Source organism: Helianthus annuus, chromosome 17, assembly GCF_002127325.2.
Source record: "Helianthus annuus cultivar XRQ/B chromosome 17, HanXRQr2.0-SUNRISE, whole genome shotgun sequence".
NCBI classification, from domain to species: Eukaryota; Viridiplantae; Streptophyta; class Magnoliopsida; order Asterales; family Asteraceae; genus Helianthus; species Helianthus annuus.
This window is the reverse complement of record NC_035449.2, coordinates 104,423,962-104,496,050: the sequence shown is the minus strand read 5'-3', so window position 1 is coordinate 104,496,050 and position 72,089 is coordinate 104,423,962. Positions and strand designations below refer to the sequence as shown.

Genomic DNA, 72,089 nt, shown 5'->3' with positions numbered 1-72,089 from the left:
CTATGATCACTAGGGCTCTCATGAAAACATTTTTACTGCATACCACTTAAGTCCAGATCCAAAACCTTTTTATAAACAAATGTTGAGCACATTTTATTTATTTATTATTTAGACTCAGTCTTGGAGGCTGAGGCTCGGTCTTGGAGGCCGAGGCTCGATCTTAGAGATCGAGGTAGATGGCTAGCTAGGCTAGGAAGAATAGGCTCAGTCTTGGAGGCTGAGGCTCGGTCTTGGAGGCCGAGGCTCGGTCTGGGAGATCGAGGTAGTTGGCTAGTGGGACTAGGAGAATCGGCTAGTGGGACTAGGAGAATTGGCTAGTGGGACTAGGAAGAGCAGTCTGAGAGGCTGGGAGGCTAGTGGGACTAGGAGAATTCGCTAGTGGGACTAGGAAGAGCAGTCTGAGAGGCTGGGAGGCTAGTGGGACTAGGAGAATTATTTGATTACTTATTGCTGACGAACATGTTTATATGTTCATGTGATTGATTGTTATACGTATATGTGTTTTTGTTACAAACGTCATGCTTTCATCATGTACAAGAAAGATGGACACTACGAATCCCATGGCCATAGCATCAGACGACATAGTTTATCGGAGCACGAGGTGCACATTTCCGATACTACCGGCACAGACAATGACGACATTCAGCCCTTTGCGCTGCCTGAAGTCGTAGCAGAGCCTACTGATGGCCATCTTGTTGGGATTTTGCCACTCGCGGTGATCCCTGCTCCTGTGCCCCTTGCCGCTTATCCTGTTGTTGATATGCCCCCCCCCCCCCGACGTGGCCTCTGACGGCGATAACGATCTACTAGAGGAGGACCCATTCGAGGGCGAGGCCCTATTGCTGCTGGTATTAGCCTACTGCTTGCGGACGCTCCTGCAGGGGAAACTCATGCCCATTCCCCTGTCCCAGACTCATTTGAGTTTCCGACATCCGCATTTTCGCATATACAAGGAGTGCAGCACCATTCACACGATGCCGACTCTGATACGGCATCATTAGCTGCACCGTTTCCCGCACACAGCTTTGAGTTGATCACAGTATTGAGGGTGATCCTGTTCTTCCATCTGGTTTTGATCCAGACCATGACCTTGAGTTTATACGCTTGGGCCAGCCCTTGGAGGATCCTGTAACCCCTTGTGATGGTTGATCCAACTGATTTTGAGATGAAGTTTATTGATCCGGAGCCAGCCGCGGCCCTCGAGCCAGGCGTTGCTCCTAACACCGCATTGGAGCATGACCTTGTTCGTACCGATGCACCTGCTGTTGCTCCTTGATTGATCATCTGCTTGGACGAGAGAAAATTTGGGGTAACTGTGCAAGACAATTTATTATTACGGGGGCCACGTAATAACGACTTGTAGTGCACAGAAATCCTGGTGGACTCTGCGGGTCAAGCTAATGAAAACCAATGTGGCAGGAAATATCTAAAACACGAATGACCAAGGCAAGGCGATGTAGCCTCGAGTTCATTCTATTACAAGCAACGAGCCAAATTGGCAAACCTATGTGAAGGCTCAGAATTTATTTCCTCACTCATACATTGAATATATTTTCGTGTGAAATTGGGTGGTTACATGATGGCTTATGGTGCTATGTATCTCCTAGACAATTGAGATGATGTCTAACCCGCTTCATGCCACTTCGGCAAAAGAGAATGCCACCCAGGCATGACACAAACACCAGTACGTTGCCAAGGATAGAAGCCGAGCTGCAAAAACGCAACTCACAGGCAATTGCACGACATGAAGCTCTCCGCTTTTAGCACAGCAATGGCACTACTGGAAATAACTCCCCAACTGACCACACTTATAAGCAGTTCCTGAACTGCAAGCCTTTGAACTTCGACGAAACAGTAAGTGTGACAACTCGAATTTCCAAGATTCTATTTCGCATTTATTGCACGTTTATTGATTGTTTAGATTGTTTGCTTGCACAATTGGTTTGCTATGAAACTATATATGTTTTGATATAATATAGAGTTTTGTGGTTGTGCATGGTTATGTGTAACTTGTGAAAGATTTGTCAAATAATGGAATGTGGTGTTGAAACTGTAATAAATATTACTTAAGGGTGCTTAGGGTTGATAGTGAAACTTTAACAACTAATAACCCTAATTCTCTTCCCTAATCATTCTCTAATCATTCCCAAGAAACCAAAGCACGTACTTGCAATCCTCTAATTCTCTGGCAACCATCATCACCAAGACAATCATCACTTTCGATTTCTCTATTTCTCTAGAATCATCCAAGGTAATTGTGCTATCATTTGTTATTAATCGTTTGAATGTTAACAATGCTTAATTCTTGAATGCTTGTAAACCCTAGTCTCCACATGATGCTTCTGTGTTTTTGATTGATGATTGATTGTTGTGTTATGAAGATTATAAGTCAGATAATCAATTGCTTGATGATTGTGATGTGTGAGATGTAGACATAGTGGTCATTGCTTTGATCTGTGTATTGCAAACGTATGAATTTAGGGTTTCACGTTCGTATGTTAGCAAAAACGTAACTGTTATGATTGTTTGGAGTCTGTGCAATGTATGGAATTCCACATGATAGTCTGAGTTTATTTGATGAATGCATGGTCCGAATATAAAGCTTTACATATGGACCGAGTTTAAATGAATTGATTTGGTCCGAGTATCATGTGAATATACTTGGTCCGAGTTTAAGGCTATAACAAAAGTCTGAGTTTAATGGACCATACATTGTCCGAGTTTAATGAAGGAAACCCCCCCCCCCCCGAGTTTAACTTGGTCCGAGTTTAAGACCATAAGGTCCTTGTCCGAGTTTATTGATGATGATGAATGATGGTCCGAGTTTAATCTTTATATATATACTCGCCCGAGTTTAATTACACTAGCTTGTCCGAGTTTAATACATATAACATGGACCGAGTTTGTTGTTTAGTGAATGGTCCGAGTTTGTTTTGTGGTCCGAGTATATATATAGATAGTAATGGTCCGAGTATAATGTTAATGTGGACCGAGTTTAGTTAATGGGCTAGAGTCCGAGTTTATCAAATTGTTTTGGTCCGAGTTTAATTGACTATCCATTGGACCGAGTATAAACATGATCACCCATGTCTGAGTTTGTATGTTGATTCAATGTCCGAGGTTGTATGATGATACATGTGCTATCCGAGTTTTGAACAGGGGAGACCCCCCCCCATACTTGTCTGAGTTTTTGAGAGGTGCATGATCCTGTAAATGTTCATATGAATTACGTGAATTGTATGAATGAGTTAACTGTTACGTGATACATGATTGATACATGATATTGGCTATCAAGCACTATGTGACATTTGATTACATGCGTATCATTGCGAACATGAACTGATTTGTTATACGTGCATACAATAGGACTTGATTTATTACTTGTGAGTGCATAACCTAGCATACCGAGCAAACCAAGGTGAGTTCACACTCCTACTAAGGCATGGGATTCCCGGGTCGTGGGAATGGGATAAAGGTTACCATTGACTAAGAACGTATATATGCTTTTCCTAGACTATCACCTACCATGGTCCTCGGATGTCAGGACGGTTCCGTAGGTTAGGATAACACCTACGTGGTCATATGCCAATTACTGCCTCGGATGTCAGGCACGCACGTAAAACCTACGTGTACGCATTACTTACTTCTATCCTCGGTTGTGAAGGATACGTGCGTAAAACCTACGCACACCCCATACGCGCTACTGTTCTCGGATGAAGAACAGGGATGATACGAGTAGTTGATACGAATAGTCTAGTGGTCACATAACATGGGAAGCCCCCACCTGTATAACTTACTATTGGCCCAGTAGAGCCACCCGTTACTTACTGTTACGCACTTACTTATTGTGAACTCGCTCAACTAGTTTGTTGATCATTCTGTTACATGCCTTGCAGATCGTTAGGTACTTGGAGCTTGCACTGGAGAAGCGGGTCGTTGTGGACAAGGATCGTGGTTTCTACGTTGAACTATTATGACATTTAAAACTATTAACTATTGTTGGATTATTTACTATGCTTCCGCTATACTTTGAAACTATGGTTATGTTTTGAACACCTATCGTATTGGATGGATGGTTTACATTTATTTTACTTAATATTAATTACATGTTCAATATGATTGGTGGCTTGATCCTGGTCAGTCACGCTCCCAAGCGGTGATACTCCGCAGGTGGATTTTGGGGGTGTGACAGATTGGTATCAGAGCCATTGGTTATAGAGAACTTGGTTTTAATATGGAAAAACGTTTTTATTAAAACCAGACTATAACCAGAACAGTGCTCTCAACGATCCACAACGACGCTTCGCTCCACGTGCAAGACTCGACATCCTAGGTAATAAGGTTTATGTTTGTTACCTGCTTGCTAGAACTGCATAGAACTTTGCTCGTAGTATGCTTACATTACTTTGCTCACTACTTGTTATTGCTTGAGAACACTTACGTGCTTACACTCTTCTGTCATCGCACTATTCGCGAACTTTTCTCACTTATGTTGCCTTTGATGTGAAGATCAATGGCCGCACGAATTAACATGACTCAAGCCCAGCTAGAGGCTCTCATTGCTACGGCAGTTGCAGCCGCTCAAGCAGGTAGTATACCCTGCAGTATAGACACACACTAGGATCTTTAGATCCTACAATAATTCTCGTATTTAACTTTGTCCTATTCGTACACAATAGGTCAACACGCGCAGCAGCCTGTGTGTACCTTCAAGAACTTCATGGACTGTCGTCCAAATTCCTTCAGTGGCACCGAGGGGGCAGTGGGACTCCTCCATTGGTTCGAAAAGCTAGAGTCGGTATTCGAGATGTGCGAGTGCCCTGAGGCTCGCAAGGTTAAGTATGCAACGGGCACCTTGGAGGGAATAGCGCTAACCTGGTGGAACGCGCAGGTGCAAATTCTGGGGTTGGCAGCTGCTAACGCCACACCCTGGAACGATTTTAAGGAACTTATCAAGAGAGAGTATTGTACGCGTGAAGATATTCACAAACTGGAAGACGAGCTGTATAATCTGAAAATGGTTGGATCAGAGATTGAAGCGTATACTAAACGGTCAAATGAGCTGGCCGTGCTGTGTCCAACTATGGTGGACCCTCCATACAAGCGTATTGAGTTGTATCTCAAAGGTTTGGCACCAGAAATACAGAGCCACGTTACCTCGGCTAACCTCGACAACATCCAGGAAATCCAGCGTCTCGCTCATCGCATCACCGATCTGGCAGTGGATCAGAATAAACTGCCTAAGCGCGTCAGCGCTACTGCTACAGTCACTCCTTCAGCTACTCCCGTTACCCTCAGTGACAACAAGAGGAAATGGGAGGGGGATTCAAGCAAAGCATCAGTTTCGGTTCAGTCCCAGAATCAGCAGCGAAAGACTGGCAACTATTAACCAGCAGTCGTCAGGTAGCCACAGGCAGGGTGGATATCGCGGAAACCTTCCAAAGTGTAACAACTGCAACAGGCACCACAGCGGCCAGTGTAACAGGGGCCGTTGTCAAAGATGCCTCAAGATGGGTCACGAGGCCAAAGACTGTAGAAGCCCTCGTCCTGCGAATCAGAATCAGCAGCAGCCACCGGCACAGCAGAATCAGCAACAGGGCAACAAGGGGTGCTATAATTGTGGTGCTGAAGGTCACATCAAGAGACATTGCCCTCAGCTGAACAGAAATCAGAACAACAACCATAACAACAATCAGGGTAATGGTAACAACAACAACGGGGGAAACAACAACAACGGCAAAGAAGCTCGTGGTCGTGCTTTTGTGTTGGGTCGAGGAGATGCAGTGAATGATCCCAATGTGGTTATGGGTAAGTTTCTTCTCGACGATATTTATGTTACTGTCTTATTTGATTCGGGTGCTGATACAAGCTATATGTCATTGAAAATGAGTAAATTATTAAAACGTACACCAACACCCCTAGACACCAAACACGTCGTAGAACTAGCCAATGGTAAAAGTGTAGAAGCCGCACAGGTAGTCAAGGGTTGTAGTATTATTCTAGCGGGTCAGACTTTCTCGATTGATCTCATACCCATAGTTTTGGGTAGTTTCGACGTCGTCATCGGTATGGATTGGTTATCCCAACATCACGCGGAGATCTTATGCAAAGAAAAAGTTATTCGTATTCCTCGCTCCAGTCAAGAACCCCTCGAAGTTCAAGGTGACAAGAGTGGTGCTGTGGTTGGCATCATCTCTTTCTTAAAGGCGCAGAAATGTTTACGAAAGGGACATACTGCCATTCTGGCACTTGTCACTGACGCATCAGCAAAGGTAAAGAAGCTGGAGGATATACCAGTTGTGCGTGATTTTCCTCAAGTGTTTCCTGAAGATTTACCTGGTTTACCTCCTCATCGTCAAGTCGAGTTTCAGATTGAGTTAGCTCATGGAGCAGCACCAATAGCCCGCGCACCGTATCGTTTAGCTCCAACCGAACTGGAAGAACTGTCGAAGCAGCTACAAGAGCTCTTGGAAAAGGGCTTTATTCGTCCAAGCTCTTCGCCTTGGGGAGCTCCAGTGTTATTTGTGAAGAAGAAAGACGGTACGTTCAGAATGTGCATCGACTACCGCGAACTTAATAAGGTGACGGTGAAGAACCGTTATCCCCTTCCGCGCATAGATGACTTATTCGACCAGTTGCAAGGGTCGTGTTATTACTCCAAGATAGACTTGAGGTCAGGTTATCATCAGCTGAGAGTCCGGGATGAGGACGTCTCCAAAACCGCTTTCAGAACTCGCTACGGTCATTACGAGTTTCTGGTCATGCCATTCGGGCTTACGAACGCGCCTGCAGTCTTCATGGATCTTATGAACAGGGTGTGCAAACCTTATCTTGACAAGTTCGTTATTGTCTTCATAGACGACATTCTAATCTACTCAAAGAGTCAGGAGGAACACGAGCAGCACTTACGTCTTATCTTGGAACTTCTTCGAAAGGAGCAACTGTACGCAAAGTTTTCAAAATGCGACTTCTGGCTTCATGAAGTCCACTTCTTAGGCCATGTGGTGAATAAGGATGGGATTCATGTCGATCCATCCAAGGTAGATTCGATCAGGAATTGGCCAGCACCGCGAACACCAACAGAAATACGCCAATTCTTGGGTTTGGCGGGTTACTACAGGCGATTTATCAAAGACTTCTCCAAGATCGCGCAGCCGCTTACTATGCTAACACAGAATGGTGTCGTTTACAGATGGGGTAATACGCAGGAGACCGCTTTTCAGTACTTAAAGGATAGGCTTTGCAGCGCACCTATTCTCTCACTGCCCGAGGGCACGGATGACTTCGTGGTTTATTGTGACGCATCGATACAGGGGCTTGGTTGTGTATTGATGCAGCGGGATAAAGTTATTGCCTACGCCTCTCGTCAACTCAAGGTTCATGAACGGAACTACACGACGCACGACTTAGAGCTGGGAGCTGTTGTTTTCGCGCTTAAGATATGGCGACACTACCTGTACGGTACCAAGTGCACAATTTACACCGATCACAGGAGTCTCGAGCATATCTTCAAGCAGAAGGAATTGAATATGCGTCAACGACGATGGGTCGAACTGCTTAATGATTACGAATGCGCCATCAAGTACCATCCAGGCAAGGCCAATGTTGTGGCTGACGCCCTCAGTCGGAAAGACACTCTACCGAAGCGCGTGCGAGCGCTACAGCTTACTATTCAGTCTAGTCTTCCTTCTCAGATACGAGCTGCTCAGATGGAAGCTCTGAAACCCGAAAACGTCACAGCTGAAGCCTTACGCGGTTCAAGGCAACAAATGGAACCAAAGGAAGACGGCGCCTACTATGTAACGGGGCGTATTTGGGTCCCACTTTATGGCGGTCTACGAGAGCTTGTGATGGACGAAGCGCACAAGTCTCGCTACTCGGTACATCCAGGTGCGGATAAAATGTACCACGATATCAAAACAACATACTGGTGGCCAAGTATGAAAGCCCACATCGCCACTTATGTTGGCAAGTGCTTGACCTGTGCGAGAGTCAAGGTTGAATATCAGAAACCAGCAGGTCTACTACAACAACCCAAGATACCACAGTGGAAATGGGAAGAAATTTCCATGGATTTCGTTACGGGCTTACCTAGATCCCAGCGTGGGAATGACACTATCTGGGTGATCATTGATCGACTCACAAAGTCTGCTCACTTCTTGGCTATCAAAGAAACGGATAAGTTTTCTACCTTAGCAGACGTATACTTGAAAGAAGTTGTTTCGAGGCACGGAGTGCCAACCTCTATCATTTCGGATCGGGATGCACGATTCACGTCAGAGCTATGGCAAGCAATGCATAAATCTTTCGGCTCACGTTTAGACATGAGCACAGCATATCATCCTCAGACGGATGGGCAGTCTGAGCGAACGATTCAAACACTTGAAGACATGCTTAGGGCATGCGTTATCGATTTCGGCAACGGCTGGGAAAAACACCTCCCATTGGTGGAGTTTTCGTACAATAACAGTTACCATACCAGCATTCAAGCCGCTCCATTCGAGGCATTATACGGACGTAAATGCCGGTCACCTCTCTGTTGGGCAGAGGTGGGGGATAGTCAAATTACGGGTCCAGAGATTGTAGTGGACGCCACAGAAAAGATAGCACAGATACGACAACGCATGGCGGCAGCACGCGACCGTCAGAAAGCCTACGCGGACAAGCGTAGAAAGCCTTTGGAATTTCAGGTCGGGGACCGGGTATTATTGAAAGTCTCACCCTGGAAGGGTGTGGTACGTTTTGGCAAAAGGGGCAAACTGAATCCGCGGTACGTCGGACCATTCGAAATCTTAGAAAAGATTGGCAAAGTAGCCTACAAGTTGAACCTACCAGCTGAACTCGGTGCAGTTCACAATGTATTTCACGTGTCGAATCTGAAGAAATGCCTATCAGATGAGACCCTCATAGTTCCTTTTAAGGAACTCACTATCGACGAGCGGTTGCAGTTCGTCGAGGAACCAGTTGAAATCACGGACCGGGATGTTAAGGTCCTCAAACACAAGAGAATTCCTCTTGTTCGAGTTCGTTGGAACTCCCAACGTGGCCCGGAGTACACCTGGGAACGCGAAGACCAAATGAAAGAAAAGTACCCCCAGTTATTCGAAACCAATGCAACCACTACTGAGGCTGAAGCTACTACTACTGAATTTCGGGACGAAATTCCAAATCAACGGGGGGATGATGTGACACCCCAGGAAAACCAGTAAACAATACAGCTTACCTAGCTTCCTCAGTGAGTGCGTACCAAATTTCGGGACGAAATTTCTTTCAAGTTGGGGATAATGTGACAACTCGAATTTCCAAGATTCTATTTCGCATTTATTGCACGTTTATTGATTGTTTAGATTGTTTGCTTGCACAATTGGTTTGCTATGAAACTATATATGTTTTGATATAATATAGAGTTTTGTGGTTGTGCATGGTTATGTGTAACTTGTGAAAGATTTGTCAAATAATGGAATGTGGTGTTGAAACTGTAATAAATATTACTTAAGGGTGCTTAGGGTTGATAGTGAAACTTTAACAACTAATAACCCTAATTCTCTTCCCTAATCATTCTCTAATCATTCCCAAGAAACCAAAGCACGTACTTGCAATCCTCTAATTCTCTGGCAACCATCATCACCAAGACAATCATCACTTTCGATTTCTCTATTTCTCTAGAATCATCCAAGGTAATTGTGCTATCATTTGTTATTAATCGTTTGAATGTTAACAATGCTTAATTCTTGAATGCTTGTAAACCCTAGTCTCCACATGATGCTTCTGTGTTTTTGATTGATGATTGATTGTTGTGTTATGAAGATTATAAGTCAGATAATCAATTGCTTGATGATTGTGATGTGTGAGATGTAGACATAGTGGTCATTGCTTTGATCTGTGTATTGCAAACGTATGAATTTAGGGTTTCACGTTCGTATGTTAGCAAAAACGTAACTGTTATGATTGTTTGGAGTCTGTGCAATGTATGGAATTCCACATGATAGTCTGAGTTTATTTGATGAATGCATGGTCCGAATATAAAGCTTTACATATGGACCGAGTTTAAATGAATTGATTTGGTCCGAGTATCATGTGAATATACTTGGTCCGAGTTTAAGGCTATAACAAAAGTCTGAGTTTAATGGACCATACATTGTCTGAGTTTAATGAAGGAAACCCCCCCCCCCCGAGTTTAACTTGGTCCGAGTTTAAGACCATAAGGTCCTTGTCCGAGTTTATTGATGATGATGAATGATGGTCCGAGTTTAATCTTTATATATATACTCGCCCGAGTTTAATTACACTAGCTTGTCCGAGTTTAATACATATAACATGGACCGAGTTTGTTGTTTAGTGAATGGTCCGAGTTTGTTTTGTGGTCCGAGTATATATATAGATAGTAATGGTCCGAGTATAATGTTAATGTGGACCGAGTTTAGTTAATGGGCTAGAGTCCGAGTTTATCAAATTGTTTTGGTCCGAGTTTAATTGACTATCCATTGGACCGAGTATAAACATGATCACCCATGTCTGAGTTTGTATGTTGATTCAATGTCCGAGGTTGTATGATGATACATGTGCTATCCGAGTTTTGAATAGGGGAGACCCCCCCATACTTGTCTGAGTTTTTGAGAGGTGCATGATCCTGTAAATGTTCATATGGATTACGTGAATTGTATGAATGAGTTAACTGTTACGTGATACATGATTGATACATGATATTGGCTATCAAGCACTATGTGACATTTGATTACATGCGTATCATTGCGAACATGAACTGATTTGTTATACGTGCATACAATAGGACTTGATTTATTACTTGTGAGTGCATAACCTAGCATACCGAGCAAACCAAGGTGAGTTCACACTCCTACTAAGGCATGGGATTCCCGGGTCGTGGGAATGGGATAAAGGTTACCATTGACTAAGAACGTATATATGCTTTTCCTAGACTATCACCTACCATGGTCCTCGGATGTCAGGACGGTTCCGTAGGTTAGGATAACACCTACGTGGTCATATGCCAATTACTGCCTCGGATGTCAGGCACGCACGTAAAACCTACGTGTACGCATTACTTACTTCTATCCTCGGTTGTGAAGGATACGTGCGTAAAACCTACGCACACCCCATACGCGCTACTGTTCTCGGATGAAGAACAGGGATGATACGAGTAGTTGATACGAATAGTCTAGTGGTCACATAACATGGGAAGCCCCCACCTGTATAACTTACTATTGGCCCAGTAGAGCCACCCGTTACTTACTGTTACGCACTTACTTATTGTGAACTCGCTCAACTAGTTTGTTGATCATTCTGTTACATGCCTTGCAGATCGTTAGGTACTTGGAGCTTGCACTGGAGAAGCGGGTCGTTGTGGACAAGGATCGTGGTTTCTACGTTGAACTATTATGACATTTAAAACTATTAACTATTGTTGGATTATTTACTATGCTTCCGCTATACTTTGAAACTATGGTTATGTTTTGAACACCTATCGTATTGGATGGATGGTTTACATTTATTTTACTTAATATTAATTACATGTTCAATATGATTGGTGGCTTGATCCTGGTCAGTCACGCTCCCAAGCGGTGATACTCCGCAGGTGGATTTTGGGGGTGTGACAGTAAGCACCATTGCAATTGTTCGTTGGTCCGAAAAGATTGACTCCATTCTAAGAATGACTAACTGTTCACCCCAACGGAGTGTTACCTTTACCTCGGGGTCATTTCTAGATGGCACACTCTCATGATAGGATCTTCAGATTCAGACCCTTGGTACAGATGCTGCCTATGCACTGAGCTGGGACGAGCTCAAGGAAATGATTAAGGAGAAATATGGTTCTAAGACTGGAATAACAGAAGCTTGAGATGGAGTCCTGGAATTTGAAAATGGACGAATCAGAGATTCCTGAACATGTCCAGCGATCGCACGACTTGCCTAGGGTCGTCACCTACTAAGTCATTGATGTTGTATGATACAGTTGGGTACCTGTAAACCTTACATTCTGGTCTCGATTTGTGGCAATGAAATTGAAGTGATCTATTGTTTATGTTGTATAACATGAGATGTTATGTGATTGATTTATTGATAACATGAGATGTTATGTGTTGATATTGTTGTATACTTACGCACATTTTACTTACTATGACCTGACCCGTACGATCATCATAGGAAGATGCCTCCAAGACGGGATGTACGCATACCCACCAATGAGGCGGAACTTCAGGGAATCATTGCTGCAGTCATCGCACAATACGAGGCCCATCACTCCGAGCGCAACGGAGGTACCTCAGGAAATAACCCACCCAACGGCTGCACCTACAAGCAGTTCTTAGGCTGCCAGCCCCTACATTTCGACGGCAATGGGGGTGCCGTAGCCTTCGTACGCTGGATTGAGAAGACGGACACTGTTTTGCGTGCGAGCAAATGCGCCCCAAGAGATCAGGTCACGTACATTTCCGGGCTGTTCCGAGATGGGGCTCTGTCATGGTGGAAACTTCAGGTTCAGACAATGGGCGAGGCTGCTGCGTATGCTCTATCATGGGACGAGCTGAAAGAGCTAATGCATAAAAAGTACTGTTCGAGAATAGAAAGCCAGAAGGTATAAACTGAGTTCTGGAACTTGAAGATGGAAGGTCCAAAAATAGCTGAGTATGTGGAGAAGTTCCAAGCTCTATCGCGTATCGTTCCTTACATGGTAGATCCGGAGTTTAAAAGGATTGAGCGTTTCATTTGGGGATTGGCGCCCCAAATCATGAGCATGGTAACGGCATCAAAGCCTGCAACAATCTCTGAGGCCATCAATCTAAGTGTAGCCCTGACAGAAGAGGCAATCAGGATGAACAAATTTTCAGCCTCTGAGGAGAAAAAAGAGACTCATGTAGAGTCATCTGGGGACAACAAGAGGAAGTTGGCGAATTTCAAACAGGGTACCCAGTCGAGTAGCGACGACAAGGCCAAAAAGAGAAAAGAGTACACGGGTATCCTACCAAAGTGCGACAATTGTCGACGTCACCATAACGGGCGGTGTAGATATGGAAAATGTGGTAACTGTGGCAAGGTGGGACATGTCAAGGAAACATGTCGGCAAGGTACTGAACATGGAAATAGTGGTCAAGATGGTAACGGAAATCGCGGAGGAAATAACAACGACGACAACTATCAAGGCAGGGATGGTGACGATCAAGGCTGTGGCCAAGCATGTTTTAATTGTGGTGATGTGGGGCATTTCAGGAAGTATTGCCCTAAGAACACTCAGGCACGTGGATGAAAGCTCAACAGCGAGGATAGAATCCAAGCGTGGGTATCGGTACGTCTCATAATAGTCAATGTTACGCTCTATTTGACAGTATTGTCAAATTTTAGCTTCCGAAAATATAGTTGTTTTAGTAGTAAGTAACCTAGATACCCAGTTCTCAATAGAACAAGCCTAACGGAAGCTTCGATGTGATAATTGGGATGGACTGGTTGTCGAACAACCCAGCGGAGATTGTCATCCGCACCCTGACAACGAACGGAGAAATGATTGTGATTCATGGAGCAGGATACGCTCCTACGGATTATCAGGCAAAGAAGACACAAAAATTTTCGCACAAAGGATGTGTTGCATTCTTGGCTCATGTCGTGGAAAAAGAAGCCGAAGAACCAAAACCCGAAGACATCCCTGTGATTGGAGAATACCCCGAAGTCTTCCTCGAAGACTTGCCGGAATCGTCTCCTCAATGATTAGTCGAATCCCGCGTCAATTTAATTCCAGGCACTGCACCCGTAGTCAATGCATCGTAGCGACTTACATTTTCGGAGATGCAAGGATTGACAGAGAAGTTTTAGCAATGGATAGAGAAGGAAGATAACAGACCAAAATTCCCTTTTGGGGTAACCCCATTACTACTCGTCAAAGAGAAGGATGATGATTTTCAAATAAACATCATCTACCGGGAGCTGAACAAACTGACGATCAAGAATAGATACCCTCTGCCAAGAATTGATGATCTGTTCGATCAACTGCAAGGTTCAAGCTTTTACTCAAAGATCGACTTGCGATCTGAATACCATCAGTTAAGGATACAAGAGGAGAGTATCCCAAAGACAGCTTTCAGAACTCGTTATGGGCACTACGAGTTTCTGGTTAGGCCGTATGGGTTGAAAAACGCACCTGCAGTATTCATGGATCTAATGAATCGAGTTTGTAAGCCGTACTTGGATAAGTTCGTGATTGTATTCATCTATGATATTTTGATTTATTCAAAGACAAAGGCTGAGCACGAGCAGCATTTAAGAGCCATTCTGGAGCTACTAAAGAAGGAACAGTTGTATGCCAAGTTCTCTAAGTGCGAGTTTTGGCTACGAGAAGTGAAAATCCTTGGGCACGTGGTAAATGGAGATGGAATCCACGTGGATCCAACCAAGATCAAGGCGATCAAGGATTGGGAAACGCCAAAGACGCCAACCGAGATTCGGCAATTCTTGGGTTTGGCTGGCTATTACCGAAGATTCATTGAGAATTTTTCAAAGATCGCTCAACCTTTGACGCTCCTCCCGCAGAAGGACAAGAAGTTTGATTGGGGAATCAAACAGTAAGGAGCATTCCAGATAATGAAAGGGAAGCTCTGCAACGCGCCAATCTTAGCACCACCAGAGGGTATGGATGATTTTGTGGAATACTGCGATGCTTCGCGTCAAGGATTGGGTTGTGTGTTGATGCAACGCCAAAAGGTTATTGCTTACGTAGCACGTCAGTTAAGAGTGCACGAAAAGAACTATACCACTCACGATTTGGAACTTGGCGCAGTGATTTTTGCTTTAAAGATCTGGAGACACTACCTTTATGGTACGAAGTGTACAATCTTCATAGATCATAAGAGCCTGCAACATATATTCAACCAGAAGGAGTTGAATATGAGGCAAAGACGATGGGTTGAGTTGTTGAATGACTACGACTGCGAGATAAAGAATCATCCAGGGAAGGCGAATGTGGTCGCCGATGCCCTAAGTCGAAAGGAAAGGATCAAGCCCATAAGGGTTAGGGCTTTAGAAATGATTATTCAAACCGACCTTTCCTCACGCATTCGTACAGCGCATGAAGAAGCTCTCAAGGAGAGAAACCTTGAAGAGGAATATCTCCGAGGGATGGAGAAGTTATTGGTACCAAACAGGGAAGGAACGTTGTGTTTTGAGAAAAGGATTTGGGTTCCTTTGTTTGGAGGTCTAAGGAAGGTTATTTTCGATGAAGCTCACAAGTCACGGTACTCTATCCACCCTGGAGCGGATAAGATGTACCAGGATCTTAAAGATTGTTATTGGTGGCCTAGGATGAAAGGCGATGTGGCTGTTTATGTGAGCAAATGTTTAACTTGCGCTAAGGTTAAAGCGGAATACCAGAAGCCTTCAGGACTTCTACAACAACCAGAGATTCCCAAGTGGAAGTGGGAACAAATCTCCATGGATTTCGTTACAAAATTGCCAAGAACGCCTAGAGGCCATGACACCATCTGGGTGATAGTGGACCGATTAACGAAGTCAGCACACTTCTTACCTATCCGAGAAAAGGATAATACGAGCAAATCGGCCGAAATATACATAAGAGAGATTGTTGCACGCCATGGAGTACCTCTCTCGATTATCTCCGATAGAGACGGAAGGTTCGTATCAAGGATATGGCAATCCTTCCAAGAAGCTTTTGGCTCGAAGTTGAATATGAGCACCGCGTTTCACCCGCAGACCGACGGTCAAAGCGAGCGGACGATACAGACGTTGGAGGACATGCTGAGAGCATGTGTTATGGATTTGGGCGGTAGCTGGGATAAGCATTTGCCTCTGGTTGAGTTTTCATACAACAACAGCTACCATACCAGTATTGGTGCCGCGCCATTCGAAGCTTTATATGGGCGCAAATGCAGATCATCGCTCTGTTGGTCTGAAGCCGGTGATAGACAGTTGGTTGGTCCTGATGTAGTCCAGGAAACCACCGACAAGATTGCACAAATACGAGATCGCATCAGTGCGGCTCGGGACCGGCAGAAAGCCCACGCGGATCGAAGTAGGAAACCTCTAGAGTTTGAGGTTGGTGATATGGTTTTGTTGAAGGTATCACCCTGGAAGGGTGTGGCACGCTTTGGGAAGCGTGGAAAGTTGAATCCGCGATATTTTGGTCCGTTCAGAATTTTGGGAAAGAATTGGGACCGTAGCATACAAGCTGGACTTACCTGCTGAACTAAATGGAGTTCACGATACATTCCATGTATCCTACCTGAAGAGAAGTCCAACACAAGATACCGTTGTTATTCCTACCGACGAAATTCATGTTGACGACACGCTCCACTTCGTTGAAGAACCTGTTGAGGTCACGGATTGGAAGGTAAACAAGACCCGCCGGAGCAGTGTCAAGCTCGTCAAGGTTCGTTGGAATGCCAGACATGGTCCTGAATTCACCTGGGAGCGTGAGGACCGAATGAAAGAGAAATACCCCCACTTATTTCCTAAGAACCCTGCTTCTACAAGCAGAACTTAAAATTTCGGGACGAAATTTTTCTAACGGGGGGAGAATGTGACAACCCTCACTAAACCCGGTATCTGTACGATTTAATTAATAATTAATTGCTGCTTAATTACTGTGCTTACTTGAAATTACTGATGAACTGCTACTTGATTTCTGATACTTGTATACTCCTGCATCATACTTTGATATCCGTCACTACATTACTTACATACTGAACTCTAGTGACAAACATGATGCACAAAAGCATAGTAGCACTATGAACGGATAACCTATTGAACATGCTGATAAAGCCAGCATCAGGCAGACACTGCCTCTAAGGCCTGTATGAGCCAGAAATATTTTACTACACCCATAGTGAGTGTAGGGATACAAGGGTTGTAGAACTGCGTCTCTAGGGATAAGTTATAGTGACCGGATGTGCCTAAAACGTACTCTAAGCACAAAACACATCACTTTAATTAACATACCAGCTTCTGGCTAACTAATAAAGTGCCAAAACATGAGGAAAATATTCCTGACACTTTGGGGAATAAGTTGTTTCACTAAAAATGATATTTACGACACTTAAAAGCTTTGTTAAGCACTTTAACGGATTACTATCCAACCGAACAACCGGACTATACACGGGACATAAAAATATTGACAGTAACATTATTGGTCTTTTTCTAAGCCAGTTAGGGTCCCTGAATACCCTAACACCCGCTATAGAACACATCACACCACTAACCAAGTTAACCCCTAAATCTAACTTGGTTAACCTAACTAATACTTAACCTCTAGTTGGAAATGGACTCGCACCCCCCCCCCCATCCTAACCGGCCCAAACTAGAGGGGACACACTTGTCCTTTTTAATCTTATTTTAATCCAAAATGTTGGATATCTATACTACACATGGACCATTGGATGTAGAACTTGCATTTTGCCTATAAGTATCATCACTTGTTCACTAGACCATTTGTCACAACAACACAAGTTCACACATCACTCTCTCTCCCTTTACATAACCACGGCCGAACACCCCCTTGCCCACTCCATCATCTTTCGATTTTGATCATCACATTCTAAGCACACACAAGTGTTAAAGGTCGCATACGAGGAGCCTTGGAGCAAACGGAAGACGAAGGACCTCTCTATCTTGCTTTTATCCACCTCTTTTTCGCATAGATTCTTCCCTAGCCTCGAGCTAGAGGTATAATGCTTAAAACACTCTCTTAAACTAATCTAAGGTGGTTAATATGTGTTGTAACGGTTAAAATTCGGAAACTTGCCTTTTGAAGCATAAAAGTCTACTAAAAACATGGAAAATGATGGTTAATAGCATATAAGTTGTGTAAATCTTGTAGTAATTGAAATTTGTGGTTATCTAGACCCGATCTACGTTGTGGTAGCTCGGATCACCATTTAACCCGGTTCGGCTAAGGTCATGGATCTTGACATAAGCTTGTTTTGAATGGTACAAGGGTTAAAAGGTGAAACTCTACCACACGAGAAACATGAACTTGTGTAAAAGTGTTTTACTTGCAAAATAGTGTTTAAAACGGGCTAGTTTGTTTGTTGCGTCTGTGGTGGTTTGTTTAGCATAGGCTGGGCTATGTTTGTTTTTTAGCAATTTGTTTGGTTGTATCTGTTTTTGGTTGTGTTTTGTCTTTGTTCTCTAGTCTTGGCATGTCAAGTCTAGAGGGGTGTAACATTTCAGTTGCACTATTGTGCTTATTGTGATTTATAAAATTCACCGGGGTAACCCTTTACCCAAAAAAAAAAAGAACCACATATTAAAGAAATCATGTTTTCTAAAAATAGATCTTACACTGACAAGCATGATTTTCATAAACCACAAGTGTGTAAACACTTGTGAAATGAAAAGTTTCGACAAAATAACAAACTTTGTAAAAGATGACGAGAAGTTGTAAAGATGGATTTACTTTAAAAACGAGGTTTTTACGAGATCACATTACTTTATATGAAGATCCACTAAATATAATGGGATTTACACTATAGTTTCGGAAAACCTACAAGTTCATGTGATTATGCGATTTACATACTTGTCGACTAGTTTGATGTGTCGGAAATTGTTTGATTGAATAAAGAAGTTGTTGAAATTGATTTAGTAAAAGAAAATGATACGCTTGAAAGCGTGGCCACCTCCAGTTACAGAGGAAACTCTGGCGAAATTTTTCTAAAAACCTAACACTTAGAATTATTTTCACTATAAGTGTTAGAAATATCTTTTCGACATGTTTTCAAAATATATTTCGCCACGACTTTATTTACAAATATTCGGAGGTGGGATTTTCACAAAACTGAACGTGAAAAATATATGTTTATTTTCACAACACTGTTTATGATTATTTTGTGAAAAATACACAAATATTATTTTTAGAGTAAGAGTAATATTTGCGAACATTGACGAATCCAAATTAATACGAGCGCTTTCACGATAAACATATAAGTTACAACGGTAATTATTATTACCACTCGAACGATAAAAACGTAACTTACGCATTATGCGGAAATAATTACGAACACGTATTCTATCAACGTATTATTTTTGGGAGTGTTATGTGAAGTGAAAATATAATATTTTTGAGAAAAATACTTATATTTTGGAATTGGAAATAAATATATTAAGTGAGACTTAATGGTGTAATTCGAACGCACATGTATTAAATCCCCCATCCTTGGGAAGGAGATTAACTACCAAGTATATACGAGAAGTAAACACGAAATAGTTGTCTAACTATTTCCCAAAAACTTAAACTATAAAGCTAAGGCACGGCCGTCCGTCTAATAGAATTAGCACATGTAGGTCGTTGCACAGCTGCCCGATTTGGAGTACTTGGTAGAGACGCACCGACTGTGAGTTCATGTCCCCCTTTTCTCTTAACTGTTTTCAGTTTTCTAAACTGCGGGGGTGAAATACATGTTACTATGATTACGAATATTTCTTACATGGTATGGTCAGCTACGGAAGGAACTGTTAGGTTATGTGATTGGGTAGGCGAAATCTTAAGAACATTAGTCCTCGTAGTACGATCGAGGGATAGAAGTGATAGGCCTATTTGAGCATAACAAACCCCACCCATGCGCCCTAAGGTTGGACCATGTGGTGACTTTGTCTTAACACCACCCATGCGCCCGCAGGTTGGACCATGTGGTGACCTTGTCGTAACACCACCCATGCGCCCGCAGGTTGGACCATGTGGTGACCTTGTCGTAACACCACCCATGCGCCCGCAGGTTGGACCATGTGGTGACCTTGTCGTAACACCACCCATGCGCCCGCAGGTTGGACCATGTGGTGACCTTGTCCTATCCCCCCCCATGCACCCGCAGGTTGGACCATGTGGTTACACATTAACTGATATGTTTCCTTATTTGCTTTCATACCAGAGTTTACAAAATATTCACACTTGCAATGATTATAAAGGTTTATTCGCGCGCGCATACTAAACACATGAACTCGCTCAACATTATTGTTGATTTTTCAACTTACATGTATTTCAGGGAATAAAAGGATCTGGCATGGTATGGCACGTTTTCCCGCTACACTAGTTTCCGAGGTCATCCGGGGTTTAGGGAATGTGACTCTTTCCTGGACAAGTCACAGTCCTTAAACTGTGTTTATGTTTTGTTTGTTTGTTGAACAAGATTATGGTTGATAGGGTGTATTCCCGTTAAAACAATGGTATTGTATTTGGTTTTCAAAACTTAATGGATGATCTTGCATGTTTTTAATTCATATAGCCTTGTTATGATTAAGCTATGGTAGTAAGAAGTCACACCAAGTTAACCACGCTTCCGCAAAGCCAGGGTGTGACATAAAACTCGGACCATGAGGCTCCCCCTTAAAAGGTCGGACCTCCAAAACCATGTAACAAAGTCGGACTAGAGGGGCTACCCCCAAAACTCGGACAACACATGCCAAAGAACTCTGATCTCTTGCATGGTTTAAAGTTCGGACATGAAGAATCATATCAAAGCTCGGACCCTTTACATAAACAACACTAAGGTTATGAAACTCTGACAACACATAGGGTTATGAAACTCGGATCCTTATGCATGTTATATAAAACTTGGACATCAACACATCAAAAGTCGGGCCAATATCACTATTACAAAACTCAGACAATTTAATCCAAAACTCTGACCTAAACCACGGACTAACAACATACGTGATTTTTCCAAGACAATTCACAGCATCACAACAGTTACACTTCAACATTCATGCGATCAGAAACCCTAATCAATCTTACATATTGCAGAAATCATAAGCATGCAATCGATGATTACAACAATCATTATGTGAACAATCTTATCGGCATACAACTAATCATTCATCATAATCACAATAATTCAGAATCAAATCAAAATCACAGAATATTATGTGAAGAACTAGGGTTTTCATGAACACATAATTAAGAATTAAGAATTGATAAATCAAACAATCAATTAGGGTTTACAAGTATTACGATGATCAATAAACAATTACCTTGAATGATCCTAGAGAAAATGTGGAATCAAAGTGCTGAATGTCTTGTGCCAATGATGATGGTGATGATGATTGCTAGGGGATTAGAGAATACAGTACGTGCTTTGGTTTTTGTGAAAATGATTAGTGAACAAGGGATTAGGGTTAAGTATCACTAGGATTTCACTAATTGCTCTCTACATCCTCAAGTATTAACTTTTACAATAATACACCATCTCAAACAGTTTCACAGTTTCACCACCAAGTTTATGCATTTGACAAGTCTATCACAATTAACACATAACCATGCATACTCACACAATACACTTCTTTGTATTAAAACGTTACAGTTCCATAGCCAATTATTTGTGCAAATAAACAACTAAACAATAAATGAACATGCAATAAATGCGAAATAGAAATCTTGGAAATTCGAGTTGTCACACAACCTATTTAGACAAGATACATAATTCGGGTGCAAAGTGCAAAACACGAGATATTTATATTAATTTTTGAGAAAATAATATAAGTAAGACACTTAGTTAAAAATATAAAATATTTTTAACACAAGAATATATACACAAAAGAAAGTGATTGTACTTGTGCGACACAAGTCTAGTGACTAACGTTAAGAAAACGCGTATAGGTTACGACGTTAATTAAGCAAATCCCGTGAAGATTACGACGCACAGGAACGCAAAGTTGTGAGTTCATGCTCCCCCTTTTCTTTAACTGTTTTCGGTTTTTATAACTTCGGGGGTGAAATACATGTACAAATATTACTATGTTTATTAATGGTATGATAATAAGAAGCACACTTGGTGAGGACGAGTACCAAGTGTGACGAGATATAAGAATACAAGAAGCACACTTGGTGAGGACGAGTACCAAGTGTGATGAGATATAAGAATACGAGAAGCGCACTTGGTGAGGACGAGTACCAAGTATGATGCGTTATGAGAAATGATACGAGAAATCGTGTCACGAATAGGGTACATAAGCACCATTAATCAACCATACACCTAGACCGCAGAACAAAAAGTCAGATCTAACGGGTGTCGGGCAGCCACACTCTCGGTGAGGACGAGTAACGAGTAGTGCTTTTGTGTCTCAGAATATGCCAAGTAGAAAAATGCCTAAGGTTTGGTGACTTCCTATGTCGTGTCACATGTTAATGGCCTTGCAACCCATTAACAATCCTAATACTTACAAGAATATTTTGTATACATAAAGATTCATACCATACTAAAACTTGAATTAAACTTGAGTACGTGGGGAACTCAAGAAGATGGGAATTAAACTTGAGTACGTGGGGTACTCAAGAAGATGAGAATTATACTTGAGTATGTGGGGTACTCAAGAGAAACGTGAGTTATACATAAGTACGTGGTGTACACCTGAATACTTGATTTATATATGAAAACTTGATTTTATACATGACACAAACTATGTTTTCATATAAAGTATACAAACTTGAGATACAAAAACTGCATGAATTCACACCAACATTATGTTGACGTTTTTCCAAAAATCATGTATTTCAGGTAACTAGGATGGATGTGCGCGTGGTCTTACTCATGCTCGTGGATGACTCATGTTTTCAGTAATGTAATGTTTGAAGTTATTTTGAGCATGTAGTATGTTTACCTTTCGTATGTAATGAGAACCTTTCATGATCACACCTCGTGCTTCCGCCGCAGAAAGGGGTGTGACAGATTGGTATCAGAGCTGCGATTGTAGTGAACCAGGATTCCTTCTCGAGTCTAGTCTACAATCTCTAGGATCCTATCACGAAAACAATTTTTCAAAAAGTTTTCATTGCATAAAACGTCCTGCGATATCCACTGCCTGAAACTGTTTACATGAGTCTAGAAAAGACACTAATTGACTTAGGGTGCACTGGGGTAACACTTGTCTATGATTAAGGATTACTTGCAATTATGTGTGATAATTGATATTTACACATGCTAGGTGTAGAATGTCACAAGTATACGTGACTTTACCTGGAAACATTGGCCTATCTGAAGGAAGAAATACGAGGATGAAACGAACTGTGCGGACTGTGCAAGGAGTTACGTAATTATGGATGCATACATAATTATGGAATTCAGTGCACAGAAACCACAGCAAGTCTTGTCACGTGTAGATTCCCTCAGTGCAAGCCTACTAAGTACTCTGCTAGAGTAATAATTGTTTGATGTCACTTATGTGGTATATACCCGTGAATATATATATGCTACTACTGTTTAGTACGACGACATCAAACAAACGTTTAACCCTGTTGTGTTATGTTCTGTCAGAACATGGCACCTAGGTGTGTCTTCTATTACCACGGGTATGAAGGACTTTCAAACGTGTGTTGCTAATATTCAGGTGATGGACATCAATCAGTCAGGTCTCCATTTTACATGGAATCAAAAGCCAAAAAAGGGTGTAGGGTTGCTTAAGAAGATTGATCGTATCATGGGTAATCTTCCGTTTCTAGCTGAATTTCCCAACTCAGTGGCTATTTTTCATCCGTATGGGATGTCGGACCATTCACCGTGTGTTCTTACTATGAACCGATCAAATGTTCCTAAGCGTAAGCCGTTCAAATTTGCTAATTTTCTGACCCACAAACCGAATTTTCTTAAAATTGTGAAGGATACTTGGGAGGAGGATGTCAGGGGAGTTCACCAGTTTCGGGTGGTGAAGAAACTTAAGTTATTAAAAGGCCCGTTGCGTGCTTTACTCTTTCAGCAGGGTAATCTTCATAAGAAAGTGGCTGACCTTCGAGAGAGTCTTAATGACATTCAATCTAAAATCGATCAAGACCCTTTGAATGCTGATTTTAGAGCGATAGAAACAAAGTTGAATTCTGATTTTCTTATTGCTTCCCTTGATGAAGAAAGATTCTTAAAGCAAAAAGCTAAGATGGAGTGGCTTAGAGCTGGAGACGCAAATACTGCTTTTTTTCATGCTACGGTCAAAAGCAGGAACCATCGGTGCAGAATTCAAGTGATTCGGGATGTGAATGGGGTTGATCATGAGGGAGAGGCGGTTCAAACGGCCCTTGTTAAACATTATGAAAATTTCTTGGGTTGTAAAGATAACTTGTCTTTATGTCCTTCTCCTGATCTATTTACGAAGCGGGTTAATCCGGATGATGCTTCTCATATGACCCGACCGGTCACGGTCGAGGAGGTCAAAACGGCCATCTTTTCTATTGGTAGCGACAAAGCCCCAGGTCCGGACGGTTACACTGCGGCGTTCTTTAAAGCGGCTTGGCATATTGTTGGAGGTGATATCTCCCTGGCTATTATTGATTTTTTCAATACGGGTAGATTGCTTGGTCAAATTAATCATACTCTCCTTGCCCTCATTCCTAAAAACTCATCTCCGGTTTTGGTCACTGATTATAGGCCAATCGCCTGTTGTAATGTCCTTTTCAAATGTGTGAGCAAGATTATTGTGAACCGTATAAAGGATGTTCTGAACCAAGTGGTCAGTATAAATCAGTCTGCCTTTGTTCCTGGCAGAAAGATATCGGACAACATTCTCCTCACCCAAGAGCTTCTGCATAACTATCATAGGCAGTTGGGTCCCCCTCGGTGTGCGTTTAAGATTGATATCCAAAAAGCATATGATACAGTTGATTGGTGTTTCTTGAAGAATGTTCTCATTGGGTTCGGTTTCAATACTAAGATGGTCGAGTGGATTATGATGTGTGTCACTACAACATCTTATTCCTTATGCATTAATGGTAATATTCACGGCTACTTCAAGGGCAAACGTGGTCTTCGACAGGGTGATCCCCTTTCGCCTTATCTCTTTACATTGGTGATGGAAATTTTGACTTGTATTCTTCAGCAGGCTGCTCGGATTGATAAGTCTTTTAAGTTCCATAATAAATGTGAGAAACAGCGGATTATCAATTTATGCTTTGCGGATGATTTATTCTTGTTTGCTAGAGGTGATACCAGATCCGTTCAATGTTTATTGACGTCTTTGTCCAAATTTACTAATATGTCGGGATTAGTCCCGAGTATTCCAAAGAGCACGGGGTTCTTTTGCAATGTGCCTTCTCATGTCAAAAACCATATTTTGAGCATTATGCCCTTTGTTGAAGGGTCTCTGCCGGTGAAATACCTGGGAGTTCCTCTTATTTCTTCAGGTCTTCTTTATAAAGATTGCAAGATTCTTGTTGAGAGACTGGATCAAAGGATTTCCAACTGGAAGAACAAGCTTTTATCCTTTGCAGGTAGACTTCAGCTTGTTAATTCGGTCCTCTCGTCCATGCATGTCTTCTGGTCTTCCGTTTTTATGCTGCCCAATCGGATTATTCTTGAACTGGAAGCTAAGATGCGTAATTTCTTATGGTCGGCGGATGGTTTGTTTCACAAGGGGAAGGCTAAAGCCTCTTGGAAGTCTATTTGTGTCCCGAAATATGAAGGCGGGTTAGGCATTCGCAGGATTGGTGATGTTAATAAAGCGCTTATGATCTCTCACATTTGGAGCATTTTGGTTAAACGCGAATCCCTTTGGGTGGAGTGGGTTCACTCGTATAGGCTGAAAGGGCATAGCTTTTGGACGTGTAAGGCTGTAGCGAACACATGTTGTAGTTAAATTTTCTCCACAACAAGTGAAAAAATGGGGCTCTGGGCGATTAGGGCGAATTGGGCGACTCTCTGATTTTCAATCCTCTCTTCTAATCAATCCTGGTTCTGATCGATCTCTTAGCATCTACGGAGTACTGATTTCGCTTCTTAGCTTCTAATCGATTGAAATCAGTCTAGGGTTTCACGAGTGTGGGATTTCTGTCAACTTCGTTCCGACGACTAAGCTTTTGATTTCCGTTTTTGATTTAGGGTTCTTGCCTCTTTTCTGAATCGTTAATTGATTGCGCCGGTTGTTGAGTTTTGGGTTTTACTGTTTTTTAAGCTTGACGGCTGCTAGGGTTTGCAGGTTTCTGTTGTTTTCAGCCGTCATACCCTTTCTGTTTGTTCAGTTTAGGGTTTAATGGATGAACACGGACACCCTGGTGGCAAGCCACCACTGTCGTTTAAAGAAATAGCTGATCGACTCCTTGATGTAAATGGGAATTCTATACAGCCAAAACGTGGCATTAATATTATCGAACAACTCACTAGAGTTTCTTCACCGGTTCAAATGGATAAACTGTTCAAGGATTCTGACCCAGTTCCGGTTGAGAATTTACGGGCTGATCTTAGGTTTTCGGATACTTTGGAAGGTTGTGCAGGGTCCCAGGGGAACCGAAGCGATCTGAACAGTAGTTCTAAGCCGATGTCTTATGCAGATTCAGTTTGTGCAGCCAATTCAGTTAAGGTAAACTTCAGGTTTCTTGCAAGTACTGATGTGCATGAGGGTTGTGATGTGGTGCTGCCTCGTGAATCTGTTAGAGTAGTGCAAGAGAAGCTAGCAAATACTCTTTTTGGTTATTTCCTAGGGGACCGAGTTGCGTACCCGGTGGTGGATTATTTTGTACGGACAAATTGGAAGAAGTATGGAGTGCAAAAGTCCATGATGAATGCTAATGGATACTTCTTTTTCAAGTTTGCTGATAAAGACGGGATGATGAATGTGCTGAAAGAAGGGCCATGGATTATTCGGGGTCAGCCTCTTTTTCTTAATATTTGGTCGGCCACTTCAAAATTGGAAAAAAAGGAGGTCAAGAAGTTGCAATTGTGGGTCAAAATTCATGATGTTCCGATTGCTGCGTATACGGAGGATGGGTTGAGTATGATTGTTTCGGCTATTGGTGATCCGAAGATGTTGGACTCGTATACCTCGTCCATGTGTATGGATACTTGGGGAAGGAGTAGTTATGCTAGAGCGTTAGTAGAAATCTCGGCCGATAATGATTTTAAGGAGGAGATAGTCATAGCGGTTCCTGACCTTGAAGGTGAAGGTTTTGTCAAGCAGAAACTTTATGTGGAGTATGAATGGAGCCCTCCTAGGTGTGCTCATTGCAAAGTGTTTGGGCATTCTGATGATACATGCCCGAGGCAGATTAGGAGGGTTCCTAAGGAGCCGGTTAACATTCAGAAACAACAGCAAGGGAATAATAGGCAGCAAAGGAAACAGCCGGTAGTTGACAAGGATGGGTTTACGGATGTGGTTCGTAAGAAAGCGGCTAAAGCAGGTTTTCCTGTAAACAAGCAGAAACAAAAGTTTGAGTATAGGCCGATTGGTCCCAAACCTCAGGGGGGGACCAATCCATCGGCTCAGCAATCGAAGGTCTTATCTAAGAATTCTTTCGATGTTTTACGGGATAGAAGTCTTCATACGGGTCAGTCTAGTAGTGGGGCTCATTATGATCAGCAAGATTCGGATGATGAGGAAGTGGTTGAGGAAGTCTACAATGAAACTAGTAAATTTATGACGTCGGGTATTCCTCCTTCTTCTTTCTCTTCGAAAGCAGGGGCAAGCACCTCTTCTTCCAAGTCCTATAATGGATAGGCTGTCAGCTTTTCGTCTGAAGGGGCTGCTGTTTTGCGGCTACTTTATATTTGATGATGGTGGTTGAGATTATGTTTGTGTTTTTTTTGCATTTTGTCTACTGATGTCGTGTCATGATGTTTAGTAGACTAGGTTATGGGGTGTTATAGGTCGTTGGTTTTTATTTGTTCTACATATATAGGGCATGTCCTGTATATGAATTAGTGTGGAACACATCCTCACTACTTGTACTTATTTGCGGTTGCATTTTAATAGATTCACCGGGGTAACCCTTTACCCAAAAAAAACACATGTTGTAGTTGGAGGAAGTTATTACAGCTTAGGCCGTTAATCAGGAGCTATATTTGGTCTAACTTGGGCAATGGAAGCAAGACCTCGGCTTGGTTTGATTGGTGGAGCCATCTAGGTCCGCTTTCAGCTTCATCCTAGCCGTCCTGATAAGCTCTTGTGGAACGATGGTAATGACTTAGATGACTACTCTTCATCTCGGGCATGGCATTCTATTAGAGAGCGTGCTGAGGAAGTAGATTGGACAAAGCTAGTTTGGTTTAATCAATGTATTCCCAAGCATGCTTTTTTCACGTGGTTAGTCTTTCGTCGTAAGTTACTTACTCAAGATATAATTCTGCGGTGGGATTGGTCGAGAAGGAAAAATATGAATATGATGTGCTGTCTTATGTGTTATGAGAATAATGACTCTCATAATCATCTGTTCTTCGATTGCAATTACTCCACTCAAGTTTGGATAAAGGTGCGTGGCAAGGGGGGTATGAACACGGTCTCGCCAGAATGGGATCATATTGTTAGCTGGTTAGCGGCTCGTGCGTCTTCGAAGTCGGCTATTAACTTCATTAGTCGGCTCATAGTTGCAGCTTCGATCTACTTTGTTTGGCAGGAACGGAATGCTAGAATATTCAAGAACCAGACGAGACCCCCAGATGTTCTGAGTGACTTAATCGTGCAGACTGTTCGATATAAGCTTATGGGTGTTAAGTTCAAAGAGAGTTCTAATGTTCGAAGATTGCTGGAAGCTTGGGGGATTCACTCAACACGAATGGACGATGACGGAGGCTGATTAAGTTTTATGTTTTCCCTAGATAGTAGTCTAGTGGTCTTTTTGCTTTGTTGGTTTAGTTCTTGTGTTTTTCTGGACTTTACTCTCGTGGGGGCTGTCCCATGAGAGAACTAGTGTGGGCTTTTCCACGCTACTTGTGCTTGTTTGTTTGTTGATATATAGAATCACCGGGGTAAAATCCCTTTACCCAAAAAAAAGAATCACCGGGGTAACCCTTTACCCAAAAAAAACATGGCACCTAGGAAAGCTGTGAATGCTCGGAATGGTGATCAACCTCCTCCTCCCCCACTGCCAAGAACTGCTGAAGAGCTGAATGCTCTACTGGAAGAGAGGATCTCTGCTGCTATCGCCCAATACGAGGCGAACCGTACCCAAGACAGTGGAGGGCCAAGCAATGCTAGGCGTAACGGACATGGAGATTCATCGGGAGGAAACGCAGCCCAAGGTAACCTTAAGACAATTTGCTAAGCATGGAGAAATTTATGAATGGTCCTTGCTTCATTATTTCTTCGATTGCTCATATGTGAATTGGTTGGGTTAATTACAGGCTACACCTTCAAGCAGTTCCTCGACTGCAAACCAATGAACTACGATGGCACTGGAGGAGCGGTAGCTTTTGTGCGTTGGATGGAGAAGACTGAGGCCACTATCCGCATGAGCAAGTGTACCGCGGATCAGCAAGTCACTTTCGCTACTGGGCTGTTTGTCGATGAAGCACTGACATGGTGGAATTTGCAAGTTCAAACGCTGGATGATGAAGCCGCGTACGGCATGACTTGGGATGAACTGAAAGAGAAAATGAGAGAGAAGTACTGCTCTCATGCCGAACTCCAAAGATTGGAGACGGAGTTCTGGCACTTGACTATGGTGGGTGCTGACATCACTGGGTATACTCGAAGGTTCCATGATTTGTCTAGGGTGATTCCCTACATGGTAACTCCGGAATTTAAGCGCGTTGAACGCTATATTTGGGGACTGGCCCTAGAGTTTCGTGGCATGGTAACTTCAGCCAAACCCCAAACAATCACCGAGGCTGTAACTCTGGCTGTCAGCCTTACTGAAGACTGTGTTTGCATGCAGAATCTATCACTGAACCCAACAGAAAACACCGAGACGCATGCTGAGTCGTCCGGTGACAAGAAAAGGAAACATGCAAACCTGAATCAAGCAACTCGCAACAACAAGGGTTCCAACAAGAAACGTGACACCAACCACCCTAAGGAGGCAAATACTGCAGCCAAAGGATACCAAGGCACCATGCCTAAGTGCCAGAAATGTAAGTATCATCATGATGGAGCTTGTCTCATTCCAAGGTGCGACAAATGTGGTAGATTGGGTCATCAAACGGAAGACTGTTGGGGTAAGGGAAAGAATCGAAATGGAAACGGTGCTGGTAATAAGAACAGTAACGGGAAGGGGCGGAACCAAGGATGCTTCCATTGTGGAAGCAATGATCATTTCATGAAAGACTGCCCAAAGAAAGACAATGCTCAGGCTCGAGCATTTGTGATTGGAGCAAAGGACGCACGCGAGGACCCTAACGTGGTCACCGGTACGTTTCTCGTTAACAATCACTTTGCATCCATATTATTTGACACTGGTGCCGATTATAGTTTCATGTCTGTTGAATTTAAATGTACGCTTGGGATAGAGTCTAGTAGATTGGATATTCCATACTCCATAGAATTAGCCAATGGTAAACTTGTTGAATCAAGCGAAGTCGTTAGAGGCTGCGCACTAGAACTTGGTGAACGAAGATTTAGCATCGACCTCTTACCTATTCAATTGCGTAGCTTCGACGTAGTGGTCGGAATGGACTGGCTGTCCAAGAACAAAGCTGAAGTTGTATGTCATAAGAAAATAATTCACATCCCTCTGGCGAATGATGAAACTCTCATCGTGCATGGAGAAAAACGAGACGCGCCTCTTCGAATCATCAGTTGTATGAAGGCACAAAAGTGCTTGAGGGAAGGATGTGTCGCTTTCCTAGCACACGTTATAGACAAGAAGGCTGTGGAGCCAAAACTCAAAGACATTCCTGTGGTGAAGGAATTCCCTGATGTTTTTCCCGAAGATCTGCCAGGACTACCTCCGCAACGACAAGTCGAATTCCGTATAGACTTGGTTCCAGGAGCCGCTCCTGTAGCCAAGGCTCCCTATTGACTTGCACCATCCGAAATGCAAGAATTATCTACACAACTCCAGGTGTTGTTGGATAAAGGATTTATAAGGCCAAGCTTCTCACCCTGGGGAGCTCCAGTATTATTCGTGAAGAAGAAGGATGGAACACTACGGATGTGTATTGATGTATAAGAATTTATACATCTTTTAAACGTCAAATACGCCCGTTCATGCGAAAACTCTTTGTATTTTCATTGATTTTGGTACTCATTTGAGTTGTTTGTGAAAATACAGGTTCGGGCTTCGGCCCGGTGATGAAACGGAAGCTTTTGGAGCAAAATGGAGCTAAAATGGTGCATTCCAGCAAACTGCCAGATATGGCACTACCGTGCCAAACAGTGGCACGACCGTGCCAAGCCCTCCGACATCGGCACTCTCAGCCAGCACTAGCATCTATCAGCCAAATCGTCAAAATTCAGGGGAGCACTACCGTGCCAAACAGTGGCACGAACGTGCCAGGCCAAAATCAACTCCTGATCAGCTTGTTTCCGAGAACGATGTGACTGTTACCGAGCACTACCGGCTCGCACGACCAGAGCATCTCCGAGCACGGTCATGCGACCTCGGGAACATTTGAGCGGGATTTTTCCAGAAATGGCAGCAAACAAGATTGACAGACGAAAAGTGACTCTGACACTTGCCAAGCACGGCCGTGCCAAAAGGTGGCATGGTAGTGCCAAACGCCCAGCAGTTTAAATACGAGTTTCTAGCTCATTTGCAAGAGAGTTGGAGCATTTTGGTGACTTTTTCTCTCAAGAATCTGGTCTTGGAAGCTTGTTGGAGCCAAGAGGAAGCCTTGAAGAGGATTAAATCACTTGAAGATCTACTCAAACATCATTTTAATCTTGTCTTTAACTTGGTTAGCTTACTACATTATGAACAAGTTATGTTTCTTTGTGCTTGATTTGGTATTCATGAGCCTTATGGGCTAAACACTTGTGTTGTCTAAACTATGTTGAAGCTTATGGACATATGATAATATGGAAGTAGATGTGATGATTGTTCTTGTTAATCTTCATGTTGTCACTTAGTTTTGTTCTTGGAATTCATATGCATGCTTAAAGTTCTTGTTCTTGAATGTTTGCTCATATGTATTTACATGTTGTGTTGGAAAGCCCATGTAGAGATTATGATTATTGAATCTTTTTTTGGGTAAAGGGTTTTAACCCGGTGATTTTATACCAAACAAAACATTAACGTACAAGTGGTGCAGAAAAGCCTACACCAATTCTCTTACATGACATGCCACATAAGAGTAAAACAAGCAAACAAGCTACAACGAAAGAAACAACCCTCTAGACGCTAAAACAATCAGGTCTCTTCAAAGGTCTCTATTGAACTCAGCTTCCAATCTTCCAAGATTTTCCTCACATGCGGCTTATCCTTATACTTGAATGAGAATAACTTCAGCCTCACAGTGTCAATAATAATACTTGTTATCACTTCAGGTGGCCGTAATTGATTGTTGAAAAACCTGTAATTTCTCTCTTGCCATACGAAATACGCGGCTGCTTTGACGAGGAGTTTAGCGATAACCGAGTTTAAGGATCTAGAGGCCGCTTTCGGCAGCAGCCATCCAACTATGTCAACCCACTTGTTAGGCACCATCTTCATACTAGACTTCTCCTTGATAGCATCCAAAATTGAAGACGAATATGGACATTGAAAAAACAAATGCTCATGTGATTCCAACTCTCGTTGACACAATAAACAACACATCATGTTCATAGACCCACTAGTGATGTGATTCCATTTCTGAATTCGATCTTGAGTCCATAATTTCCTTCTAAAAATCAACCAGCAATGAAACGAATGTCTCGGAATATTACAACCCGACCACACAATCTTTGACCAAGTCACTTCTTGACCTCGAGAACGGGTAGCTTCCCATACCAACTTTGAAGAGAACGACACGAGTTTACCTTCATCAGTTCGCCAGAGAGTAACATCTTGCTTATTGGGAACGAGATTAAAATGATTCAACTGGAATAAAACCGGGAAAAGATCCCGCCAAGCATCAGGCCAAATCCAAGTGCCATTATGAACTACGTCCGCGACTTTTGAATAGATTGATAACCCATGTTGAGACATGTTTCTGGGGGAGACATAACAACTGAGCGGGCACTGATTGCACCAAGTATCATGCCATAAAGACGTAGATTCTCCATTACCAATTTGCTTCCAAAAGAATTTCCGGACCAAGCTCCTGAAAGACAAAAGCTTCCGCCAACCCCATGTTGAACTTTGAGGCACTTTAACATCCCAGAAACTCCTACCTCGAAGCCGATGAGCTTGAATCCACTCCACCCACAACGATTTCCGACCCGAGACAATACTATAGATATGAAAGGTCATTAAAGACTTGTTGACATCCGACACCTTTCTAATACCCAGACCCCCTTCACACTTAGGGAGGCAAACATCCTTCCAAGCCACCTTCGCTATCTTCGAACCCGTAGAACCTTGTTTCCAAAGGAAATCTTTCATAATCCTTTCGATGGTTTTGATGATACTGACTGGGAGACAGAAAACGGCAGCCCAATAGGAATACATAGCAGCTAAAACCGAGTTAACCAGCTGAAGTCTCCCTGCAAATGAAAGGAATTTCGTCTTCCAATCTAGAAGCCGTTTAGAAATCCTCTCAACCAACACTTTGCAATCACTTTTAAGAAGTCTAGAAGCAATCAGCGGCACACCAAGATACTTAATAGGCAATGCACCTTCCGTAAACGGAACTAAGGATAAAATCTGAGTCTTTATTCGAGCTGGAACATTACAGAAGAAAGAAGTGCTCTTGCTCAAGCTGGGAACGAGACCAGACATGTCCCTGAAACTATTCAACGAATCCATGATGAATTTAACCGAATCAAAGTCAGCTCTGGCAAAAAGAAACAGGTCATCAGCGAAACACAAGTTGATGATTTTTTGCCTCTTACAGTTGTTATGAAACCGAAAATTATTGTGAGTAGCTGCCGTATGCTGAAGGATGGAAGTGAGGACCTCCATGACTAGCGTGAACAAATACGGGGATATGGGGTCACCCTGTCTTAACCCCCTTTGACCCTTAAAATAACCATGGATCTCTCCATTAATGCTGATCGAGTAGGAGGTTGAAGTAACACAGCTCATAACCCAATCCACCATCTTACCATGAAAACCAAAACCCAAAAGCGTTGCACGAAGGAAATCCCAATCCACAGTATCATAAGCCTTCTGAATATCTACTTTGAAAGCACACCTTGGAGGACCCGAATTTCTGTGGTAATTATGGAGCAATTCCTGTGTTAACAGGATATTGTCCGATATTCTACGCCCAGGAATAAACGCAGACTGATTTAAACTAACAACATCATTAATTCCCTCCAGAAGCCTATTAGTGAGAATCTTACTAATAGCTTTGTAAATAACATTACAACAAGATATAGGGCGATAATCAGTCACATATGTTGGAGTGTTCACCTTGGGAATCAGCGCCAGAAAGGTGTGATTGATCTCTTGTAATAATCGGCCACTGCTAAAGAAGTCTTTGATAGCAAAAGTCACCTCCTCACCAATAATCTGCCACGATTTTTTAAAGAAAGCTGCTGAATATCCATCAGGACCCGGAGCTTTATCATCCCCGACATCGAAGAAAGCAGACTTTATTTCATCATCAGTAACAGCACGAATCATGAATTCGGCCTTAGCAACGCTAACACGTCTAGGAAAACACATACTATTTGGAGATTTGGTCACATTGCCCTTTATTCCTAGGAAAGCTTTATAGTGATCCACGAGAACATTAGCCACCTCCCTTCCTTCGAACTCATTTCCATTAGCATCTTTAATAAATTGGATTTGAGAAATGTGGTTCCTACTCTTAACCATATTATGGAAAAATTTAGTGTTAGCATCCCCCACTTGAAGCCATTTTTGCTTCGCCTTTTGTTTAAGGAAACGCTCTTCATCTAAACTCGCTTCCATGAATTTTTTCTGACATTCAGCCGCCATGTTTCGAAGCGAATAATTATCCGGGTCCTTATCCACTTTGCTCTGAAAAACATCCAGTTCCTTCCTAATATTTTCCACACGCACATGAAGGTTCCCCTGTTGACGAAAAAGATGATTATTGAATCTTGTTAACTTGTTAGTATGATTCATAACATGAAACTAGGAATGGTGAGTGCTAATGTGATATGAACAATGATTTGAGCTTGTGTGTGAATTCTTACATCTAGATTTGGAAAGATCAAAAGTATGTTTATTTGAATTCTATAGTTTGTGTTCATGTTATGTTGATGATTTAGGCCAAAGTTGTTAGCTAGCATGACCATGCTTGTGGTTCATATCAAGAACATGATGATAGTGCCAACTACTTGAAACCAAGTTAGGGTGATTAGTGTGTTGTTCATATTAGTTTTCCCTAATTTGTAGAGTTAGGAGTTTTGACAAACAAATAACTCATGATTAAAGATTAACATCAACTTAGCAAGTGAGCTTAAAAGAATAATTTTTAGGTGATTAGAATGTTAATTCATTTTTAATTTTCCTAAGAATTATAGACTAGGAAGCCTTGATTGGGGACTTAGTTAAATCTAGAACTTGCATCATCACAAATCTTCTACCTTGTTGTCATATGTTTGTTAGTGGAAACTTAGTTTAGGCAACCTTTTCTTAGATATTGTTCTTGTTAGAATTTTTAGTAGTTTACTTATTTGCATGCTAAGTTAGAAAAATCAACCCAACATTTGAAAAGGCTTTAAAGTAGCAAAAGTTTAGTATCGAGACACCGCATCCACGGATTGATATCCGGTTCTTGCCGATTAGCTATATTACCACCCGACGGGTACACTTGCCCTTTGTGTGTGTAGTTAGTTCCTAGGTGAAAAACCATTTTTAAAACTAAATTTGTGTGAAGAAAAACTCAATTAAAAATATATATAATTCACGCACATCAAGTTTTTGGCGCCGTTGCCGGGGATGCGGTCTTCTTGAAAACGATTCGAGTTACTTATTTAGCCATTGTGAAAAGTGTACAAAGTTTTTGTCTACTTGTTTTATTTGTCTTTGCTTGATTATTTGAAAAAAAAAAGAGAATATGATTATTTGCTAGTTGTTTTTGTTTTTGTATATATTTTGTGCATTGTGCTCCTTATTCCCTACAGGTCGTGCATGTCCTCAACCCCTCCTGCTGATATCGTTGAGCCTTCATCGGAGCCGGAGCGCGATCTTCACCGGAGACTGCGGGAGCGGTTTCGCGTGGTAGCCGAGACGATTGAGACAGACGCAGCGGACGACGACACCTTCTACGAGGTTCGGGTAGACATGGCGGACGCGGAAGAGAATAGGATCTTGAATGAGATTGGAAAACCGTCACTCGATGGTTTGCCTGCGAGCATCAATGCACCGACAATCGACAATAATAATTTCGAGATCAAGGCTGGCACCATATCGATGTTGCAGAATGCGGTGCAGTTTTATGGCAAGGATCATGAGGATCCTAGTGTTCACATCGCGGGGTTTCTAGAGGTTTGTGCCACATTTAGGATTCGTGATGCATCACCGGATGCTATCCGCCTTCGGCTCTTTCCGTTTTCCTTACGGGATGGAGCCAAGGAATGGCTTCTTTCACTTCCAGCTGGATCTATCACTACATGGAATCAATTAGCTGAGAAGTTCCTTCAGAAATATTTCCCTCCAGAGAAAACTGTTCGGTTGAGAACCAAGATTCTGAACTTTCGTCAGGACGAGGACGAGTCCCTTTACGAGGCATGGGAGCGGTTCAAAGAGCTTATGAGAAAGGTCCCACATCACGGGTTGCCCAAGTGGCAACAGTGTCAGATCTTCTACCATGGTTTGGACAGTCAGGGACAGATGATGGTTGATACATACTCGGGTGGTGATATCGGCACGAAAAATGCCACCGAGGCATTTGAGATTCTTGAGAAGTGTGCCGTGAAAAACCGGACGCAACAGCCCCCGAGGGGAAAGAGTTCTCGGCAGGGAGTTCATCATGTGGACGACTACACAGCCATGACAGCACGTATGGATGCCTTATCTTTGAAATTTGATCAAGTGATGGAAATGCACTCGAGAGGTTCTTCGAGTGGGGGAGCATATCAGGTAGGTGATTTTCCGACGGGAGAGATTGTCACACCCCCAAAATCCCACACGCGGAGTACCACCGCTTGGAGGCGTGACATGACCAGGATCAAGCCATCAATCATATCAAACATAGCATTTAAGTGTAAAAGTAGAAAATGTGTTTCATCGTGACATGACTGATGTTCATAACCAAACATTATTTAAGTAGCGGAAGCATAATAATGAAAACCCAAAATAAGTTATAAGTTCAAATATCGTTCACGATCCGTATCCCACAACGACCTGCTCCTCCCTGTGCAAGCTCCATAATGTACCTAAGGTCCTGCAAGGCATGCAGCAGATAATCAACAACTAGTTGAGCGAGTTCACAGTTAACGGTTCAGTAATAGTATAGTGTGCGTAGCGTTTTGTTCGTTTGTTAAGTCGTGTATCGTTTAGTTCGTATCGCGGCCTCCCAGGCAGGTGTGCGAATGTATTAGGGGATGTTCCTCCCGAGTATTCTAGACTAGGTTTGTTTGTATCGCGGCTTACCAGGCAGGTGTGCGGAGATTAGCAGATTTCAGTTCGCGGCCTTCCTAAGGCAGGTGTGCGAAGTCAGTCATAATATCGCGGCCAACCCTTGGCAGGTGTGCGAAGATCGTTCAATAAGTGTTACTAGTCTAGCAGTAGGTTCTATCATCTATGTATGTACAGTAAATCTTTAAATCCCCATTCCCACCCTGGGAACCCCATGCCTTGGCTTGTGTGAATTCACCTTGGGTTGCTCGGCAGATACACAGAAAGTACAGGTAAGCTAGTAAGTGGTCAACCACGTCCTATCATGGTTATTATACAAGTCAGGTTCGTATATAGCACGTATGTTCTACACGTATTGTATCAAGTATGATCATGGCAAATCACATAAACGTATCAGCAATCCAATAGAAAACAGATAACAATTCTAAGTATTCGGCCCAAACAGTTGGGCTGTAACAGTGCAGGTCCAATAACAAGTATTGTCGGTCTCGAGTCGAGACTATCGGTCTCGAGTCATATTGGTGTTGAGATCTCGAGTCGCAACGAAGGAGGTTTCGAGTCGCAACAGAGATGTTCTCGGGTCGTAATGAAACTGGTCTCGGTTTGTCATGGTCCGGTCGAGACTGTTTGATCTCGAGTCGCAACTGGACTCGCAACCTCGGTCTCGACTGGTGCTACTGTGTGTCGGTGTGAGGTCTCGAGTCGAGACTGAAGGTATCGACTCGCAATCTGTGTCGCAACAGAGCATGTAACAACTTTCCATAATTTTAGTCAATTAATTCCGTGATTCAAGCTAACACTCGGGCAGTTTCGGATTTCAGATCAAACACAGAAATTTACAGTTTCATATCACATTCAACCTGTTCATACTCATCATCAAATAATCGATTACCGGTTTGCATAGTCATAATATCTATTCATGTGGTTAATCAATTATGGACTAATCATGCAACCTAACACATAATCACAATTCATCATCATCACAGCCGATTATACATATCCATTCGGTTCTAATCATGCAATCCGATTTATAAAGACATCACCACACATCACTTAGTTCTAAACCAACACATAGTAGCATCACTAGCATGAACCCTAGTTCGTAACATGACATTAAACATAGCAAGCAATCAAGAAGTAACACTAACCAGAAAAACCGAGAAGCCTAGATTGCTCGAGATGGTTGGTTTCGGGTGTGGCTGCCGTCCGGTTCCAAGGAAAAACGAGAGAGAGAGAGCACTAGGGTTTTGTGACTTGTGTGTGTTATGTTTTGCAACAAATGAGAAAACAAGTCCCTAGAGAGTGTTTGTTTGCGTATAAGGGGAGTGGGCCGAGCCCGACTCGGCTGCCCTATGGTGTCCGATTACAAGGTGTGGCCCAAATGGGCTTGTGCGGTCAATTCGTGTTGTGCGGTTCGGGCCGTTCAATATACACACACATTCACATATTTCATTAATCATAAAGTTCACATAATCACATATCATTCACATACGTTACACAAAGTAGGTCCGAATTACGAGTTGTCACATTATCCCCAACTTAAAAGAAATTTCGTCCCGAAATTTGGTACGCACTCACTGAGGGAGCTAGGTAAGTTGTACTGTTCACTGGTTTTCCTGGGGTGTCACATCCTCCCCCCGTTGATCTGGAATTTCGTCCCGAAATTCCGAAGTAGTAGCTTCAGCCTCAGTAGTGGTTGCATTGGTTCCGAATAACTGGGGGTACTTTTCTGTCATCTGGTCTTCGCGTTCCCAGGTGTGCTCTGGGCCACGTTTGGAGTTCCAACGAACTCGGACAAGAGGGATTCTCTTGTTTTTGAGGACCTTTACATCCCGGTCCGTGATTTCTACAGGTTCCTCGACGAACTGCAACCGATCGTCGATAGTGAGTTCCTTAAAAGGAATTATGAGGGTCTCATCTAACAGGCACTTCTTCAGATTCGACACGTGAAATACATTGTGAACTGCGCCGAGTTCAGCTGGTAAGTTTAGCTTGTAGGCCACCTTGCCTATTTTCTCAGTGATCTCGAACGGTCCGACATACCGCGGATTTAGTTTGCCCCGTTTGCCAAAACGTACCACACCCTTCCAGGGTGAGACTTTGAGTAAAACCCGGTCCCCGACCTGAAATTCCAATGGCTTTCTACGCTTATCCGCGTAGGCTTTCTGACGGTCGCGTGCTGCCGCCATGCGTTGTCGTATCTGTGCTATCTTTTCTGTGGCGTCCACTACAATCTCTGGACCCGTGATCTGACTATCCCCCACCTCTGCCCAACAGAGAGGTAACCGGCATTTACGTCCGTACAATGCCTCGAATGGAGCGGCTTGTATGCTGGTGTGATAACTATTATTGTACGAGAACTCCACCAAAGGGAGGTGCTTTTCCCAGCCGTTGCCGAAATCAATAACGCATGCTCGAAGCATGTCTTCAATAGTTTGGATCGTTCGCTCAGACTGCCCATCCGTCTGAGGATGATATGCTGTGCTCATGTCTAACCGTGAGCCGAAAGATTTGTGCATTGCTTGCCATAGTTCTGACGTGAATCGTGCATCCCGATCCGAATTGATGGAAGTGGGCACTCCGTGCCTCGAAACGACTTCTTTAAGATAGACGTCTGCGAGAGTGGAGAACTTATCCGTTTCCTTTATAGCCAGGAAGTGTGCAGACTTGGTGAGTCGATCCACGGTCACCCATTTGGTATCATTCCCACGCTGAGATCTAGGTAAGCCTGTAACGAAATCCATGGAAATTTCTTCCCATTTCCATTGCGGTATCGTGGGTTGCTGAAGTAGGCCCGCTGGTTTCTGATATTCCACCTTGACTCTCGCACAGGTCAAGCACTTGCTGACATAGGTAGCGATGTGGGCCTTCATGCTAGGCCACCAATAAGTAGTTCTGATGTCGTGGTACATTTTGTCCGATCCTGGATGTACCGAATAGCGAGACTTGTGAGCTTCATCCATTACCAGCTCGCGTAAACCGCCAAAAAGTGGGACCCAAATACGCCCCGTTACATAGTAGGCGCCGTCTGCCTTCTGTTCTAATCGTTGCCTTGAGCCGCGTAGAGCTTCAGCCCTGACGTTTTCTGGTTTCAATGCTTCTGCCTGAGCATCTCGTATCTGTGTAGGGAGGCTAGACTGAATCGTAAGCTGTAGCGCTCGCACGCGCTTAGGTAGTGTGTCTTTTCGACTGAGGGCATCAGCCACAACATTGGCTTTGCCTGGATGGTACTTGATGGCGCATTCGTAATCGTTCAGTAGTTCGACCCATCGTCGTTGACGCATGTTCAATTCCTTCTGCCTGAAGATATGCTCGAGACTCCTGTGATCGGTGTAATTGTGCACTTGGTACCGTACAGGTAGTGTCGCCATATCTTGAGCGCAAAAACAACAGCTCCCAGCTCTAAATCGTGCGTCGTGTAATTTCGTTCATGTATCTTAAGTTGACGCGAAGTGTAAGCAATGACCTTGTCGCGCTGCATTAACACACATCCCAAACCCTGGATGGATGCATCACAGTATACTACAAAATCGTCCGTGCCCTCTGGCAATGAGAGGATAGGTGCACTGCAAAGTCTATCCTTTAAGTGCTGAAAAGCAGTTTCCTGCGTGTTGCCCCAACGGTAGGTGACACCCTTCTGTGTCAGTAGTGTAAGCGGCTGAGCAATCTTTGAAAAGTCTTTAATAAACCGTCTGTAGTAACCCGCCAAACCCAAGAATTGACGTATTTCCGTTGGCGTACGTGGTGCAGGCCAGTTTCTGATCGAGTCTACCTTGGATGGATCGACATGGATCCCATCCTTGTTAACTACGTGGCCTAGAAAGTGGACTTCACGAAGCCAGAAGTCGCATTTCGAAAACTTAGCGTACAGCTGTTCCTTCCGAAGGAGTTCCAGAATAAGGCGTAGATGCTGCTCATGTTCCTCCTGACTCTTGGAGTAGATCAGGATGTCGTCGATGAAGACAATGACGAACTTGTCAAGACAGGGTTTGCACACCCTGTTCATAAGGTCCATAAATACGGCAGGTGCGTTCGTTAACCCGAACGGCATGACAAGAAACTCGTAGTGGCCGTAGCGAGTTCTAAAGGCTGTCTTGGAGACGTCCTCATCCCGGACTCTCAGCTGATGATATCCGGACCTCAAGTCGATCTTGGAGTAGTAACACGACCCTTGCAACTGGTCGAATAAGTCGTCTATGCGTGGAAGAGGATAACGGTTCTTCACCGTCACCTTGTTGAGTTCACGGTAGTCGATGCACATTCTGAACGTACCGTCTTTTTTTCTCACGAACAATACTGGAGCTCCCCAAGGCGAAGAGCTTGGACGAATGAAGCCCTTTTCCAAGAGCTCTTGTAGCTGCTTTGACAGTTCCTCCAATTCTGATGGAGCTAAACGATATGGTGCGCGAGCTATGGGTGCTGCTCCTGGAGCGAGCTCGATTTGAAATTCGACTTGACGGTGAGGAGGTAAACCAGGTAAATCTTCAGGAAACACCTGAGGGTAGTCGCGTACTACTAGAATATCCTCCAGTTTCTTTTCCTTCACTGATGCATCTGAAACGAGTGCCAAGATTGCGGTGTGACCCTTCCGCAGACACTTCTGAGCCTTCAAGAAAGAGATGATGCCAACCACAGCACCATTCTTGTCTCCTTGAACTTCGAGAGGTTCTTGACCAGTACGGGGAATGCGAATGATCTTCTCACTGCATAAGATTTCAGCCTGATGCTGGGATAACCAATCCATCCCAATAACGATATCAAAACTTCCCAAGACTATGGGAATAAGGTCGATGGAAAAAGCTTGACCGGCTAAGACAATACTACAACCCCTGACTATTTGCGTGGCTTCTAAACTCTTACCATTAGCTAGTTCTACGACGTGTTTGGTGTTTAGGGATGTTGATGTACGTTTTAACAATTTACTGGCTTTCACAGAAATATAACTTGTATCCGCACCCGAATCAAATAAAACAGTAACATAAATATCGTCGAGGAGAAACTTACCCATAACTACGTTGGGATCGTTCACTGCGTCACCTCGACCTAGCACAAAAGCGCGTCCCCTAGCTTCGTTGCCATTATTGTTGTTGTTCCCACCGTTGTTCTACCCGTTGCCCTGGTTGTTGTTGTTGCGGTTCTGGTGCTGGTTCAACTGAGGACAATCGCGTTTGTAATGACCTTCAGCCCCACACTGGAAACATCCCCGGTTTCCACGCTGTGGCTGCTGCTGCTGTGGGTCCTGAGGAGCTGGTGGCGGAAATTGCTGATTCTGATTAGCTGGCCGTGAGCTTCTACAATCCTTAGCCTCATGACCCGGCTTTAGGCATCTTTGACATCTTTCCCTGCGGCACCTTCCACTATGGTGTTTGTGGCATCGATTGCACCATGGGTGAATTCCCCGATATCCACCCTGCCCCTGACTACCTGATGATTGCTGATTCGGACTCTGGTAGTCGTTGGTTCTACGCTGCTGTGTTTGGGACTGGACCGAAGCTGATCCCTTGCTCGAGTCCCCATCCCACTTCCGTTTATTGTCGCTGAGGGTAGCAGGAGTAGCAGCTGGAGTAGTAGTAGCAGTAGTAGTAGCATTGACGCGTTTAGGCAGCTTATTCTGTTCTACTGCTTGATCTGTGAGCCGATGCGCAAGACGCTGAATGTCTTGGATATTGTTGCGATTCGCTGCCGTCACATGGCTTTGGATTTCTGAGGCTAGACCCTTGAGATACAACTCGATGCGTTTGATGGGAGGGTCTACCATGGTAGGACACAAAATAGCCAGTTCGTTCGATCGCTTCGTGTAAGCTTCTATCTCTGACCCCGTCATCTTCAAGTGATAAAACTCATTCTCCAACTTGTGAATATCATCCCTTGTGCAGTACTCACGTTTGATAAGTTCCTTGAAATCGTTCCATGGGGTGGCGTTAGCAGCTGCCAACCCTAAGATCTGAACTTGGGCGTTCCACCAAGTTAGTGCTTTTCCTTCTAGCGTGCCAGTGGCGTATTTCACCCTACGAGCCTCAGGGCATTCACACATCTCGAACACAGACTCGAGCTTTTTCAAACCAGTGGAGGAGTCCCACTGCCCCCTCTGTGCCGCTGAAAGTACTTGGACGACAGTCCATGAAGTTCTTAAAGGTGCAAACTTGCTGCTGCGATTAGAAGTACGTATTGACCTCGTATAAACCTAAATGGCTCTGGGCGAAAATGGCGATTCCTAGAAACCCTAGCTTCTTGTGCTTTCTGATCTTCTTTCTTGATCGATCTGGGTTAGTTATTGAGGTTTTATCGATCCTTCTGAGTAAGGTTTCTTGATTCTACCTTGGTTTCTAATCTTTTGAAGTCAGGAGTAGGATCTTTTCTTTTCTGGTTAGGGTTTGCTGTCTGTTTTCGCTCTTGTCTTTTGTTTGTTTGATCGTTTTGTTACGTTGCATGTTTATTATTCTCAAGTGTTTTGGCATTCAAACGACCGGATAATACGATAAACCCTAGTTTAGGGTTTAATATGTCGGCTGCGAATGATGAAACATCACCAGGAACGGCTCCGATAAAGGGTATTGGGCTGAGGGTTACTAACATTGAAGGCAATTCTTTCGTGCCAAGGAGAGGTATGTTCCAAACTACGAATGCTTCGGTCATTGATGGACTTTTTGAGATATCAAAACCAGTGGATTTCGAATACAAAGGGGGTTACCCGGGGGATGATGGGACGGATGTAATGCAACCCCATGCAAACCCTAGTAATTCTGGTTCGGGGTCGGGGTCGTATGCATCAAAGGTTGCTTCGGTGAAACCTAGAAACAAGATTAACTTAAGATATATTGAAGACACTAATCAGATGGAAGAAGTGGATGTCATGATTCCCATGGAATCGGTGAGGAAAGTTCAAGATAGGTTTGCTAATGTTCTGTTCGGCTATTTTCTGGGTAAAAGGTTAGCGTTTCCAGTGGTTGATTATTATGTCAGTAATAAATGGGAGAAGTATGGCCTTCAAAAGTGCATGATGAACGGTAAAGGATTCTTCTTTTTCAAATTCGGTACAAGGGAAGGGATGGAACAAGTGCTTCAAGATAGGCCATGGTTGATTAGAAACATCCCGATTTTTCTTAAATGTTGGTCACCGAACACTGAGTTGAAAAAGGATGAGTTGAAGAAAATACCTGTGTGGGTCAAAATGCATGATGTTCCTCTAGCGGCATACACGGAAGATGGGCTGAGTCTGATTGCCTCAAAGTTAGGGGAACCAAAGATGCTTGATAATGAAACAGCTAAGATGTGTGAAGAGTCATGGGGTCGAAGTGGATATGCTAGAGCCATAATTGAATTAAATGCTGATAAAGAGATGAAAGATGCTATAAGTGTGGCTATTCCGAATGTAGAAGAAGGTGGATTCTTAAAAAGCACTATAAGGGTAGAGTATGAATGGAAACCTCCAAGGTGTTCTTCGTGTTTGGTCTTTGGTCATAGTACTGAGTCGTGCCCTTCAAAGGTTACTGAACTAGCTCAGGGGGATAATAAAGGTAAAGAAAAGGTGGATGACCAGGGATATAAGGATGGAAACAAACGTAAGAAAGGGAAGAGGAAGCCGATTCAGGTTAAAGATAGCAAGAAATTTGAATATAGACCGAAAGCGAGGGAGGACCAACATGAAAAATATAAGCCAAGCACGTCTAGGGCCCCTCCAGTGAAATTAACAAACTCTTTTGGTGCCCTCAGCAGCAATGAGTCGGACGGAGACACTGATCAAGATGAGGTTCGAGTTGAGGATGTGACCGAAACTAGTAAATTTATGGAGAACAAGACACAAGGATCCGGTAACAACACAGGTGCAAGCACACCTGCTGATAGGGTTATCAATGTTTAGTCTAGCTAGCTGGAATGTAAGGGGCTTGAACCGCACCCCTAAACAAAATGAGGTTCGAAAGGTTCTAAAGGATCAGGGTCTGAAAGTCTTTGCGGTGCTTGAGTCACATGTGCAAGATGCTAATTTAGCGGATGTTTGTAAAAAGATCTTTAGTAGATGGGAGTGGACTTCTAACGGGAACCAATGTCACAAAGGAGCCAGAATCATCATCGGGTGGGACACCGATGCAGTGGACATCATGGTGTTAAAGGCTACGAGTCAGCTTATTCACACTAAGATGGTGGTAAAGGAAACGAAAACAGAAGTGTTTGGTACGTTTGTTTATGCTAGTAACTGTTACCAAGAGCGAAGGAGTCTGTGGGAGGATCTAAACTTACACAAAATTCTGGTAAAAAATAATGCTTGGGTGATTCTAGGTGACTTTAACGTTACCCTTAACCTAGAAGACAGCAGTACGGGGTCAGTATGAGGGAGTTCAACGAATGTGTCCAGAAGTGTGAGTTATTTGATGTGAACGCCTCCGGGCTACAATTCACGTGGACTCAAAGCCCAAAAAAGGGAGTTGGTATTCGTAAGAAACTTGATAGAATCATGGCAAATGTGCAGTTTGCGGATCTCTTTGTTAATGCTCATGCGACATTTTTGCCATATGGTGTTTCGGATCATTGCCCATGTATTCTCAAAGTTCATGATAGTATCAACCAAAAACCTAAGCCTTTCAAGTTCCATAATTTTCTTGTGCACAAGAAAGAGTTTCTAACGTTGGTTAAAGAGGGTTGGGAGACGCCAGTCAATGGAGTTCCGATCTTTAAAGTGGTGAAAAAGCTAAGGGGGCTCAAAACTTATATGAGGAGGCTTATGTTGAGTCAAGGGAATATCCATAAGAAGGTCGCTAAGCTGAAGGAGGAGTTGGATAAAATTCAAACTACTTTAGATAAGGATCCGGTCAATGCTAAAACCCGAGAGGATGAAGTTGCTTGCCTAAAGCAATACCAAGAGGCTGTGCTTGACGAGGAGAGGTTCCTAAAACAGAAACCAAAACAGAAATGGTTAGAGGTAGGGGACGCTAACACGGCTTACTTCCATAATGCCATTAAATGCCCGAAGAATGGTAGTGCATCTTTTTTCACCTATGGAACCAAAGAAATTTACAGAACTTACAGAACTCATCTAAACCGTTAGATCATTTAATCAAGGGTCAATATAAATGGTGGCATTTTCGTAATAATCTACAAGTTTTAAGGGATAATATATTAACTAAGAAGGGTAATTATGGGATATCCAACAATAAAAATCTAAAACACCAAATATTTCCTATTAATATGGTTATTTAGTTATCATTCTCATTATTTTATCTCTACCGAGATCCACCCATCAACTATTAAACCATGTTCTATCTTTTGTGGCCATCGATTACATCTTTTGTTGCTTCATTTCTAATGATGATTGCTTAAAGTCTGTTTCAGTTTGGGATTTTTTTCACTAGCATTTTTATCAACTATTGTTGCATATGATTGGTTCTATATTATATTATTTCTTTGTGGCTTAATTTTATTCATGAATAATGAACATATTACATTCTCTTTTTTGTTTGCAGTTTTGAAAATTTACAATATTTCTTTGTGAGCTACTTTTGTTCAACAAACATTATATTTATATGTTTGTATTTATATTTCTTTGTGCCGCATGAACAATTACGTTACATTCTTCTTCTTCTTTTTGTGCACTACTTATTTACATATGTGTAAAACCTATTGTATGCATATATGTAACAAGCGAACATATATGTAAATAGCGTATTTACATTTATGTAACTTATATGAAGGTTTAGGAAAGAAACTTTTAAACATATCACTTATATGAAGATACGTAAAAATGCTAAAACACTATTGATTAGTATATATTGAAAAATTTGATGATGGACGATGATTTACATATATGTAAACAATATAATTACACATATGTATAAGATTTGCATATATGTTAATCAATTTTTGTTATTAAATCAGTTTCAAGAAAGTATATGTTAATCAAATTGATACTTCAGTTTAAAGAAAATATAGTTTAAACACGTAAAAATGGATAATGGAGTGATAAAAGGAGAGACAGTTAATAGTCCGTTAATTACTTAATTAACAAGAGAGAGATATTATTTGAAAGATTACCATTTTACCCTTCTTTATTTACTTCAAGATTAAAAAAATGAGTGGTCAATATCAGTTCTGCAAGTTCTGATTAAAAATAGGGTGGAACATGGAGGTTGTGGATCTTATGGTCTTGTCTCGAGAGGAGCAAGTTATTCATACTCAACTATGTCCGAAGAATGGTAGTGCATCTTTTTTCACCTCTTTTGTGTATGCTAAGAATACGTATCAGGAAAGACGATGCTTATGGGATACTCTATGTATGCACAGCAGTTTTTGTCATGATAAGCCATGGGTGGTCATGGGGGATTTTAATTCGGTCCTTCATGTGAATGATTCTTTGAATGGTCCCTCAACGAGTTCTCTTGGTATGAGAGAGTTTCATGATTGTGTTCAGCATACAGAGCTTGTTGATATTGTGGGTCATGGGTTGCACTTCACGTGGAACCAGAAACCAAAGAAGGGTATTGGCTTGTTAAAGAAGCTTGATAGGGTTATGGGTAATTTGAAGTTCGTTGAGTTGTTCCCGGAAGCTTTCGTCCGGTATCATCCATTTAGGATTTCGGATCATACTCCATGCATTCTTAATATGTCCAACTCGGTCATGAAGCGACAGAAACCCTTCAAATTTGCAAATTTTCTTACGTCAAAACCGGATTTTAGGGAGTTTGTTGAGAAGGTTTGGTCTCAACGGGTAGAGGGCTTTACGATGTTTTCGGTAACGAAGAAGCTCCGTAATCTGAAACCGCTTATGCGTAAATTGTTATTCAAGCAAGGTAATTTGCATGATAAAGTTGTGGAGCTTAGGAAACAGCTTGATGTTGTTCAGAAACAAATTGATGAGAGCCCGTTGGATGTTGGTTTGAGAGAGAAGGAAGCAGATTGCCTTGCTCAGTTCAATACGGCTTCTTATGATGAAGAATGTTTTTTAAAACAAAAGTCTAAGGTTGAGTGGTTGTGTGCGGGTGATTCGAACACGGCGTTTTTTCACAACATGCTTAAATGCAGGAATGCTCGTAGCTCTATTCAGTCTATACGAGATGTAGAAGGCAATCGGTTTGAAGGAGATAGTGTGTCATTAGCCCTTGTACAACATTATGAAAGGTTTTTGGGTCGAGAGGACGATGTCTCGACTATTAATATGGATGAGCTGGAAATTAATGTACTGAATACCAATGATGCGAGTGCTATGGTCCGTCATGTTTCTCGGGAAGAAGTGAAGAATGCAATGTTTAGTATTGCGGAGAATAAAGCCCCGGGGCCTGATGGGTATACGTCGGCGTTCTTTAAAAGTGCTTGGGATATTGTGGGCAATGAAGTTACGGATGCGGTTTTAGATTTTTTCGGCAATGGTAAGCTCCTCAAACAACTTAATCATACAATTCTGGCTCTTGTCCCTAAAGTTGAAACTCCGGATTCGGTGCTTGATTATCGGCCTATTTCGTGTTGTAATGTCTTGTATAAGTGTATTAGCAAGATCATCACGGATAGACTTAAAGGTAGTTTGGATAAACTGGTTAGTATAAATCAATCGGCGTTTGTTCCGGGAAGGAAAATATCAGATAATATCTTACTGACTCAAGAGTTAATGCATAACTATCACCTGAACCGGGGGCCAGCTAGATGTGCATTCAAGATTGATATTCAAAAGGCCTACGACACAGTCAATTGGGTGTTTTTGGAGAGTGTTCTGCATGGTTTCGGCCTTCATACAAAAATGGTTGGGTGGATTATGGCTTGTGTTACTTCAGTTACATATTCTGTAAGTCTCCAAGGTAATCTTCATGGGTATTTTAGTGGTAAAAGGGGGCTAAGACAGGGAGATCCGATGTCTCCCTATCTTTTCACGATGGTTATGGAAGTTCTATCCTTGCTCCTTCAGCGTGGGGCATGCACGGGGACAGGTTTCAAATTTCATGCTCAGTGTGTGAAACAGAAGATCATCAATGTGGCTTTTGCGGATGACTTGTTCATTTTTGTACATGGGGATGCCACTTCGGTCAAGAGGGTTAAGGATGCTCTTGAGATTTTCACTAATGCCTCGGGGCTTAAGCCGAGTCCAGCTAAGAGCACGGTTTATTTTTGCAACGTTCCGCAACATGTCAAGCAGGAAATTCTTCAGGTTATGCCATTTAACCAAGGGACGTTGCCTGTTCGGTATTTAGGGGTGCCACTAATATCCACTAAACTGATGTATAAGGATTGTAAGCCGTTAGTGGATCGGGTGGAAAAAAAGATAGGTAGTTGGGTGAATAAATCGCTATCTTTTGCGGGGAGGCTACAACTAATCACTTCAGTTCTGTCTTCGATGCATATTTACTGGGCCTCGGTATTCATTATTCCAGCTAGAGTCACAAACGAGCTGGAGAAGTTAATGCGTCGGTTCTTGTGGAATGCTACTAACCAAGGGAGGGCCAAAGCTAAAGTTGCCTGGGCCGAGGTATGTTTACCTAAGGATGAGGGCGGTTTGGGTATTCGCAGCATTTCTGATGTTAACAAAGCTCTAATGGCTAACTATGTCTGGAGTATTCTCACTAAACGGAAGTCTCTTTGGGTCCAATGGATATATGCTCATAAATTAAATGGCAAAAGTTTGTGGGAGGTTCAACCGCGGGGTAGTATCAGTTGGGGTTGGAGGAAAATTTTGGCGATTCGAGCTACTATTCGGCCTTTTATTTGGAAAATTATTCGTAGTGGTGCTCAGACAAATGCTTGGAGCGACAAGTGGAACCAGATTTGTCCGCTGAATTCGTTTGTTTCCCCTCGTAATATAGCAAATGCGGGATTTCAGCTTAACTCCTCTATTGCGGATATTGTAGATGAGAATGGCCAATGGAAGTGGCCGAGTGCTTGGTACGATATTTATCCGGTGCTGATTGGGTTAACTGTTCCTCAATTGGTTCAGGATCTAGAGGATAGCACAACTTGGAAAGATTTGGATGGTAACAACAGGCCGTTTAGATCTCTAGAGGTGTGGCATAACATTCGAACCCGAAAACAACCGGTTACGTGGGTTAACGGGATTTGGTTTAGCCAATGTATTCCAAGGCATTCGTTTCACCTATGGTTGGTTATCAAGAATAAACTTAAGACTCAGGATAGGTTAGCAGTTTGGGAGGCGGGGAGTGAAACAAATTTGAGGCTAATGTGTTGTCCGCTGTGCATGAGAGACAAGGATTCCAGAGACCATCTGTTTTTTCAGTGCGTCTTTGCCCAGCAAGTCTGGTCTACGGTCAGGAATATGGTGAACATGGAAGACATTGATGGTTCGTGGCACTCTATCATGGGTTGGTTGGATCAGAAGGCGAGTTCGAAAAAGACGGAACATATTGTAGGGAAGCTAGTCATTGCGGCTTCTGCTTATTTTGTATGGCAAGAGCGGAACAACCGGCTATTCTCCAACACGAAGGCAACTGTGGAGGTCATATCGGAGAAGATCATAGGGACTATTAGGCTACGGCTGATGGGGTTCAGGTTCAAAAGTGGTGCGGGTAATCAGAGATTGCTGAAGAAGTGGAACATTGTTCCTAGTGGAGCCGAGATCGACCCAGGCTAGATATAGGGATCGGTTTTTATAGTATTTTGATGTGTTAAGGCTGTGGTGTCTGGTTGTGTTTTTTGTATGGCTTTTTTGTGGTCGTTGTTTGTTTTGGCTCCTAGGTTTTGGTATGTCAAGCCTAGTTGGTATGCTCACTCTGACATACCCTTGTACTTATTTGGTTGATTTATAAAATTCACCTGGGGTAACCCTTTACCCAAAAAAAAATGCCATTAAATGCCGGAATCATGTCAACAAGATTCATTGTATTAAAGATACTCAAGGTAAATCCTATGAAGGCAATCAGGTGGCGGATGCTCTTGTTGACCATTTTAAGATGTTTCTGGGTAGTGAAGGCAATGTTACCAAGAAAACGAATCCGAGCTTGTTTGATAAAAGGCTTCCTAGAGAGGTGGCGGAGAACAAGGTGAGAGGGGTCACGAAAGAAGAAATCAAAGAAGCTATATTCTCTATCAATGGGAACAAAGCCCCAGGCCCAGATGGGTATTCTTCAGCTTTTTTCAAGGGGGCATGGCCGATAGTTGGAGAGGATGTTACGAAAGCTATAGAGGATTTCTTTATGTCGGGGAGAATGTTACAAGAAATAAATCACACATTCATAGCTCTAATTCCAAAGGTGAGCACTCCTACTTTTGTGACAGATTTTCGGCCTATAGCTTGTTGCAATGTTATTTATAAGGCTATTAGTAAGATTATTACTAACAGGATTTTGGAAGGGTTGCAATTGATAATCAGTGAGAACCAATCGGCCTTTGTGCCAGGTAGAAGAATCTCAGATAATATCCTCCTCACGCAGGAATTAATGCACAATTATCACCGAAAAGTGGGCCCTCCTAGATGTGCATTTAAGGTTGATATACAAAAGGCCTATGACACGGTTCATTGGAGGTTTCTTGAGGATATCCTGAATGGTTTTGGTTTTCATCACAGAATGGTCCATTGGATCATGACATGTGTTACATCAGCCTCGTTTTCTCTATGTATTAACGGAAATGTTCATGGGTATTTTAAAGGGAAACGGGGTCTTAGACAGGGTGACCCGATGTCTCCATTCCTATTTACAATGGTAATGGAAATCCTCACGTTAACTCTTCACAAAACGGTAAAGGAAAGTAATTCTTTTAGCTTTCACAACAAATGCCAAAGACAAGGGATTATCAACCTGTGCTTCGCGGACGATCTTCTCCTTTTTGCGAGAGGGGAGGTTAAATCAGCGAAAGTTATTATGGAATCTCTTAATGAATTTGAGGATATCTCAGGCCTCATCCCAAGCATATCCAAGAGTACCGCGTTCTTTTGCAACGTTTCGGATGTGATCAAAACTAGGATTTTGCAATTCGTTCCCTTTGAAGAAGGCAAGCTGCCTATTAAATACCTGGGCGTGCCTCTGCTGGCCTCGAGGTTAATGCAGAAGGATTGCAAGCCGCTTGTAGAAAGAATGAACAATAAAATCACTAACTGGAAAAACAAGTTTTTGTCTTTTGCAGGTAGGTTGCAATTGATCAGATCAGTCTTGTCCTCGATCCACGTGTATTGGGCATCTGTTTTTGTTCTACCGGTGGCCATCATCAAAGAGCTTGAAGCGAAAATGAAATGGTTCCTGTGGGGCAAAGGCATGGTCTCTAAAGGCAAGGCAAAAGTTGCATGGAAGGAAGTTTGCTTACCGCGAAAAGAGGGAGGGTTGGGTATAAAGAAGATAGCCGATGTTAATCAGTCGCTGATTACCTACCACCTTTACAGTATTATCTCGCGGAGGGAATCTATATGGACTAAATGGGTGCTTGATCACCGATTGAGACAACATAGTATTTGGGATGTTCCTTTAAAATCTAGTGCTCCGTGGGGTTGGAAGAAACTCCTTAGATGTAGAGAGATAGTCCGTCACACGTTATGGCATAAAGTGGGAAATGGGAGGAGTATTTTTATTTGGCATGATAAATGGTCTCATGATACGCCGTTGGGAACCATGGTAACCCCGAGACATATGTCTCAACATGGCCTCTCTATAGCGTCTAAGTTGGTGGATGTCGTTGAAGATGGTATGTGGAAATGGCCTCATGAATGGAGGTCAATATATCCGGCTTTATTTCAGCTCCCACCGATTGTTCTAGTCCCGAATCGAGAAGATGTAGTCATGATTAGAGATTCGGATGGGAAACTTGTTGAGTATTCTACGAAACACATATGGGAAGCTATCAGAACTAGAGGTGCCGATGTACCTTGGGTGGACTTGGTTTGGTCAGCTTTCAACATTCCTAAACACTCTTTCTTATGCTGGTTGATTCTAAAGAAGAAATTATGGACCCAGGATCGAATGCTAACTTGGAACCACAACATTTCTAGATCAATGAACATGATTTGCTGCTTACTTTGTTATAGCGGGGTAGACTCTCATGCCCATCTATTCTTTGAATGTAAGTATTCTAGTCAAGTTTGGACCGCGATTAGAGCTAAAGGGAGTATGCAGGCTGTTTCGGAAAAGTGGGAGGACATTTGTCAATGGATGCTGCCGAAAGCTAGATCAAAGTCAGTGAAGATGGTGTCGAACAAACTGCTTGTTTCGGCCACGGCATACTACGTTTGGCAGGAGCGTAACAATAGATTTTTTAGAAACCAGCTTCGTCCTCCGGAAAAACTGGTTGAGATTATAGTTCAAACTGTTAGACTGAAGCTGATGTCGTTCAAATTTAAGAGAAGTGCTCGAGTTCAAGCGTTCTTACAAGATTGGAAGTTGGAAGAGGCTGATAGATTTGAAGATGACTTGTGTCTAGATTGTTTTGGGTCTAGTTGTTTTTATTTGGCTGTTTTCGTGTTTACTTATATGTGGCATGTCACATATAAGAACTAGGGGGTATCACGACTCCCCTACTTGTGCGTTTTGTTGATTTGTTTATAATAGAATCACCGGGGTAACCCTTTACCCAAAAAAAAAAAAAAACTTGCTGCTGCGCTGGTTGACCTCCTGCTTGTGCGGCTGCAAGTGCCGCAGCAACTTGAGCTTGAACGAGAGCCTCTAGCTGGGCTTGAGTCATGTTAATTCGTCCAGACATGATCTTCATTGTAAAGGTAGCGTAAGTGAGAATGGTTCGCGAGTAGGGCGATGACAGAAAAGCGTAAGCACGTAGGTATTCTCATGTAATATAGTCATGTGTATCTAAGCGTAATACGAGCAAAGTTCTATATAGTTCTAGCATGCAGGTAATAAACATAACGTTATTACCTAGGATGTCGAGTCTTGCACGTGGAGCGAAGCGTCGTTGTGGATCGTTGAGAGCACTGTTCTGGTTATAGTCTGGTTTTAATAAAACGTTTTCCCATATTAAAACCTAGTTCTCTATAACCAATGGCTCTGATAGCAATCTGTCACACCCCCAAAATCCCACACGCGGAGTACCACCGCTTGGAGGCGTGACATGACCAGGATCAAGCCATCAATCATATCAAACATAGCATTTAAGTGTAAAAGTAGAAAATGTGTTTCATCGTGACATGACTGATGTTCATAACCAAACATTATTTAAGTAGCGGAAGCATAATAATGAAAACCCAAAATAAGTTATAAGTTCAAATATCGTTCATGATCCGTATCCCACAACGACCTGCTCCTCCCTGTGCAAGCTCCATAATGTACCTAAGGTCCTGCAAGGCATGCAGCAGATAATCAACAACTAGTTGAGCGAGTTCACAGTTAACGGTTCAGTAATAGTATAGTGTGCGTAGCGTTTTGTTCGTTTGTTAAGTCGTGTATCGTTTAGTTCGTATCGCGGCCTCCCAGGCAGGTGTGCGAATGTCTTAGGGGATGTTCCTCCCGAGTATTCTAGACTAGGTTTGTTTGTATCGCGGCCTACCAGGCAGGTGTGCGAAGATTAGCAGATTTCAGTTCGCGGCCTTCCTAAGGCAGGTGTGCGAAGTCAGTCATAATATCGCGGCCAACCCTTGGCAGGTGTGCGAAGATCGTTCAATAAGTGTTACTAGTCTAGCAGTATGTCACACCCCCAAAATCCACCTGCGGAGTATCACCGCTTGGGAGCGTGACTGACCAGGATCAAGCCACCAATCATATTGAACATGTAATTAAATAGTAAAAGTTATCCATCAATACGAAAGGTGTTTATCAAAACCAACATAAGTAAATGTAGCGGAAGCAATTATGTAAAACCCAACATTTTTTTTTGGGTAAATGGGTTACCCCGGTGAATTTTATATATCAACCAAACAAGAATAAACAGGGTGTATCGAGACACCGATACACACTACTAGGCTTGGCATACCAAGCCTAGGAAAAAACAAACAAAATTCAACAACCAGACACAACCAAACAAAACAAAGAACCAAACCAACACAACCCAGAACCCGAAACAGAAAAAACTAGGATACTACATCACCCTAGCCCGGGTCTATATCCATGTTCGTCTTCGCGATCAGCCACCTATCCAAAAGTTTCCTTTACTTCGGGTCTCTACCGGTTCTGAATCCCATAATCCTGAGCCGAACTGTATCTATAATAACCTTGGAGAGAACACTAGCATTCCTCTACACCTGAGTGAAAAGACGATTGTTTCTTTCCTGCCATATAAAATACGTGGAAGCCGCCAACAGAAGATTGCAAATAATGTAATCCAGAGAACTCGAATTAGCATTGAGCTCCATCCACTGCGTAACCGAAGCCCATGTGTCATTAACACTCCCCATATCAACCATATTCCTAACTAGACTCCAAACTTCTGAAGCATAGGAACATTCAAAAAATAAGTGATCCCGAGAGTCACGGTCATATCTGCACAAGGGACAACACATCAGCCGAAGATTAGTTGCACTTCCCGCTTCCCACTCAGCCATTCTGTCTTGCGTCCGCAACTTATGCTTAATAACCAACCACAAATGAAAGGAATGCCTAGGGATGCACTGACTGAACCAGACCGAGTTGACCCAGACTACCTTATTCTCTCTATACCTCAAGTTATTCCATGCCTCCCAAGAACAAAAACACTGTAACTTGCCTTCCCAATCTTTCCAGCGAAACCGGTCCTCCGTATCAGGGGTAATCTGAATAGTAGCAATATTAATGAGAACCGGAAATGTATCATACCAAGCCTGAGGCCATCGCCATTGGCCATCTTCAGAAACAACATCAGCCACCGTTGTGCTAAGCGAGAAACCAGCTCTAGCAATATTACGAGGAGAGATAAACGAACGAAGAGGGCTGTATGCACACCAATTGTCACTCCATACATTGGTTTGACGGCCACTAAATGTAAAACCCAACATAAGGATTAATGTTTGAAATGTCATAAGTGTTTAATAAGTAATCACGATCCATCTGCCCACAACGACCTGCTCCCCCTTGTGCAAGCTCCGTTAGTACCTAAGGTCCTGCAAGGAATGCAGCAGAGAGTCAACAACTAGTTGAGCGAGTTCACAGAAAGTAAATGCGTAACAGTAAGTTCATGAGTATCAAGTGGCTCTACTGGGACAATATAGGTTTCTATTGGTGGGGGCTTCCCATGTTATTAATCCACTAGACTATGCGTAACCATATGTGTTCTTCACAACCGAGAACAGTAATACGTACAAGTTTACGCAGGATTTACGTAAGTATCCTTCACAACCGAGGATAGGGTACGTGGGGGTTTACGTAGGTTCTACGTAAATGCCTGACACAACCGAGGCAGTAGTGAGTATCCGTTCACGCAGGCTTTACGTGAGTATCCTTTACAACCGAGGATAGCGAGTAACTTAGTTATACGTAGGTTTTACGTATGTGTCCTGCACAACCGAGGACGATGGTTTGGTAGTCTAGTAACAGTGTCCGTATGAATCTATTCAACCTTATCCTTATCAATCCCATTCCCAACACCCCGGGAATCCCATGCCTTGGCTGTGTGAACTCACCTTGGGTTGCTCGGCAGATACACGGAAAGTACAGGTAAGCTAGTAAGGGGTCAACCACATCCTATCATGGTTATTATACAAGTCAGGTTCGTATATAGCACGTATGTTCTACACGTATTGTATCAAGTATGATCATGGCAAGTCACATAAGCGTATCATAACATAACAGTCTCAACTTGTGCGACTCGGATGGTTGGGCTATTGAGCTTGTGCGAGCCCAACCATCTTGTGTGATCTAAGTGTTTAAGCCCAACAAATCCCCGGCCCAACGTATAAGTGAACCATCTAACCAATCCGGCCCAAACAAATAATATAAGTGACTTGTGCGCTTCATACAGGTTGTGCGATCCAAACCGGCCCAACAAGAAGTCTTATGCGGTCCAGATTAGGTTGTGCGATTAAAGCTAGCCCAGCCCAACATATCATCCGGCCCAAATAGTTAAACAAAACATATGACTAGTGCGATCAGGTTCTCTTGTGCGGCTGGGTAGACTTGTGCGAATGGACCCCCTTGTGCGACCCGAAGCCTTGTGCGGCTGAGTTGGGTTGTGCGAGTGGTCCCTTGGGCTTGAGGCCCGACAGTAATCAAGAAGCACCTTGTGCGATCCAAGGGATCTTGTGCGAGTGGACCACCTTGTGCGATGAGAAGGCTTGTGTGATTCAGCCATGTTGTGCGGCTGGCTTATGTTGTACGATTAGTTTTATTATACCCGCAACTTATGGAAATCGGTTATACAATTAATCAGTTTCCAACTTTACAAATCAATCAACACAAAATTCGTTTCAATCATGATGACTTTCGATCAACCAAGATTACAACTATCCTCATAACCCTAAGCCAAGCATGAACAACAAACTATCGATTCATATGAACATGCATCCGATTATCATCAACATAACCCATTCACTAACACAAACCAACAATCCGAAACATAGAACATAACGATGGATTAACATCTATCCCAACCCGATTCATACGAACCTTAAATCAATCTTACAAATGTGGCCGATTATCACACCATGATTACTTGATTAACATACGATAACAGTGGCAAGAATCATAACCCTAATCACTACACAAGATCGACATATAGCATGTTCAAACATTAAACACACAATCGAGTAACAAGCAACAATATACACTAACCGGTTAACAGTAGTAGGAGAGTGACCCGAACGAGAGAATGATGCACGGTTGCCTTGTGCCGTCGAGTTCTAGAGAGAAGGAAGAGGAGCTAGGGTTTTGTGTGTGTTATGAGAATTGTAACAAATGAGAGAACAACCCCCCCTAAGGGTGTTTGTTTGCGTGAAAGGGGAGTGGGCCGAGCCCAACTCGGCTACCCATGGATCCGAATGCAAGGTGTAGCCCAAAAGGGCTTGTGCGATCGAGTGGTGTTGTGCGGTTTGGTTTGTTTATAAATATTCATACATATACGTAACATATAGCACATAACATTTATATCATGCATTCATATAAATAATATAGTTCACGTAAGCATATGACATTACACAAGATAAGTCTAAAGTACGAGTTGTCACATTATCCCCAACTAAAAAGAAATTTCGTCCCGAAATTTGGTATGCACTCACTGAGGAAGCTAGGTAAGTTCAATCGTTCACTGGCTTTTCCCGGGGTGTCACATCCTCCCCCCGTTGATCTGGAATTTCGTCCCGAAATTCCGCAGTAGTAGCTTCAGCCTCAGTAGTGGTTGCATTGGTTCCGAATAACTGGGGGTACTTTTCTGTCATCCTGTCTTCGCGTTCCCAGGTGTACTCTGTGCCACGTTTGGAGTTCCAACGTACTCGAACAAGAGGGATTCTCTTGTTTTTGAGGACCTTCACATCCCGGTCCGTGATTTCAACTAGTTCCTCGACGAACTGCAACCGCTCGTCGATAGTGAGTTCCTTAAAAGGAATGATGAGGGTCTCATCTGACAGGCACTTCTTCAGATTTGACACGTGAAAGACATTGTGAACTGCACCGAGTTCAGCTGGTAAGTTTAGCTTGTATGCCACTTTGCCAATCTTCTCTAAGATTTCGAATGGACCGACGTACCGCGGATTTAGTTTGCCCCGTTTGCCAAAACGAACTACACCCTTCTAGGGTGAGACTTTTAGTAAAACCCGGTCCCCGACCTGAAATTCCAAAGGCTTTCTACGCTTGTCCGCGTAGGCTTTCTGACGGTCGCGTGCTGCCGCCATGCGTTGTCGTATCTGTGCTATCTTTTCTGTGGCGTCCACTACAATCTCTGGACCCGTAATCTGACTATCCCCCACCTCTGCCCAACAGAGAGGTGACCGGCATTTGCGTCCGTACAATGCCTCGAATGGAGCGGCTTGTATGCTGGTGTGATAACTGTTATTGTATGAGAACTCCACCAAAGGGAGATGCTTTTCCCAGCCGTTTCCGAAATCGATAACGCATGCCCTAAGCATGTCTTCGAGTGTTTGAATCGTTCGCTCAGACTGCCCATCCGTCTGAGGGTGATATGTTGTGCTCATGTCTAACCGTGAGCCGAAAGATTTGTGCATCGCTTGCCATAGTTCTGATGTGAATCGTGCATCGCGATCCGAAATGATGGAGGTGGGCACCCCGTGCCTCGAAACAACTTCCTTGAGGTAGATGTCTGCAAGAGTGGAGAACTTATCCGTTTCCTTTATAGCTAGGAAGTGTGCAGACTTGGTGAGTCGATCCACGATCACCCATATGGTATCATTCCCACGCTGGGATCTAGGTAGGCCTGTAACGAAATCCATGGAAATTTCTTCCCATTTCCATTGAGGTATCTTAGGCTGCTGAAGTAGGCCAGCTGGTTTCTGATATTCAACCTTGACTCTCGCACAGGTCAAGCATTTTCCAACGTACGTAGCGATGTGGGCCTTCATGCTGGGCCACCAATAAGTAGTTCTGATGTCGTGGTACATTTTGTCCGACCCTGGATGTACCGAGTAACGAGACTTGTGAGCTTCGTCCATCACAAGTTCGCGTAGACCGCCATAAAGTGGGACCCAAATACGCCCCGTTACATAGTAGGCACCGTCTGCCTTCTGTTCCATTCGTTGTCGTGAGCCGCGTAAGGCTTCAGCTTTGACATTTTCAGGTTTCAATGCTTCTACCTGAGCATTTCGTATCTGTGCTGGAAGACTAGACTGAATCGTAAGCTGTAGCGCCCGCACGCGCCGAGGTAAAGTGTCTTTCCGACTGAGGGCGTCAGCCACAACATTGGCTTTGCCTGGATGGTACTTGATAGCGCAATCGTAATCGTTAAGTAGTTCAACCAATCTTCGTTGACGCATGTTCAAATCCTTTTGCTTAAGGATATGCTCGAGACTCCTGTGATCGGTGTAAATCGTGCACCTGGTACCGTACAGGTAGTGTCGCCATATCTTAAGCGCGAAAACAACAGCTCCCAGCTCTAAATCGTGTGTCGTGTAGTTCCGTTCATGAATCTTAAGTTGGCGCGAAGCGTAAGCAATAACCCTATCCCGCTGCATCAATACACACCCAAGACCCTGGATGGATGCATCACAATATACTACGAAATCGTCTGTGCCCTCTGGCAAAGAGAGGATAGGTGCACTGCAAAGTCTATCCTTTAAGTACTGAAAAGTAGTTTCCTGCGTGTTGCCCCAACGGTAGGTGACACCCTTTTGTGTCAGTAGTGTAAGCGGCTGAGCAATCTTTGAAAAGTCTTTAATAAACCGTCTGTAGTAACCCGCCAAACCCAAGAATTGGCGTATTTCCGTTGGTGTACGTGGTGCAGGCCAGTTTCTGATCGAGTCTACCTTGGATGGATCGACATGGATCCCATCCTTGTTCACTACGTGGCCTAAGAAGTGGACTTCACGAAGCCAGAAGTCACATTTGGAAAACTTGGCGTACAGCTGTTCTTTCCGTAGGAGTTCCAAAATAAGGCGTAGGTGCTGCTCGTGCTCCTCCTGACTCTTGGAGTAGATCAGAATGTCGTCGATGAAAACAATGACGAACTTGTCAAGATAGGGTTTGCACACCCTGTTCATAAGGTCCATAAATACGGCAGGCGCGTTCGTTAACCCGAACGGCATGACAAGAAACTCGTAGTGACCGTAGCGAGTTCTGAATGCGGTTTTGGAGACGTCCTCATCCCGGACTCTCAGCTGATGATACCCTGACCGTAGGTCTATCTTGGAGTAGTAACACGACCCTTGCAACTGGTCGAATAGATCATCTATGCGCGGAAGAGGATAACGGTTCTTCACCGTCACCTTGTTGAGTTCGCGGTAGTCTATGCACATCCTGAAGGTACCATCCTTCTTCTTAACGAAAAGTACTGGAGCTCCCCAAGGCGAAGAGCTTGGACGAATGAAGCCCTTTTCCAAGAGCTCTTGTAGTTGCTTTGACAATTCTTCCAATTCTGATGGGGCTAGACGATATGGTGCGCGAGCTATGGGTGCTGCTCCTGGAGCGAGCTCGATTTGAAATTCGACCTGACGATGAGGCGGTAATCCAGGTAAATCTTCAGGAAACACCTGAGGGTAGTCGCGTACAACTGGAATATCCTCCAGTTTCTTTTCATTCACTGATGCATCTGAAACGAGTGCCAAGATTGCGGTGTGACCCTTCCGCAGACACTTCTGAGCCTTCAAGAAAGAGATGATGCCTACCACTGCACCACTCCTGTCACCTTGAACTTCGAGGGGTTCTTGGCCAGAACGTGGAATACGTATGATCTTCTCACTGCATAAGATCTCTGCCTGATGTTGGGATAACCAATCCATCCCTATGATGATATCAAAACTTCCCAAGACTATGGGAATAAGGTCGATGGAGAAAACTTGACCGGCTAAGACGATACTACAACCCTTGACTATTTGCGTGGCTTCTAAACTCTTACCATTTGCTAACTCTACGACGTGTGTGGTGTTTAGAGGTGTTGATGTACGTTTTAACAATTTACTCATTTTCAAAGACATGTAACTTGTATCCGCACCCGAATCAAATAAAGCAGTAACATAAATGTTGTCGAGGAGATAAACTAGGGCCAGGGAGGGCTCTGGGCGACAAGGGCGAATAAGGCGATCAGGGATTTCATGTGAAATCAGTTCTCGTTCAATCAAATCCTGGTACTGATCGACTGTAATCAGGCTAGGGTCTTGCGAGTAGAGGTGTTCTGATTCTTTTTCGATCATTCTACTTAATTTTTGATTTCTGATTTCGCATTTACGGTTCAAGCTTCTCTATGTCGGTAATTGAATGCTTTTAGTTGCTGAGGTCTGTGTTCCGATTGGATTCTGGTGGGATTTGATCGATTCTCACTTTGACGGCAGCTAGGGTTTTTGTTCGAGTTCAATTGTCGGTTCCGGCTAGGGTTTATCAAGGCTGATTTTGTTCAGCCGGCTTTTCTGTCTTTGTTTGCTGAAAACCTGTTGACGGCAACTAGGGTTTTCGTTTCGCCTATCCATTGATCATTATTCAACAGTAATTCAGGTTTGTTTTTCTTTGAAGGCTGCTAGGGTTTGTCGAATCGGGGATGGATGATGTAAACGGTTCTGGTGGATATGTTAGTAGCCCCGGTGGAAATCAAAAGGATTTTCATGTGACACCGAGGGCAACGTTTGAAGAAATTGCAGCAAGGTTTAAAGTCATTGACAATCTCTCGGCTCAAACTGAACCCCGTAACGTTAACATAATTGATGAATTGATAAAGAATTCAGTTCCAATTGAAGCTGAAAACTTACGGTCAGCAACTAGGGTTTCTGATTGGGAAGGGATTAAGCAAGCTACCAAGAGTTATGCGCAAAAATTAGAATCCAAGGGTGCTGCATTGGCAGGTATGGGGGGAGTGAATTCATTGGCTGCACAAGGTTCATCACAGAATTTGGGGGCTGCAATCCCGGTCTCATTCGCTAGCGTTGTGAACACCGAAAAGGAGAAAGTTAAGGTTAATTTTCGGATGATGGAATCTAGCGAATCGGTTGATGGTGCTGATGTGGTTATTCCATTGTCTTCGGTCAAGCAAGTCTCAGACAGGTATGAGAACACGTTGTATGGATATTTTCTGGGCAAACGGCTGGCTTTTCCTGTGGTGGATTATTTTGCAAAGAATAACTGGGTTAAATATGGTCTTTCTAGACTAATGATGAATGCAAACGGGTTCTTTTTCTTTAAATTCAAAACAAAGGAAGGGATGGATAAATTGGTGGAGGATGGGCCTTGGTTGATTAGAAATGTTCCGATAATCTTGAAGGAGTGGTCGGCCTCTGTCAAGCTGGAAAAAGAAGACATAAAGGCTATCCCTGTTTGGGTTAAGATGCATGAAGTACCGTTAGCAGCTTATACTGAGGACGGTCTTAGTTTACTTGCTTCTAAGATAGGGGTGCCTAAGATGCTAGATTCATACACTGCTACAATGTGTGCTGAGTCATGGGGAAGAAGCAGTTATGCTAGAGCTCTTATTGAAATTCATGCCGGGGCTGAACTAAAGAGGAGTATTAAAGTCGCAATCCCATCTTTACAGGGTAATGGTCACTCAATGGTGGAGGTGAAAATCGAATATGATTGGGAGCCTTTGAGGTGCTCTGCTTGTTGCGTGTTTGGTCATGAGGATAACTCGTGTCCTAAGAGGCCTCAGGTTGTTTCGAGTGGGGAGTCTAGTAAGAAAATTGATGATTTTCAGGTTGTGGGTGCAAAGAAGAAGAAATCTACTAATCAAGGTCTTCACATGAAAAATCAGAAGCCGAAGGTAGTGTACAGACCAGTTGTAAATCCTAAACCAATCTCGTCCTTGAAGAAGCCGGTGAACAATCAGGTATCAACATCAAACCCCTTTGATGCTCTTAAGGATGATGATGGTGGTCAGGGCGGTAGTACTGTGGGTCGTAGAGAGAAGGAGAAAAAGTCGACTGATAGGCAGGACTCGGATGAAGAGGAGGTCGAAGAAGTATACAATGAAATGAGTGCATTTATGACATCGGGTACTCATCCGTTCTCTTCGAAAGCAGGGGCAAGCACCTCTGCCACAAAATTCTCAAATGGATAGGCTGCTTTTGGTTCGGTTGAAGGGGTTGCCGGTTTGTGGCAACTTTATTTTTGATGATGGCGGCTGAGGATTTTGTTTGTTTTTTCCAGTTTTGTCTACTAGATCATGATGTTTAGTAGGCTAGGTTTCGGGGTGTCATAGTTGTTTTGTTTTTGTTGGGTCATACATATATGGGGCATGTCCTATATATGAACTAGTGTGGAACACATCCTCACTACTTGTACTTATTTGCGGTTGCATTTTAATAGATTCACCGGGGTAACCCTTTACCCAAAAAAAAAATAAATGTTGTCGAGGAGAAACTTACCCATAACGACGTTGGGATCATTCCTGGCATCACCCTGCCCTAACACAAACGCGCGACCCCTTGCTTCGTTGCCGTTGTTGTTTCCCCCGTTGTTGTTGTTGCCATTTCCCTGATTGTTGTTATTGTTGTTGTTGTTGTTCCTGTTCAGCTGAGGACAGTGCCTTTTGAAGTGCCCTTCTGCGCCGCAATGAAAACATCCTTTGTTGCCCTGTTGCCGATTCTGTTGTGCCTGTGGCTGCTGCTGGTTCTGGTTCGCAGGACGAGGGCTTCTACAATCCTTGGCCTTATGACCCATCTTGAGGCATCTTTGACAGCGACCCTTGTTACACTGGCCACCGTGGTGTCTGCCGCAGTTGTTGCACTTTGGGAGGTTCCCTCGATATCCGCCCTGCCTGTGACTACCTGAAGAGTGTTGACTGGGACTCTGATAACTGTCAGTCTTTCGCTGCTGGGCCTGAGACTGAACTGAAGCTGATCCCTTACTGGAATCTCCATCCCATTTTCTCTTGCTGTCACTGGGAGTAGTAGGAGTAGCTGAAGTAGTAACGGTAGCAGTAGCGCTGATACGTTTAGGCAGTTTGTTCTGATCCACTGCCTGGTCTGTGATGCGGTGAGCGAGGCGTTGAATATCCTGGATGTTATCAAGATTAGCCGAAGTAACGTGGCTCTGGATCTCTGGCACCAACCCTTTGAGATACAACTCAATGCGCTTAATTGGAGGGTCCACCATAGTTGGACACAGCACGGCCAGTTCGTTTGACCTTTTGGTGTAAGCTTCAATCTCTGATCCAGTCATCTTCAGATGGTAAAACTCATCCTCCAGCTTATGGATGTCTTCCCGAGTACAATACTCCCTCTTGATCAGTTCCTTGAAATCATTCCAGGGTGTGGCGTTAGCAACTGCCAACCCTAAAATCTGAACTTGGGCGTTCCACCAAGTTAGTGCTATTCCTTCCAGCGTGCCAGTGGCGTATTTCACCCTGCGAGCCTCAGGGCATTCACACATCTCGAACACAGACTCGAGCTTTTCAAACCAGTAGAGGAGTCCAACCGCTCCTTCAGTGCCACTAAAGGTACTTGGACGACAGTCCATGAAGTTCTTGAAAGTGCAGACAGGTTGCTGCGCATGTTGACCTATTGTGTACGAATAGGACGAGTTTAAATACGAGAGTTAATGCAGGATCTAAGGATCCTAGTATGAGTCTATACTGCAGGGTATACTACCTGCTTGAGCAGCTGCAAGTGCCGCAGCAACTTGAGCTTGAACGAGAGCCTCTAGCTGGGCTTGAGTCATGTTAATCCGTCCAGACATCATCTTCATTGTAAAAGTAATGTAAGTGAGAGTGGTTCGCGAGTAGGGCGATGACAGAAAAGTGTAAGCACGCAAGTATTCTCATGTAATAAAGTCATGTGTATCTAAGCGTAATGCGAGCAAAGTTCTAAGCAGTTCTAGCAAACAGGCAATAAACATAAACCTTATTACCTAGGATGTCGAGTCTTGCACGTGGAGCGAAGCGTCGTTGTGGATCATTGAGAGCACTGTTCTGGTTATAGTCTGGTTTTAATATAAACGTTTTCCCATATTAAAACCAAGTTCTCTATAACCAATGGCTCTGATACCAATCTGTCACACCCCCAAAATCCACCTGCGGAGTATCACCGCTTGGGAGCGTGACTGACCAGGATCAAGCCACCAATCATATTGAACATGTAATTAAATAGTAAAAGTTATCCATCAATACGAAAGGTGTTTATCAAAACCAACATAAGTAAATGTAGCGGAAGCAATTATGTAAAACCCAACATAAGTATTAATGTTTGAAATGTCATAAGTGTTTAATAAGTAATCACGATCCATCTGCCCACAACGACCTGCTCCCCCTTGTGCAAGCTCCGTTAGTACCTAAGGTCCTGCAAGGCATGCAGCAGAGAGTCAACAACTAGTTGAGCGAGTTCACAGAAAGTAAATGCGTAACAGTAAGTTCATAAGTATCAAGTGGCTCTACTGGGCCAATATAGGTTTCTATTGGTGGGGGCTTCCCATGTTATTAATCCACTAGACTATGCGTAACCATATGTGTTCTTCACAACCGAGAACAGTAATACGTACAAGTTTACGCAGGATTTACGTAAGTATCCTTCACAACCGAGGATAGGGTACGTGGGGGTTTACGTAGGTTCTACGTAAATGCCTGACACAACCGAGGCAGTAGTGAGTATCCGTTCACGCAGGCTTTACGTGAGTATCCTTCACAACCGAGGATAGCGAGTAACTTAGTTATACGTAGGTTTTACGTATGTGTCCTGCACAACCGAGGACGATGGTTTGGTAGTCTAGTAACAGTGTCCGTATGAATCTATTCAACCTTATCCTTATCAATCCCATTCCCAACACCCCGGGAATCCCATGCCTTGGCTGTGTGAACTCACCTTGGGTTGCTCAGCAGATACACGGAAAGTACAGGTAAGCTAGTAAGGGGTCAACCACGTCCTATCATGGTTATTATACAAGTCAGGTTCGTATATAGCACGTATGTTCTACACGTATTGTATCAAGTATGATCATGGCAAGTCACATAAGCGTATCATAACATAACAGTCTCAACTTGTGCGACTCGGATGGTTGGACTATTGAGCTTGTGCGAGCCCAACCATCTTGTGTGATCTAAGTGTTTAAGCCCAACAAATCCCCGGCCCAACGTATAAGTGAACCATCTAACCAATCCGGCCCAAACAAATAATATAAGTGACTTGTGCGCTTCATACAGGTTGTGCGATCCAAACCGGCCCAACAAGAAGTCTTATGCGGTCCAGATTAGGTTGTGCGATTAAAGCTAGCCCAGCCCAACATATCATCCGGCCCAAATAGTTAAACAAAACATATGACTAGTGCGATCAGGTTCTCTTGTGCGGCTGGGTAGACTTGTGCGAATGGACCCCCTTGTGCGACCCGAAGCCTTGTGCGGCTGAGTTGGGTTGTGCGAGTGGTCCATTGGGCTTGAGGCCCGACAGTAATCAAGAAGCACCTTGTGCGATCCAAGGGACCTTGTGCGAGTGGACCACCTTGTGCGATGAGAAGGCTTGTGTGATTCAGCCATGTTGTGCGGCTGGCTTATGTTGTACGATTAGTTTTATTATACCCGCAACTTATGGAAATCGGTTATACAATTAATCAGTTTCCAACTTTACAAATCAATCAACACAAAATTCGTTTCAATCATGATGACTTTCGATCAACCAAGATTACAACTATCCTCATAACCCTAAGCCAAGCATGAACAACAAACTATCGATTCATATGAACATGCATCCGATTATCATCAACATAACCCATTCACTAACACAAACCAACAATCCGAAACATAGAACATAACGATGGATTAACATCTATCCCAACCCGATTCATACGAACCTTAAATCAATCTTACAAATGTGGCCGATTATCACACCATGATTACTTGATTAACATACGGTAACAGTGGCAAGAATCATAACCCTAATCACTACACAAGATCGACATATAGCATGTTCAAACATTAAACACACAATCGAGTAACAAGCAACAATATACACTAACCGGTTAACAGTAGTAGGAGAGTGACCCGAACGAGAGAATGATGCACGGTTGCCTTGTGCCGTCGAGTTCTAGAGAGAAGGAAGAGGAGCTAGGGTTTTGTGTGTGTTATGAGAATTGTAACAAATGAGAGAACAACCCCCCCTAAGGGTGTTTGTTTGCGTGAAAGGGGAGTGGGCCGAGCCCAACTCGGCTACCCATGGATCCGAATGCAAGGTGTAGCCCAAAACGGCTTGTGCGATCGAGTGGTGTTGTGCGGTTTGGTTTGTTTATAAATATTCATACATATACGTAACATATAGCACATAACATTTATATCATGCATTCATATAAATAATATAGTTCACGTAAGCATATGACGTTACACAAGATAAGTCTAAAGTACGAGTTGTCACACAGTAGGTTCTATCATCTATGTTTGTACAGTAAATCATTAAATCCCCATTCCCACCCTGGGAACCCCATGCCTTGGCTTGTGTGAACTCACCTTGGGTTGCTCGGCAGATACACAGAAAGTACAGGTAAGCTAGTAAGTGGTCAACCACGTCCTATCATGGTTATTATACAAGTCAGGTTCGTATATAGCACGTATGTTCTACACGTATTGTATCAAGTATGACCATGGTAAATCACATAAACGTATCAGCAATCCAATAGAAAACAGATAACAATTCTAAGTATTCGGCCCAAACAGTTGGGCTGTAACAGTGCAGGTCCAATAACAAGTATTGTCGGTCTCGAGTCGAGACTATCGGTCTCGAGTCATATTGGTGTTGAGATCTCGAGTCGCAACGAAGGAGGTTTCGAGTCGCAACAGAGATGTTCTCGGGTCGTAATGAAACTGGTCTCGGTTTGTCATGGTCCGGTCGAGACTGTTTGATCTCGAGTCGCAACTGGACTCGCAACCTCGGTCTCGACTGGTGCTGCTGTGTGTCGGTGTGAGGTCTCGAGTCGGGACTGAAGGTATCGACTCGCAATCTGTGTCGCAACAGAGCATGTAACAACTTTCCATAATTTTAGTCAATTAATTCCGTGATTCAAGCTAACACTCAGGCAGTTTCGGATTTCAGATCAAACACAGAAATTTACAGTTTCATATCACATTCAACCTGTTCATACTCATCATCAAATAATCGATTACCGGTTTGCATAGTCATAATATCTATTCATGTGGTTAATCAATTATGGACTAATCATGCAACCTAACACATAATCACAATTCATCATCATCACAGCCGATTATACATATCCATTCGGTTCTAATCATGCAATCCGATTTATAAAGACATCACCACACATCACTTAGTTCTAAACCAACACATAGTAGCATCACTAGCATGAACCCTAGTTCGTAACATGACATTAAACATAGCAAGCAATCAAGAAGTAACACTAACCAGAAAAACCGAGAAGCCTAGATTGCTCGAGATGGTTGGTTTCGGGTGGGGCTGCCGTCCGGTTCCAAGGAAAAACGAGAAAGAGAGAGCACTAGGGTTTTGTGACTTGTGTGTGTTATGTTTTGCAACAAATGAGAAAACAAGTCCCTAGAGAGTGTTTGTTTGCGTATAAGGGGAGTGGGCCGAGCCCGACTCGGCTGCCCTATGGTGTCCGATTACAAGGTGTGGCCCAAATGGGCTTGTGCGGTCAATTCGTGTTGTGCGGTTCGGGCCGTTCAATATACACACACATTCACATATTTCATTAATCATAAAGTTCACATAATCACATATCATTCACATACGTTACACAAAGTAGGTCCGAATTACGAGTTGTCACATTATCCCCAACTTAAAAGAAATTTCGTCCCGAAATTTGGTACGCACTCACTGAGGGAGCTAGGTAAGTTGTACTGTTCACTGGTTTTCCCGGGGTGTCACATCCTCCCCCCGTTGATCTGGAATTTCGTCCCGAAATTCCGAAGTAGTAGCTTCAGCCTCAGTAGTGGTTGCATTGGTTCCGAATAACTGGGGGTACTTTTCTGTCATCTGGTCTTCGCGTTCCCAGGTGTGCTCTGGGCCACGTTTGGAGTTCCAACGAACTCGGACAAGAGGGATTCTCTTGTTTTTGAGGACCTTTACATCCCGGTCCGTGATTTCTACAGGTTCCTCGACGAACTGCAACCGCTCGTCGATAGTGAGTTCCTTAAAAGGAATTATGAGGGTCTCATCTGACAGGCACTTCTTCAGATTCGACACGTGAAATACATTGTGAACTGCGTCGAGTTCAGCTGGTAAGTTTAGCTTGTAGGCCACCTTGCCTATTTTCTCAGTGATCTCGAACGGTCCGACATACCGCGGATTTAGTTTGCCCCGTTTGCCAAAACGTACCACACCCTTCCAGGGTGAGACTTTGAGTAAAACCCGGTCCCCGACCTGAAATTCCAATGGCTTTCTACGCTTATCCGCGTAGGCTTTCTGACGGTCGCGTGCTGCCGCCATGCGTTGTCGTATCTGTGCTATCTTTTCTGTGGCGTCCACTACAATCTCTGGACCCGTGATCTGACTATCCCCACCTCTGCCAAACAGAGAGGTAACCGGCATTTACGTCCGTACAATGCCTCGAATGGAGCGGCTTGTATGCTGGTGTGATAACTATTATTGTACGAGAACTCCAACAAAGGGAGGTGCTTTTCCCAGCCGTTGCCGAAATCAATAACGCATGCTCGAAGCATGTCTTCAAGAGTTTGGATCGTTCGCTCAGACTGCCCATCCGTCTGAGGATGATATCATGTCTAACCGTGAGCCGAAAGATTTGTGCATTGCTTGCCATAGTTCTGACGTGAATCGTGCATCCCGATCCGAAATGATGGAAGTGGGCACTCCGTGCCTCGAAACAACTTCTTTAAGATAGACGTCTGCGAGAGTGGAGAACTTATCCGTTTCCTTTATAGCCAGGAAGTGTGCAGACTTGGTGAGTCGATCCACGATCACCCATATGGTATCATTCCCACGCTGAGATCTAGGTAAGCCTGTAACGAAATCCATGGAAATTTCTTCCCATTTCCATTGCGGTATCGTGGGTTGCTGAAGTAGGCCCGCTGGTTTCTGATATTCCACCTTGACTCTCGCACAGGTCAAGCACTTGCTGACATAGGTAGCGATGTGGGCCTTCATGCTAGGCCACCAATAAGTAGTTCTGATGTCGTGGTACATTTTATCCGATCCTGGGTGTACCGAATAGCGAGACTTGTGAGCTTCATCCATTACCAGCTCGCGTAAACCGCCAAAAAGTGGGACCCAAATACGCCCCGTTACATAGTAGGCGTCGTCTGCCTTCTGTTCTAATCGTTGCCTTGAGCCGCGTAGAGCTTCAGCCCTGACGCTTTCTGGTTTCAATGCTTCTGCCTGAGCATCTCGTATCTGTGTAGGGAGGCTAGACTGAATCGTAAGCTGTAGCGCTCGCACGCGCTTAGGTAGTGTGTCTTTTCGACTGAGGGCATCAGCCACAACATTGGCTTTGCCTGGATGGTACTTGATGGCGCATTCGTAATCGTTCAGTAGTTCGACCCATCGTCGTTGACGCATGTTCAATTCCTTCTGCCAGAAGATATGTCACACCCCGACCACGTAAAACAACAAAATGTGGCGGAATCGTCGGGTAGTGTTGTAACAGAATCATTGTTTCATAACACATGGAAAATTGAAATATTGTTTTATTGATTAAAAGAGTTACAATGTCTTAACAAACAATTAAGTATAACAAAATTAGCTTGTCTTGCATCTTTTTATTGTCACTAAGGCCCAAGTCCGCCTATGTGTATCTTGATCAATCCTATGCATCATCTCCTGAAACACATGTGAAAATAGGTACGTCAGCATAAAAATGCCGGCGAGTACATAGGTTTTATTGATTTAGGATTCATGACTTATAGGTTTAGAAAAAGTTGCTTAACAAAAGTCAGTCATGATCCTTGTAGAATGTTTTGTTTTATAAATCATTTGAAAAGCGATGATAGATATGTATATGTACAAGTAAAAGAATAATGTATGGTTAAAAGGATAACCAAGTAAAATAAGATGTATAAAATAAACTGTTTTGTAAAACATTGTCTTGTGAAAATCTGTTATTTGTATAAAATGTATAGGTCCAAATTGAATGATTTAAATAACGCTACGACATGTAATATAATACAAGCACTTATATATAGGAAGTACCAGCGGCGTATCCACCATGTTTGTATCACATTACACACGTCTCGTTACTCAAATCACTTACCCAAACAAACCACCAATGTAAATTGCCCATGTCTAAACCATTTGTCAAATGTCTTTGTGAAAACCATGTCAAAATGTTTATGTCAGAGTGTTTACGAAATGTATATGTCAAATGTCAGTCATGTAATGTGTAAACAAAATGTCATGTATGGCAAGTGATATATGTATTAACTAAACCATAGGTAAAAATGCACAAAACAATGTATTGAAGTAAGACGTGGTTTAAATCAATGTTATGTTTTGTGG

At 43.2% G+C, this 72,089-nt stretch overlaps 1 protein-coding gene across 1 annotated transcript; it reads left to right on the top strand.

The window, feature by feature from the left end:
* Window positions 1-43,775: 43,775 nt before the first annotated feature.
* LOC110924689 lies at window positions 43,776-45,134 on the top strand. The gene has a single exon (XM_022168683.1). The coding sequence runs from the start codon at window positions 43,776-43,778 to the stop codon at window positions 45,132-45,134; it is 1,359 nt and encodes a 452-aa protein (XP_022024375.1).
* The last annotated feature ends 26,955 nt before the right edge of the window (window positions 45,135-72,089 follow it).

Bases quoted from the DNA above. Each gene is read 5' to 3' on its own strand.
- LOC110924689 (XM_022168683.1), top strand. From the start codon at position 43,776: ATGTCGGCTGCGAATGATGAAACATCACCAGGAACGGCTCCGATAAAG.